Here is a 72,089-nt window from a genome sequence, read left to right on the forward strand (position 1 = left end):
CAATGAATTTTTAAAGACCATTATGAATTCATAGCTTTAAAGGTCTCCAGTGTATTTCAATATGTTATCATCATGACGAAGGTGCAAGGTGTCCTAGTGTTGAACATTTGGAGACACTTCTGAGTTCTTCTGATGTGATTCCAGTAGTTTTTTGATGCTTTCACATCTAGCTTTTTAGTCTTAGCTTTAAATTTATATTTATTCTATCAGTCATCTATCATCTATCTATCTATCTATCTATCTATCTATCTATCTATCTATCTATCTATCGTATAATACCACACTCTGCTCCTATAAAGAGCCTTGGTTTCTTTGGTTCTTTCATGTGGGAAAAGGTATTTACAAAGAACTTTGCATTTTAGAGGTGACCACTGCTTCTGACCTATTTACAAATTCTTGCCTTAAATTGTGATATTTTATGCCATCTAGTAAGATTTCCTCTTTTGATTGTTCTTTTTATAAAGTAAAACAATTTTATCAAACTAAAAATTTGCACACACTATTTACTAACTAAAGTGCAGAATTGAAAAGATTTTAGCATACTGACAGAGTCAAACTTAGGTCAGTTTTATTATCCCAAATCACAACCCTCTGCTTGCTAGCTATCATCTCCCATTCCTTCCCTCACACATCTAGAACACCGAGACTCTCTCTATCTTCACACTTTTCTTATTCTGAGAATTTATTACTTTTTGAAATAGATCATGTTCATAACAACAATAAAATCATGCATTAATGCATCCAAAATGCATCCAAAAAATCGTAAATCCTGCAAAGAAGGTCTCATACCACATTAGACTGAAACAGAAGGGTAACAACAGAAACATACATAGGATATAATTATCTATTCTCTCTCTTTCGTATCAAATTTTTCATATAAAGGAAACTGTATGATACAAGCTTGTGTGTCTTGTTTAATTTACATTTGATTGCATTTTCTTACCCAGTTTAAGAAATTGTTTGTTTTTAGCTTGACAAAGGATTTTCAGTCGAACCTTGGGAGTGTTGGGTTTCATCATATACTTCTGGAAAATCTTGTGTTTTAGAAGTTTTCCTCTGACCTTGCTTTATTGTTAGGGTCTGGTTACCACCAAATGAAAATGGAAGTTCAGGTTCCCCACTTCAGAATCTGTGAACCTCTGAGAAGAGTGGACTCCTGGTTACAATTGCAAGTTTATGCTCTCCACAAAATCCCTCTTGGTAACACCCTGTTTGAGAGGGTTGAGGGTACCTCATCACTTCTCTCCATCTGGTTGCCACGGATGTCAGGGAATGTGTTTTGTCACTGTTGAGCAATGATTAAAGTAGTGATTCTCACTGGACCTCTTTGGATACCAGCCTACCTGGAAAGTTTGGGATACCTCACTATCTTGATGTGGGATGGAGTCCATGCTCTCCATGTGGTCTCCCCTGTCAACAGGGGACAGGGAGAGGCACAGGCATGAAAATCCCAGATTTCCACTTGTCTGCCTCTAGAGTCACTGAAAGAGGGGCATGATGGAGTACTTCATTCCAGCTTGGGATTTTTACTTGGCTTTTCTGTCACTGTTTTCAGTATTGTTTGTCTGCAGTTATATAGTAAAATCTATTATTTAAATGATTTTTTTCTATTGAAAAGCTGTGACTTTCTTGGTCCTTGTAGTTGAGAGAGAAGGTTTTTCTCATGAATATTTTTATCTGTGACCTTAGCGTTTCTAGGTTGCCAGGTTCTCCAGTGCACAGTCTGAGGATCTGAGGCAAAAGTAAAATTCATTACTGCATCATTTCTCAAGTCTTGTGGTCTCTGGTCAGTCTGCTTTCTTCTGTCCTTCAGTATTCTAGTATCCATTTATAATGATTAGGGAATTTTTTTGTAGTTAAAAGGAAGAGTAGCACACAAGTACATGTATTGCATTTCTCAGAAGTATTTGTTCATTTTGTTTTGCAGTTATATTAAACATTTACACTCAGTGTGTCACTCAGATTTCTGTCATTGTGTCATTCTGTCATTGTGACAAAATAACCAACAATAAGCAAACTTAAAGGATTTATCTCAACTCATGATTTCAGAGATGTCAGTCTATGGTCTCTTGCTCCTGTCACTTTGAGTCTGTGTGAGGCAGAGCATCATGGCAGGGGAGAGCTTCTCGTCTCATGATGGCTGCTGAAGAGGGAAACAAGGTGAGGGGGAGCATGCATCCCCAGTGACCTGTTTCCTTCACCAAACCTCCACCTCCTACAGTTTCACAACCTTCCAGCGGGACCACCTCTGAGGGCCCAAGCTTTCCACCCATGGCCTTTGAGGAGATTTCTAGATTCAATGACAGCAATGCATTTTTGAAGTCAAATCTTCAAATAAATTCATTTTGATGAGATATTCCTACACCCTTGTTACCTCCACCATGCCTCTATCTCTTCAGATGGTTTTTTCCAATTTCTGGTTTGTACATCTCTATATATTATATATCTGTATCTATTCTCCCAGATATAGAAAGCCCATTTATATGCACTTTTCTTCACTTTGCTTTTTTCTAAGTAAGATACCCTTATGATATTTACAGAGATATTCCTCATTCCTTTTATATCTGTATAGTACTCCTTTGTTTGTATGGCTGTGTATGATTTATCCATTCAGTCTCTTACTGAGACTCAGGTTTTGGGGTTGTTTCTGTCCTTTGATAGTCTTGCTTTATTGAACCTCAACATATTTATTTTAAAAGTATTACTATCATAAAGTGGAAAATGGATATTCTTTACAAAGTTTATGAATTAGGTGTGAAAGTTCACAAAATAAAAACAGCACACTTAAATTTACTTTTCAGGGGGCCAGGGATTTAGCTCAGAGCTGTAAGTACCTGCCTGGCAAGTACAAGATTGAGAGTTAGATCCCTGGTACAAAAAATTTTTTTATTTTCACTTGTCACTATTGCCTGTTAATATACTCAGATACTTGTTGATATTTTTTGTTAGAATAGTGACATTAACAGGTGATTTTGTTAAAAATGAACAGAGATTTTCTTTCCAATGTGATTGTAACAATGAATGATCATTGAAAGGAGGTTGGCTCCAAGATGCAAGCTTTCCACCTTGGGAGGGTCTGCTCCCCAGTCGAAAGAGGGTACAAATCACTGGTGATGGTTCCAGGTTCTGACTCCATGCTTGGGGTGGTAGTGTGCTATCTTTTCTGATGCTCCCCACAATCAACAAGGTAGGGACTTTTGTTCATGTTTAACAAAGTAGGAAAGGAAGGCTCACTGTTCTAGGTCCCTCCACCCATAAGTGGGACCTTGGGCTGGACCAGAATCTGTGCTGACACTAAAGTCCATCTCTGCCAGTGCTGTGCTGCACAACTCCTCTGAATCTTCTCTCCTGGGAAGAATGGTGAGCTGTGACACAGACAGCACTGGTGGCAGAGACCAAAGACCAGTTGTGATGCATGAACCTATCAAATATTTTTCATATTCAACTATGTTGGTGAATGAAATTTGCTTTTTTACTTCCAAAACTGGGCTGATGATAATCATGTATCCCAAGTTTGTTTTGAGAATTTGTATTATGTAGTTTCATATATCTTTATTTTGAAACTTTTTATTTATTCATTATTCAGTCAGCTATATTCAACATTTACTGCTCACCAGGTATGCCTGCGAGTTGTGCAGGACACAGTGATGAATCAGAGACAGATGTCCCATGTACAGACACTTTTAGCATAGCAAAGACTAGCAGGCATGTGCTTTGAAATCAGAAAGACACGAGTTCAAATTCTGGCTCCACTCATACTGAATTTGAAGTTGAGCAAATTCTGTACCTTGCCTGCCCTTTAAAATTTTTTCCATCTATAGAATGTAGACAATAACGCTTAACCTTATGTATGTATGATTGTTAAGTAATATGAATATAGGTTTTTAGAGAACAGATATACAATTAGACATATATACAATTATAAAACATATTTGGAAAGCATAAATATGTGTGAAAGTGTCTGCCACAATCCTGTGGTGATAAATTTTAAAAATAAGTATGTGTACCACTGCCAAGGTAAGATTTATGATAATTAAAAACGAACTAGAAGTCCATAATTAAACAAGCCCAGGAGAAATTAAGCATAATGAATCTTGTCCTGAATTATTAAGTTTCAAACTCACTGAAAATTTAATTTGGTGATTCTGTAATACTCTGACTTCTTGGAACAGATTCTTAATTTGTTAAAGCTCAGGGTAATTTGGAAGTAACCTCCTAAGAAGCAGACCTCTACAATACTCTTAATTAAGTTTATTACATGATATATTTGAGAGGAAAAATATAGTCCTTACGCACATGATTAACAGTTCTTCGTTAAATGTACAATGAACTCTAGAAACACATACAGATACAGTGAGATTAAAATAGGATCCTTCCTATTCTAGAGTTTTAATGTTATGGTAAAGTTATCATTTTACATACACAAATTTCTTATTCATTCAGAGAAAATTAACTCTTCCAGAGTAAGCAGGCCAGATAGAATGGATGCCAGGAATTTTGTAGTATCAGGAGAGCTTATGAATTTACATCACAAGAGCAGCTGATTTAAAAATTAGTTTACTGGATGAAAGAATAACTGAATTTTTAGAGAAAAAGTATTAGTACACTTGTATTCAAAGGCAAGTTTTGATTAGTGATATGTATATATTTGCAGAAAAGTAGCTTTCTCTGTTAATGCATTTTATTTTAGAAGGTAGGTTTAATATCAAAGAGCTTTAATATTTTAAGACAGTCTGATTTTAATATCTCGATATCCATGTAAGTCTGTCTTCACTTGCTTGCTTATTCATTCCTGAAACACTCTGTTGAGGCTGCAATGTACCGGATGTGTTTTCAGGCTCAGAGAAACCAAAATATAGCACATAGTTCTTCTTACTTTGCTCAGTGAGGTAGGTGAGTCAGCTTCATGAGCCACTAATTGTAAAGCATTATGATAAATTCTCTTAAAAGGTCCAGTGTTGACAGTAAGGGTGTGACAAGCTCAGACAGTTAGGGTTAGGGCAGGTTTTACCAATGTCCTTGAGCTTGACATCATGGCTTTTGTTAGCTCTCCATTACTATAACAAGATGCCTGACATAAGTCAATCTAAAAAAGAAAAGGTTTATTTTGGTGGTTTCAGTTCATATACAATTGGATTTTTGCTTTTAAGTCTGTGGTGAGATAATGAGATTATGGACCACATACCAGAAATAACTCCTCACCTCATGGTATCCAGGAAGCAAAGAGCAAAGAAAAAGAGGGGCCAGGGTCTCAATATCTCATTTAAGAACACACCCCAGTGATGTAAGTTCCTTTGTCTAGAGCCCACCTTTTAAATGTCTCCTCACATCTCATAGCACCATAGTCTGGGGACGAGTCCCAGGGGCAGGGGAGAAAAGGACAGGCTCAACAGATTTAAGTGTGTACTTTACATTGTGAAACCACCAAATTGAAAACAATTTTTTTTCTGACTTAATGAAGCTTGGTGCATCTGCAGATTTTTCTGGGAAGAAAGAGCTAGAAACAAAGGAGAGTGATAGATGTGGCTAGCAAGTTGGGAGGGAACACATGTGTATGAAAAGAATCTGAGTTTTACTTCTAGGACAAATGCAACCATGAATCTACGTAACGAGAATGACATGATCAGTGGTAGCCATGAGAGGTGGTAGACTAAGTGATGATTAGAGCCCGATTTTAGAGTCTGAATATATTATTCCCTTGTGTATCAAATGGCAGTCACATCAAATCACTTAAATTTCCCTAGAATCAGATTTTGAGACATTACTCATTCTATTCAAGGATTAATCTTTTCTTTGTTTTCTTTGGGGAGATTATTCCTTTGGTCTTCTCAGAAGAGTATTTTTAACCTAGTGTTCCTACCTTCTATTCACTATTGAAAATTATGCACCAGTTTAAGTTTAGAAATATGCAGAAAATAATAATATAGACCTCCATGTACCCTGACACAGGCTTAATAAAGGTCACATTTAGCTATATTTAATTAAACAATTATGAAGTGAAAATTTTGCAACAGTTAAAACATTCTTTTCTTCCTCTCTCTCTCCCTCTCAAAGTTACCACAGTCATCTAACTGGTATGTACTCTTTGTGTGAATGTTTATGCTTTTCTGTATAACTATAGACACGTAACTGTCCCTGCCATTCTACCTACCAACTTTGCTAAGGTCACCTGCCAGTTCCAATGAACAATTTGTTTCAGTTCTTGTTTTGTGAGATCTCTTTGTAATTGAATGTTCTTGATTTTATTGGCACTGAAATCCACAGATTGCCCTTTTAATTGAAAACACTTTTTTTTCTCTCACTGTGAGTCTCTTAAACATTAGGTTCCTTGCTACAGACTATGTTTTATCAGCACCATGGACAGTGCCACCACACAGCCCAGTCCTCCCCAAATGATTTCCTATGGACACATATTCCCATCCATTTCCTGCATCTTGCCCTGGATACCTCCATTCTCTTGTTTTTTATTCCTACTTTGAATTTTATTTACAAAATATATGTCTACTTCCTTTCCTATGAAAATCTTCAGTGAATAACAGTGAACACGCATGTCACTGAGGAGGAAGTAGCAATCTCTGTATTTCTGATTTATTTTTAAAGTCCTCAATTTTTCTAATTAGTAACTTGCTACAGGTGGTTGAGAAAAGAACAATGGGAAGGCAGACTCATAATGAAATTTAGGTCAAGGGAGCCAAATTATTTAAAACACATTGCACAGTGTCTGTCATGTAGCAGGTGGCAAGAAGCTTAGAATTCCTCTCAAGTCACTGTACTTCTCCAGTGCTTACACTCATTTGTACCCTGGTCACTTCTGAAATAGAGAACTCAACATGTCCATAACTAATCTAAATCAGCTTCTCTGAATTCTTCCTTTTGGTTGTGTAGTTTTATCCTCTATCTATTCAGGTAACTTAACAGAATTAAGAAGCATATTTGACTTTTTCCTCTGAACACTAATCAACAGTTGAGTGCTCTATGTTTCATCTCTTAAATACATTATGAATGATTTTCCTTTTCTGTATCCTAATTTCCAGTACTTCTGTGTCCCCACATTCAGGTTCAGGACTAAACAAAAAATGTTTGCTTATTGATGTCTTGCTAAAAGTTTTTTAGTACGAAGTAATATCTCTCAGATTTTACATACAAAGCTCTGTATGACTTGGTAGCTATTGCATACCTGTCATGCCATGTTGGACATTTATGACATGTGGTCCCAGAAATGTATCATGTTGGCTTTCTTCATTATGTGTCTTTTTATCCTTTTCCTCTCTAAACAGGTTCTGAATCTCAATTATGTCTACTTCTAACTCTTAAATTTAATATTTCCTATTCCAGCTCCATGAAAGCCTTTCCCAGACATCCTCAGTGAACATATAGATACTGGCAAGCCTGAGTGTTACAAAGGAAATAAAAAATAATGGATGGGTGCATGTTAGACTGAGTCACAAGGGAAAGCTTCTCAGAGGAATAGACATCTCATTTCAGTTGAGATCTGAAAAGAAGCAGAATCAGAGAATAAATCCTGGGTAGAAGAAAAAAAAAGAAAAAAAAGTCCTGAAGAATAGAAAGACAATATTTCTGAAAAAAGTAGGCAAAGAGGAGAGTAGTAGGAAATAACTCTAAGTACAAGCCTTTTAGGTATTTATTAGCCAAACAGAATATTCTTGCTTGCAAAACATAGGATTTTATTTAAATTTTCGTAAAGATAAAAATTAAGGAAACTAATTTAAAATTTTTCCACAAAAATGGACATTATAGAACAAAAGCCATATTCCCTTCAAAACTACATTTTCTCATTTTTTCCTACTGCAAGGTGGTAGGTCCTGGAGATGAAGATCAATAAAGAGAGATGATATTCTCAACACAATTCCATCTTCGGAGTTGTCTCACTTTGAAAGGACTTAATTACAGAGAGATGTCCATAAGAACCAGCATCCATCAGTACTGAAATTACAATGAAATCTTCTACTACAAAATTGTAAATAGGGCTCTGGCTGTACTGTTAGTATGAAGTGAACAATATTCAGTATCAAGACAAATGGTAAAATATGTGTATGATATATTAATGTAGAATTTCCACTGCAAAATGTATTTCAGAATATTCATAAATTTTTCTAAAGATCTGTTGGAATTAGAAACTTATAAAAACTGCTACAATGTGTAATAACTATTTGTTCATCTGTCTTAGCTTGCCCTTTTGATACTCAGTCTGTTAAACAGAGTCCTATTTGACGTTTATATAGCTTGTGGCTTTTTAAATTCTAGGGCAAATATTCACCAATATTCTTCTTAATGAACCAAGGCTTGCCTTAATTAAATTTCTGTAAATATGCATATTATTGGGCCAGAGACTGCTTCCCAAAGGTGACAAAAGCTTGCAAACCGAGTACATTATTTTTATAGAGACTACATAAGGAAAATCAGGTTAGGCTGTCTAGATAGCTGAGAAGACACAGGTCTAAGATTTTTCAAACAGTGATTCTTATTCATGTCCTCCCCCATTTTCTCCCAGTGAATCTTTTTTCCCGCCTTCTTCACAATGAGGGAGCCATTGAGATAACAACCCCAGGGCAAGGCAGTGGGGCAAGTCACCTCTTTCCCACACTGGCCACAGCCTTCTTGCCCACATCCTTCAGGTGGCCCTGAAGTGGCCAGCAATGGGGAGCCCACTATTTCTGAGTATTTTCTAAGACTCTCAGACATTGGCTCTTTCAAGGCAGACTTCCAGAGGCACTTTCAGTTCTAGTTTCCTGAGGGCTTTGGGGATTCCATCGGTGCAATAGCACAGTGGACAATACCACCAAAATACTGACCTCAACCTTAGGATCAAATGTGAGCAGTTTGAATGCTTTTACACTTGAGATTCCTTAACATCACCTCCCAGATCCAAGAAGTTGGCTGGCATTCCACCATTAAGAAAATGATGTCCCAAATAGCCACAGCCCGTTCCACACCATTCACAAAGCAGGCAATGCTCCCATCCAGTCTGCTTTACTTTAGATCCTATATGGAAGCTTTATTTTCAGTGGGCTCCTTGAATTCTCTGATTTGTCATCCATAGCAAATCTCTCTCTTTTTTAGAATCCAACATTGTCATTGTTGCTGAACCTGATACTGCACTGAAAGGACAATGCTCCACACCAGAGGGTTAGAAAGCAACTGTGTATTACACTGGCGGGCTGGTGGGAATCAGTGCCAAATCAGAAGTCCTGAGCTGGCTTTTTGGCTTAGTTTATATAGGTTTGCAAGCAGGAAGTACAGAAGCTTGAGAGTGTGGTTAACTTTCATTGGGTTGGGTTCATCATCATCTGTTCCTGGGTAGAAAGTTTTGAAATAAGTTAGAAAAGCAATATACTTTTAGGTGGGAAAACACAGCAGTGCAGCTCAACATGGTCAGGTTGACCTGGGCAAGGCTACTGATGGGAAAGCAGTCAGTCAAGGCTGACTGGGTTTAGCAGTCACAGCTGTGTGGTCAGCAGAATGAATATATCTTGTCCCAATATGATATCAAGTTGCTAGTTAGTTTTAAAATTTCAAACATTCTGTCACATCATCCAAGTTTATCTTGGCATCAAAACAGACAACTTGTCCTTCTGGAGTCTCACCAAACGGATTCACTTTCACTTGAGTAGCATCAATTTTAAGGAAGAGATTATGTAGCTTCTTAATTAGATCTGCAGCCTTGTTTTTCAAAGGCCTAAAGAAATGCAGCTTTTCTACCATCCACTGAGCTTGGCTGTCCTTTATCCCTTCAAAATTGTCAACTGACTTTTAAAAATGAGCTTGGGATTTGAAGCAGCCACCTCTTCAAAGTCAGTGCTGCCCACCTCTATGGGACCATTGCATTCTCATCAATCAGAGCCACCAAATAGAGTTCTCTGGAAATGTCCAGGGCTTTAGCAACCAGCACCATGTTAACTTTCAACCTTCTTTTGGAAATCATTTTGTTGCTAGATTGTATTCAATCATCATTTTAGCCAGTGGTCCCACAACTTTGGGGAATTTTGTTAAATGAACACCTCATTTTAGACATCTTTTCCTCCAGCTGAGATTTGGGCTTTTGAAACAATCTCTTTTGCACTTAGACTCTTAGCAGCCTCCAGAGTTTCATTTGCAGTGCTTGCTACAAAGAATCTTTGAACTCTCACTCCATTGTCAGACAGCAGTTTCTTGCTCTGTTATCCCTGCCGGGAAAGCCACTTTCTTTTTCTTTTTTTTTTTTTTTTTATTTAAGAGGAAAAAGAGAAAAACACAGAACAAAACAAAGCAGTGTAAGGTTACATATAATACAGAACTACAAAAAAAAAACATAACAGTAAGAAATCACCTGTTAATAGATTACATATTATCATCTTGGAAATAGTTGCTCAAATCACAGTATCAAAGAATACAAAGGAGACATTCAAACAGAGAGACTGCAAACAGCTGTGTTCAATGATCCAAAAGCATTAATATAGTCAGCTATTTAACACCCCTATACACACTTGCTGTTATATCCGTTAGAGCTCTTTTTTTTCCCCTTCCTCTCTTTTTTACAACAAAATATACACATTTTGGATTTTATTACTCCTTAGTTCTTATTACTTTTTTTGGGGGGGGGAGAATAAAGTCAAATATGGCAGAACAAAGCTGTCAGTCAAAACCAAGGATAGACATAGCACATGATGTAGAACAGAGTACAAGGTTATTAACAATGGTTATCAACGTTGTCTCTTGTTTCCTTAAAAAGATTTGTCTATCTCATTAGATATTATAAAGTTGGACAAAACAGTAGAGAACAAGACCAATAAAACTTAGGCATTGTAAACATTACAGGACCTCCAAAGGAAACAATAGTCAAACCAGAATGGGCATCTTAGTGAGTCTTATTGCCTTCAAAGTAGTTGCCTATACCCTCAGACTTGATACTATCACACAGAATGGAACAGAGTCTAATCAGTCAAAACAAGATCATGGGAGTATTACAGGACTTCAAAACAAGTTAATAGGAAATCGAAAAGAGTTACTATTATATATCCTAATTTTTAAATTTTTCCCTTAATTAAAATAAACATAAGAAATAACTAAATAATTTTTTTAAAGAATAGTAATTACCATAGTGTCTGTCTTTTTCCTTGAAATATTTGGATAAAACTTCATATACTATAGCTTCAAATATTTCCATATCAAGAAGCCCAGAATAAAGCCTTTCTAATTAATAAGTGAAAATTTTATAAGGCTTCAAGGCCACATAATGGGGAATCATGATTGCCACATATTTTTATATATTTGAATCATTACTTACATTAGGGAAACTATTCGGTATTCACACATGCGAGATTGATTTATTTCACTTATGAGTATGGTCTCAAGCTGCGCCCATTTATTGATAAATATCTCAATGTGATCCTTCTTTATAGCTGAATAATACTCCATTGTATAGAAATACCACAACTTTTTTATCCACTCCTCAGTTGATGGACACTTGGGTTGTTTCCAAGATCTGGCGATTACAAATTGTGCTGCTATAAACATAGGTGCACATAAATCACTGTGGTATGATGCTTTCAGTTTTTCTGGGAATATGCCTAGAAGTGGAATAGCTGGAATAAATGGGATTTCCAATCCCAACTTTTTGAGAAACCTCCAGACAGACTTCCACAAAGGCTGTACCAGTCTACACTCCCACCAACAGTGCAGGAGAGTTCCTTTTTCCCCACAGCCTCTCCAGCATTTGTTGTTGTTGGTTTTCTTGATCCTGGCCATTCTTTCAGGAGTGAGATGGTATCTCAGTGTGGTTTTAATTTGCATTTCTCTAATGACCAATGATGATGAGCATTTTTTCATGTATTTATTTGCCATTTGCATTTCTTCATCTGAGAATTGCGTATTCATCTCAGATGCCCATTTTTGGATTGGATTTTTGAATTTTGGAGGTCTGAGTTTTTTTAATTCTTTATATGTTTTAGACAAGAGTCCCTTGTCTGAGAGAGAGTTTGTGGGTTTTCTTTTCACTATGCTGGAGATTTCTTTTGACATGCAGAAACTTTTTAATAAGAAGTGGTCCCAGTTATTGATTCTGGGAAGTATTTCCCGTGCGGTTTGAGTCCTGTTCATGAATTCTCTACCTACTCCTATGTCTCCAAGGTTTCTACCCAATTTGTCTTCCAATAGATTTAGTGTTTCTGTTTTAATATTCAGATCTTTGACCCATTTAGATTTTAATTTAGTACATGGTGATAGACATGGGTCTAGCTTTAGTTTTCGGCAAATGGAGAGCCAGTTTTTCCAGCACCATTTATTAAAGAGACTGTCGTTCTTCCAGTGAACCTGCTTGGCTCCTTTATCAAAGATAAGGTGGTTGAGTGTGTTTGTAGTTGTGGTTGTATCTTCTAATCTATTCCATTGATCTTCGCCTCTGTTTTGATTCCAATACCATGTTGATTTTACTACTGTTGCTTTGTAGTATAATTTCAAGTCAGGGATTGTGATGCCTCCTGCTTTGCCTTTGCTGCTTAGAATTGCCTTTGCGATTCTAGGTCTCTTCTGGTTCCAGATGAAATTTAGGAGTGATTTCTCTAGATCTATAAGGTATGTTGATGGTATTTCTATTGGGATTGCATTGAATCTGTGTAAGAGTTTTGGGAGAATGGCCATCTTCACAATGTTTGTTCTTCCTATCCATGAGCAAGGGATGTCTTTCCATTTTCTGAGATCATCTTCAATTTCCTTTTTCAGTGTATTATAGTTTTCACTGTATAAGTCTTTCACTTCTTTCGTAAGAGTAATTCCTAAATATTTCATTTTTTTGCTTGCTAATGTGAATAGTCCAGTTTCTCTTATTTCCCTCTCTGTGATTTTGTTGTTGGAGTATAGGAATGCTATTGATTTCTGAGTATTGATTTTGTATCCAGCCACATTACTGAATTTATTTATTGTATCTAAGAGTCTTTCAATGGAGTTTAGGGGGTCTTCTATGTAGAGTATCATGTCATCTGCAAACAATGACAACTTAACTTCTTCTTTTCCTATCTTTACCCCTTTTATTTCTCTTTCTTGCCTAATTGCTCTGGCTAGTACTTCCAGTACTATATTAAATAGGAGTGGTGATAAAGGACATCCTTGCCTTGTGCCTGATTTTAAAGTAAAGGCTTTCAATTTTTGGCCATTTAGTATGATGCTGGCTGTTGGTTTGTCATAAATGGCCTTTATTATATTGAGGTAAAGACCATCTATTCCAATTTTCTGTAGAGTTTTTATCATGAATAAATGTTGGACCTTATCGAAGGCTTTTTCTGCATCTATAGAAATGATCATGTGATTCTTATTTTTGGCTTTATTGATATGGTGGATTACATTTATTGATTTGCATATGTTGAACCATCCTTGCATTCCTGGGATGAATCCCACTTGGTCATGGTGTATAATCTTCTTGATGATTTGCTGGATCCTATTTGCCAATATTTTATTGAGGATTTTTGCATCTGTGTTCATTAGGGAGATCGGTCTATAATTCTCTTTTTTAGTTGGGTCTTTCTCAGGTTTTGGTACTAGAGTAATATTTGCTTCCAGGAATGACTTAGGAAGGATTGCTTCCCTTTCAATTTCATTGAATAGTTTGAGGAGTGTCGGCATTAGGTCTTCTTTATATTTCTTGTAGAATTCTGCAGTGAATCCATCTGGGCCTGGGCTCTTCTTGGTGGGCAAGGACCCAATTACATTCTCAATTTCATTAGCAGAGATTGGGTTATTCAACAGTTTTATATCCTCTTGATCTAGCTTTGGTACTTCATATGCTTCTAAGAATCTGTCTATTTCTTCTGTGTTATCAAACTTTTGAGAGTAGAGGTTTTCGAAATAGGTGTTGATGATCTTCTGTATTTCTATTGGGTCTGTAGTGATTTCTCCTTTTTCTTTTCTTATTGCATGAATTTGAGCTTTTTCTTCCCTTTTTTAAATAAGGTTGGGAAGGGGTTTATCGATTTTATTTATTCTTTCAAAGAACCAACTCTCTGATTTGTTGATTCTTTGGATTGTTTTCTTAGTCTCTATTGCATTGATTTCTGCTTTGATTTTTATAATTTCCTCTCTTTTTTTGGCTTTGGGCTTGACTTGCTCTTCTTTTTCTAGCTGTTGGAGGTGTAGCATCAAGTTATTTATTTGTATTCGTTCTGTTTTCCTGATGTGGGAACTCAGTGCAATAAATTTTCCTCTCAGGACGGCTTTCATTGCATCCCACATATTCTGGTAAGTTGTATCTGTATTTTCATTTTCTTTTAGGTATTGTTTGATTTCTTCTTTAATTTCTTCTGTGACCCACTGATTACTCAAGAGTGTGTTATTCAGTTTCCATGTGTTTGTGGGATTTTTGCAGTATCTTTTATCATTAATTTCTAATTTCAGAGCGCTATGATCTGATAACATGCAAGGGATGATTTCAGCTCTTTTGCACTTGTTTAAATATGTTCTGTGAGCTAATATATGGTCTATTTTAGAAAATGATCCATGTACTGCTGAGAAGAATGTGTATTCTGATGTTGTTGGGTGGAACATTCTGTATATGTCTATCAAACCCATTTGTTCACAGGTGTGATTCAGTTCTGTTATTTCTTTACTCATTTTCTGTCTGGTTGATCTGTCCCTTGATGTCAGTGGCGTATTAAAGTCTCCTGTTACAATTGTGTTACTGATAATTTGAGTTTTCATTTCTGTTAATAAATGTTTTATATAACTGGGTGCTCTGGAGTTTGGTGCGTATATATTTAAGATAGTTATCTCTTCCTCTTGGAGTTTTCCCCTTACGAGTATGTAGTGACCTTCTTTGTCCTTTATGGTCATTGTTGGTTTAAAGTTCACGTTGTCTGCAAACAGAATGGCTACTCCTGCCTTTTTCTGGATTCCTGCTGCATGAAGAATTGTTTTCCATCCTTTGACTTTCAGTCTGTGAGTATCCTTCTGGGTTAGATGGGTTTCCTGTAAACAGCATATGGTTGGATTTTGTTTCTTGATCCATTCTGCTAGTCTGTTTCTTTTGATTGGTGCATTGAGACCATTTACATTAATGGTTATTACTGTTAAATGCTGGTTAATTGTAGGAATGTTATCTCTCTGCTGTTGCATCTTTATCTTTCGGTTCTGTTTAATTATTTGCTTTGCTTAGTGGTTTTTTCCTTTGTGTATCTAAACTGTCTTTCAATATTTTTTGCAGGGTCGGTTTGGTGTTCATGAAGTTCTTCAGCTGTTCTTTGTCATGGAAGTATCGTATTGCACCATCTATTTTGAATGATAGTTTTACAGGATATATCAGTCTTGGTTGGAAATCATTTTGCTTTAGGATCTGGAATATTTCACTCCATGCTCTTCTTGACTTTATCGTTTGTGCTGAGAAGTCTGCTGTGATTCTGATAGGTTTTCCTTTATAAGTGATCTGTCTTTTCTCTCTGACAGCTTTTAATAATCTATTCTTATGTTGGATTTCTGGGATGGTGATTATTATATGTCTGGGTGTAGTTTTATTTTGTTTATGACTGTTTGGAGTTCTATATGCTTCACTGATCCTGATGTCAGTTTCTGATCTCATGCTTGGGAAATTTTCAGCTATTACTTCTCTAAATATCCCCTTGACATCCTTTATGTTGTCTCCCTCTCTTTCATTAATCCCTATCATTCTTATGTTGTTCTTCTTTGCATCGTCTTGCAGTTGTTGAATTGTTGTTTCCTGATTCCTTGTTATTTTCAAAAGATCTTTCCTTTCCTGTTCACTAGCTGCAATCATGTCTTCAAAGTCTGAAATTCTATCTTCACTTTCATTAAGGCGGTTTTTATAACTTTCAGTGGAGTTTTTTATTTCCTGTATATCTCTGTGCATCTGCATTATGTATTCTGTTTGTTTCTTATATTGCTCGTCTAGGGATTCTATCTTTTTGTTTAGTTCCTCCAATTTTTTATCTGTGTTTTCTTTAGATATATTTAGAATCTCTTTCATTTCTTTTATCATTTCTTCTTTTATCTGGGAGATTATTTCGAGTTTGAATTTCTTTAAAGCTTCCTGGAGTTGCTTGTCAACTTCAGTAGCTATTATGTCTGATATATGAGGTGGATGGGATATATTTTCCTCTATATACATCACTCCTAGGGTTTCCTGAGATGGGCTGGAGGTTTGAGGTTGTAATTTGGTCTTTCGTTTTGTCATTTTCTATATTTCTGTGTTTCAAGTGTTATTTGAAAGCTTCCTCCGGATCTGTTGAATATCCCCTTCTATGTTTGGAGCTACTGAGACTCTGACACCGTGCTACCCCAAGCCATTGGGCCTACAGAACCAGTGGCCCTCCTCTGCCTGCTCAGAACTCCGCAGTTCCAGACAAGCTGGGCCTCAGGGACACTGTGCGCCCACCTGCCCCTTGGAAGATCCACAGCTCTTCAATCACAGCCGGGTTAGGGTGCCCACCACAGGCTGCAGTGCCTCAGGAGCCTGTGATCCCTCCCTGCTTGCAGAGATATCCACAGTCCTCCAGACAAAGGAAGGGACTTCTGCAGGCACTCCAGATCCGCCCAGCTCCTCCTCTGCAGGCAGATGGCTAGGCGAGGCTGGGCTCGGGGGTTAGTGTAGGCCCGCCCATCCGTCAGGAGCTCAGCAGACTTCCAAGTGTAGCCGGGAGGGATGGGGAGGCGGCTGTAGTGGCCTCTAACCCACTGCTCCACTTCACTGCACCCAGAACCCTGGGGGGTCCGGAACAGTCTGAGATTTGGGCAGACTGTGCTGGGCACTCACCACAGGCTGAGGTGCCTCAGGAACCTGCGATCCCTCCCTGCTTGCAGAAATATTCAGTCCTTCAGACAAAGGAAGGGGCTTCTGCAGGCACTCCTGGGAAAGCCACTTTCTGAAGGTGCATTGGACCTCTTGGGACCTCTTGGGACCTCTTGGGACCTCTTGGTGGAGTGGAGAGTGCCAGGTCTTGCCAGCCTGTGCAGGTGTGTGGGATCCTATCTTAACAGGAAACCAGGGAAATGGAGTTTATTCTAAATGGGGTGCAGTATTTCTCTAGACTTAAAAAAATTCTACTGAAGTATAATTGCATACAAGAAGCTATGTAGGTTTGAAGTATGCAATTTGATATATTTTATCATGTACAAAGATTGAATTACAAATAACTTGATCCACACACGCTCCACCAGATGAGCAAACATTTCTAAGACGTTTTACATGATAAACAATGTTTAATAATATGAGCAGTACTGTCATCGTGAGCATCACATTATCGCAGCCGGTTCTTCTTTCATTCTCTCTCTTGATGCTTTGATATACAAGTGCTTTCGGTTGTAAGAGGAATGAATCATTCTCAAAACAAAAATTTTACATAACTATTACACCATCTACAATTCATAAAATGAATACATTTATAACCCCTTTGTAATTTCTTACACACCCTTCCTGCCATTCTTTCCTCACTCATCCCTTGTTCACTGGTAACCATTCACCTACTTTATGACTAACAAGTAACTGACAAGTATGAATTCATGTTGAGTATGAATTAATATCTAGAATTTGGAATAAATGGAAGCATGCAGAATTTATTTTGGTGTGAGTCCTTCCACTAAGCAGAACTATTTTGACACTCACATTCATTATAGTTCATTAATTAATAGCTAACTTATCCCCTCTTTTTGGCACTCCAGGCATTGAACCCAAGGCCTCTGTATTAAGCTACATCTCCAGTCCTTTTGATATTTTGTTTCGAGACACAGTCTTACTAAGAAGTTACTAAGTTTCCTAGATTGAGCTCAAACTTGCCATCTTCCTGCCTCAGTCTTCCGGAGTGCTGGGATTACATGCCTGTGTTACCATGCCTGGCCTTTGGATTGTTAAGTAGAGGTTTATGTTATGGAGGTACAACAGCGTGCACTTCCACCTGCTGATGGACTTCTGGGTTCATTCTAGTATTTGGTTTTTGCAAATCAAGCTGCTACCAATGTTCATGTGTATTATTTCTGGGGATACATGTTTGCATTTCTCCTGGGTGAGTACCTATGAGTGGAATTGCTGGGTCATATGATACGTGCATGTTCACCTTTAGAAACTAATAAAGGTGTGTCAAAGTGGCTGTTTTACTTTATATTTTTGACAATCATAGGATTTCAACTTCTGCAGACTCCCAAGATTTTCCTGTGATTAGTATTTTCAATTTTAGTTATTCTGAGTGGTGTGTAGAGGTATTTCATTGTGAATTTTGTTTTCATTTCTATAATAGCTATGCATTTGTTGGGCAGGTATGTGTCATATTTTGTAAGACTCATTGTCCTGTCACTGCTCATTAAAAATTTTTATTATTGAATATATATTAGAAATACTAGTTTATTAGAAAGTTTTTTTTTTTTTTTGAGACAAGGTCTTGCTATGTGGTTCTGGCTGACCTTGAATTCACTATGTAGCCCAGGCTAGGCTTGACTTCATAGTGAATTTAGAGCACCTGGGATTACAGGTATGTACCACATTGGAAGACATTTAAAAGTATTTTCCCTGTTGGTGGGCTGTTTTTATATGCATAACAATGTTTTTATAAAAGCAGGTGTGCTTTATTTTCATGAAGTCTAAATCATCAATGTGTTCTTTTAAGGAGTGTGCTACTGGTGTGAAATGGAAAAATAGTTTCCATTAAGTCTGCTTAATCCAAAGCCATAAATTTCCTGTTTCATAGTTTTAAGCTTTACATTTAGTTCTGTGCTTCATCTTAGTTAATTTTTATGGATAGCTGATGATTTTCTTAGCTACATTTTCTCATTGCTGAGACAAAATACCCGACATTCAAAGTTAGAGGAGGAAAGGTTTATTTAGCTCACAGTTTGTAGATGGAGGTTTTGGTCTGTAATTGGCTGGCCCCAAGGCAGGGTGAAATTCCTAAGAATTCGAGACCAGGTTGGGTAACATAAGAAACCCCTTCTCAAACAAACAAACAAACAAAAAAACCCAAACAAACAAGCAAATGAACAAAAAACATTGTACTCTGCTTCAGGGGAGGAAAGTATGGCAGGACAAATGTCACTGGAGGTCACTGTAAATTTCTGTCTGCTGAAACAGTTCTTTCACATCATTTGTACCCCAAAACTGTCCATTTTTTGATATTATTGCAAATGGCTTAAAAAATTAATTTCTAATTGATGGCTGCCAGTAGATAAAACACAGTATATTTCATTTGTGTTGTATAAAGTAGCTAAACTTACTTGCCTCAGCCCTAGAACTCTCTTAATATTTAGTTATTAATGATTATTTACTGTATGTTAACTATGATAATGATGAGGATGAACTTTGAGTTTATTTTTCCTATGTCTTCATTGTTAATATATCATGGTCTCCTTGAAGGTAGGTACTGTATCTAACCCATTTTGGATAGTACCTACCCACTGAGCTAGTAGGTATTTAATAAAACAATGATTCCCCAACTTTTTGGCACCAGGGACAAGTTTCATGAAAGATAAATTTTTCCACTGTGGATGGCTTTATTTTTCATTAGTATATATTCATGATAAATAATAACTGCATTTTCCAGTGTTAGCATCACTGCCTCAGCTTGACCTTAGATGAGGCATTAGATTCTCATAAGCAGTACACAACATGCATCCCTTTCATGGACATGGACTTGTCCCAGTCAGTGACCTGGGGGTTGATTCCTTTAGTAAAATGTTTAGCATTTTATGACTGAATATTAGTGCCAACGCAGAGGACATTGAATGAAGAGTATTAAAAAAGAGAAAAAACCACCCACAAAATATCTTTGACATCTGGGATGAGGTTAATGTGGTGAGCTCCATTCTTGGGCTTCTGGCTTCAGTGGTGGATAATAGCTGTATTCACCATCAAGGAGAGGAACTTAAAGGTTTTGAGGAAAGGATGAAGCAATCACTTAGGACTTAGGAGTTGAAAGTGACAATTATGCATCTAAGTGCTGATGTATCAAGGCTCTGGCTATATATATATATATATATATATATATATATATACATAAATAAAAAATTGACATTTAATTTGGACCCACTTTTGAGAACTTTGATGGCAGGCATGTTTTGAAGCATAAATATTAGTAGATTATTTCCAAATAGCATAATTTTATGGATAAATTTTAAAAAATAGTGATATCATAATGATTAAAAATGATTTTTTATCTTTGTTCAAGGCTTTTTTTGTTGGAATTATTTTTCAGGTAAATATTTAGTCATCTATTTAAGCTGGTACAGATCATGACAGGTAATTATAACCTGTTCTCTCTGGAAAAGCAGAGAGTAAAATGATTTCCCTGGAGTTTACATATTTTTTAAAAAATGGAAATGATAATCATTGTGTTCTTTTAGTATCAAGAGACCTTAGTGCCAGAAATCTGGCTTTGGAATGTCAAGTCATGGCCATTTCAGATAAATGTTTCTCCTGCATAACACAGTTCAGGGCGGGGCAGGCACTATCTCAGTGTGTCTGGTTGTCTGAAGAGTAGAGACCAATCTCTAGCTCACTGGATGTGGGTTCCAGATCTCACCATATGTTATTAAATTTTTAGAAAATCTTAAAATTGCCTCTGCAAATGAATCTGTAAGGTCTTTGAGATGGAGTGAAGGCAGGTGACAGAAATCCCCCTCACAGATGTAATACGGGGCCCCTGGGCTATAGGAACATCTGGGGTAAGGAATTCAAATAGTGTCACCTATGAGTGGTGTGACAACTGCAAAGACTGCAAAGTGCTTTGGTCTGGATTATTTTTAGGAATGCCACAAATGTCATCGTTATGAATGAACTATGAATGCAAAGTTAAAGCAGCTCTGACTGTGAGTGCATCTGGCTGGGGCTCCATCTGTCTGCAGTTATTGCTGGTGATGAATGATTCACAAGACAGCTGCATAGGGTGGGTGAGAGAGAGAGACAAACAGACAGAGATAAGAGAGAGAAAGAGAGACAGAAAGAGAGAAAGTGATTTAGGGAAGTAAATGACTGACTTAGAAAAAGGTCTATTATATCAGTTTTTCTTTCATATCCCAGTTTTGCTTATAAAAACAGATGTCTAATAAGAAATGTGTTTAAATTGATTTGACAAATTTCCTCTAGTAATCCAAACATGGAAGAATTGGTCTTGTTATCCCTTTCTGTCTGCGATCCCTGAAGTTACAGGTCAAGCAGAGTAATTGTGATTATTTCACTTGAACATATGAACACGTCAATCTTCGCAGTGAAGGAAGCATTTATTTTTCAGTTTATTCTTACACAAATAAGCCTTGTCTCTAAAAGAGTAACTCAAGTGCTCTTGAGTCACATATTAATCTTGAAGTATCCGCAGAAGCTGTTCTACTAGTTGACATTAACCTTCATAACAATGAAATGCCAGCCCTCGCCACCGGCTCTGTGCAGGCAGGATGGAAGCTCTCAGACTGATGGAGGAGAAGGAGCTGTCATCTTCAGCATGTGGTGTGTTGTGCTTGGCTAGGGGCTGTTCTTCAACTGGGGGGGGAGGGAAGAAGGGAGGGAGGGTAGGGGAGAGAGAGAGAGAGAGAGAGAGAGAGAGAGAGAGAGAGAGAGAGAGAGATATGAGTAGACTGGAAGACAGAATCTTTACTCTGAACCTGTATCACAGGCCTTAATTCAATCCCTTGGCACCTGCATGCTGACATTTCTAGGAGATGTGACTTTCTGACAATGCCTGCACTCTACAAGAGGTAGAGAGACCAGGCTATCTCTGGACAAGAGCTACATGAGAAAGGCAAATTTGTACTCAACACTAGAATATTTTCTAATATTCTAATATTTTCAAATTCAGTTATAGCTAAACAATGGGAATATGGGTAAAGCATTATTTTATTTTAAAGATATTCTTCAAGTTATCTTTAATGAGCATTTGTTGTATTTATCATGAAAAGTAATAAATGTGTTTAAAAGAGCTACTCCTAACCTGACCTATTTTCTGGTGAAGTCAGAATATGCGCAATCCACAAGTTAACTTTTTCATATGCAAATTAGGTAAACGTGCTAATTGCTCTTTAGTGACCAAGGTCTTTAAATGGACATCCTCGCATAAAAATTGCTGGAAAATTGATCTAAAAGTAAATAAATTTTCATAACAATTAATACTTAAGAATAATACTTCAGAATAAAATGTTTCTTCTAATGTGCTGTTCATTGATGGTCTTGTAAATATTTCCATTACTTTAGTTACTTTAGATCACTGCAAAGGGATAGTTCCTTTATCTGTCATCAGAAGTTAAGAGAAGAGATGCTTTAGATTTATGTTGAAACATCATTTAATGATGAATTTAGCATTACCTGATCTTTGGTGGGATCTCTTTCAATCTCTGTCTCTCTCTGTTTCTGTCTCTTTCTTTCTCTGTCACACACATTGCATGTTGCTTATTACTGCTGACAATGGTATTTATTGCTATAGGGTTTGATTTTGGAGGATATGTTTGGAATGCATCATTTTGACATTGAGTCATATCTATCTATCTCTATCTATCTATCTATCTATCTATCTATCTATCTATCTATCTAACATCTATTTATCTACCTAGTTTTTTAAAACTCATATGTTTAAACCACACAACCAACTGTCTCAGTTCACAGAAAACACAGTGCCTCTCCTAATTCTCCACAGGACACTCTGCCATTTTGGGCCCATCCTGTGTCGTGAGGCAGTGAGATGGCTGAGGTTGGGTTTTATCTCTTCACTGACTTTCTGCCAGTTTCCTCGGCCTAGCTTGTTTGGAGAAAGCGGGATCCTGTCTCTTGTGCTGAAGCTACCGTGGTGGTGTGTGTAGGGTGGGAGGAGATGGGAGTCCGAGCCTGTTTGATAGAACAGGGTGCCATCACAGACTTGGAGATGACCATCATGCATCTGTATTTTCTCGCAGCCTGCTGGAAGCAGCAAGCCGGGCATACTGTGTGTGGCTGCATGTGGAAGCACCAAGACAGGCAAGAAGCAGAGACAGGAAATGGACGGGAGCCTTTGTAGGTGGTCTTCAGCAGGAGGGGGTGTGCAGGCCTGCAATTCCAAAACTGTGCGAGGTTAAGGCAAGAAGATCATCAGTTAAGTCTGAGACCAGTGTGGGGAATTTAAGAGATACTGTCTCAGAATAAAATAACCAAAAGGGATGTGAATATTGCTCAGTGGTACAGTGCTGGAGTCGCATGTATGAGGCCCTGGGTTCTGTCTGCAGTGCCAGGAAAAAAAAAGATTTTTCTATGAAGGAACGGGTGGAACCAGCCAAGAGGTGAGTGAGAGGGAGTGGTCGGCAGATTTGGGTTGGCTAGTTTGAATAATTTCAGACTCTGCACTAAGGGTTGTCTCTAGGTGTCTGTGTATAGTTCCTGGCTCTGGGGTGATGAAGGGAGAAGACAGGGTGGCTCAGAGAGGTGAACAAATGTAGGCCTATGGGAAGTATGGTATGCATATTAATGTGCTGGAGGAAACAAGCTGCTCTCTATTTCTAGGAAGCGGCTTGCCCTGGGAAGCCCCAGATGTTAGAGCCCCAGATGTTAGAGCATTAGGAACACAGAAGGTGAGAAAATGCAATAACTATACAATTCAGTACTGAACCTCTTAGTACACTGACCTTACTGCTTAGGTATGAGGATAGAAACCAACCAGAGACAGCCTGTTCAAATGAGCTATATTTATCATACAATTACTTGTATCTAATATAGTAGTATCTACTGTATCTCATCTAGGCCTTCTTATTGATGCAAATATTTCATGTGTACTCAATTACACTCACACATTCACACATATTTATGTGGGAGAGGCATGGTAAGTCAGAGCCCTAACCACTAGTTAACAGTCTGCCTTGATGATCCTGTTACCTCTCCTGGTAACTTATCCAAGCAGTGTCCAAGTGAAAGAGTGCCTGACTGCTGAGGCCAACCAGATCTGAATGACTGCAAAGATTTGACCTCCAATGGGAGGGAATCCCAGGGATCTACAAAGACCAGTGGCCATCGAATTGTGGAAGCCTAATGTTTCCATGCTAGCTGACCTCACTCTACTGATCCCGGATGTGATTAGTCTATTGGCTGACGCTGGATGTGATTAGTCTATTGGCTATCCCTGATGCGGCATGCACGATATAGCTTTAACATATATGTGAGCTAGACAAGCCTGCTGTGCATAAAAAGGGAAAATGGAACAGTTCTTACTGGGCTGACTCATGCTGTAGCTGGGATGATAAATAACTATGACCGACCCTGGAAAATTGGGTCATAGCTCATGTGCACATGCACTGTACCTCAGCTTTGGTTTCCAGGGAAAGAAGCCTCTGACCAAGAAGCATTCCAAGCCTTCTGTTCATCCCTTTCTTGTCTTTATCAGACAGGAGTGAGTCATCAGGTTGACAGCTAACCATTTATCTGGGCTGGGCAAAATTAATAAAGATGGGAAAGCACTAGAGACTCAGTCCCTTCTCTCTTTCCTGGCTGAACTGCTTTTTAGCCTCCAAATTGTCTTTAGGGGGGTCATCTGAGCAGAGCAGAGTGTGAGCAGGCCTCTTGGACACATAAGTCAAATCACAACCTCTGAACAATTTAGGGATAAAGATAGCATGATCTTTGTCTAGTGGATGCCTAGATGTTTCCTTTCTCAGTTGGCTATGAACTGTGGTAGAGAAGAAGGAAATGTTTCCTTCTAGTCCCTGTTCCCAGCAGCATCACATGCCTGTCTCTGCATGTGGTAGGATGCAAAATGCTCTGGGTAGGAAGTTCAGAGCCTGGGTCTAGCTCTGACTGTGTGATCCCAGGCAGCCACTGCTTCCTCCTTTGTTGAATGGATGCCTTTCTCTGGAATGATTTGTGCCAATGTGTGACCCAACATGTCTTCCTCCTTGTGTATCTATTTTGCCTCGTTTGTGTTCCTTGGGGACTTCTTCACCAAAGTAATTCTATGTATGAGTATGTCTGTTGGTGATTGAGTCTCAGATGGTATGTTAATCTCTTAAAATAGTGTGAGAAAAGAGTGTACATGTGCAAGTAAGGTGTATTTAGGATAGTTTTCACTGTCCTCTAAGTTTGCTTGACTTACCCAAAGGAAGCAAATTCTGTTATAGAAGAGGTGGGTTGTGCAATAAAATGTGGATAGAGAAACATGCCTCAGTTGGGAATCCAGCCCTGGCAGGGCACAGGGGATGGTTTGCATGTGTAGTGGTGATCACCCATGTCCCCAAATGTCCTGTGTTCTCATTCAATAACAAATGCAACTGAAACCTGAGTGGAGTTTAACACTTTAGTAATGATTGCAGTTCCTCTCCATTGCCAGCTGTGTAAGTGGAGTACAAAAGCTACTCTTTAAGGATCAAGAAATCATTAATTGAGTACCAGAGATTTACAACAATGCTTCACTCCAATACCAAAATAGTCCATGATTAGATTTCTAAGTGGGTTGAGGAAAACCTGAGTCTTCCTTCTGTGGATGTCTCTGTGTATCGAATGAATCAGGTAGTTCTCTGTGTAACTTTAAACAGTACTGTCTGGTACTCCAAAGATATGTAGTCTTTGTATATTGTGTCAATCATGTCCTAGTTTAGTGACACCAAATACTGTATTTCCTGGCCATATGGTTCAGAACCTCTAGCCAAAACAGTTTCTATTTCTTGGAGCTTTAGCAATTTGTTGTTTGTATGCCACTGTCTTCTTCTCTTGCCTTTTTATTTATGCTGGTCTCAGGAAAGTGATCTCATATGATACATTATCCAAAATCTTTGAGTTTATGTGCTAAATGATTATGAGAAAAATAGTTATTCTGTTTTTTCTCTTCGACTTCACATTTCCCTAATCAATTAATTTAGATTCTGTTCCTTCAGAGGAAGAAATGCCATTGGAAGAAAGGGACACGATTTATAGTTTAATGAGATAGTTTTCCAGCAAAGGAAACATTAAGAAGAATATTTCATAAATTCAGGCAAGGTGTATTTGAAGACTTGATAACTTGTCATAGATGAGGTGATGTGAGAAGAAAACTATTTAGTAAATGAAAATACTTCATAGAAGCTCTCATAATTCTCTCATAAACAAATGCAAAATTTCTGAACTAGCAATTGAGTTGTTAAAAGTATCAACTGAGTCTTGCAGTTTTCCTTGGCTTTGATTGAAGGTCTGGCAGTTTAGGATCATCAAAACCTCTATCTTAAGTGGGAAGAAGGGAAAAACATAAAAAACTATTTTTGTGTGTTCCTGGAACACAATACCTGGGTCTCGCAATTGAAAGGAAGGGGGTTTATTTTAGCTAATGGTTTCGAATGGTTCAGACCATGCATGGTTAGCTAGCTTCAAGGCAGAAGTGATTGATTGGCCCAGGAAACCTGCTGAATTCCTGGCAACCAGGAAGTGGGGAGAGAAAAGAAACCTGGGGACAGCAGTACGTTGTTCCTTCCGGGTCACGTCTCCAGTGGCTCACCTTTTCTGACCAATCTTCTCATCTTCACAGCAGTCAGCTGTACGTATGTACCATCAATGGGTTAATCCATTAGTGAGTATAGCAACACCGTGATCTCGTTACTTTTAAACAGCCCACTTATGGAAACATGAGACTTCTAGGACACATTTTATATCAAAAGCATAATAATTAATGATGTGCTGAAAACTGCCCAAATCTATGAAAAGAGATTAGATTATAGATCTGAAAAAATAGCAAAGGTGCTGCATCGGGGTGAGATTTTCACAAGCACAGGGCAAGTGGTTCCTTTTTGCATGAATACATTCGTGTGGACATCTCTTCTTGATCTGATTTGGAAAAATGCCTAGGCTGGGCATCCTCCCTTGATTACCCAAATCCCCAGCTATACCAGAGCTTTGGACGTGATTGCTGCCAAGTTCACAAGCAGGTCAAGTGGGCTGTGGGAACACTTCTCCACTTTTCCATGAAGATGTCAGAAGTGAGGGGTGCCAGGAGGGAAGGGAGGAAGGCACAAAAAGAATAATAGGGGCAATACCTTGGATTTTATTTTAAAATAGTAAAAACATTATTGTTTTTAGGAGTGACTAAGGATGTACCCTTAAGAAAGAAAAATATAACAATATAACCCATTTAGTGGCACCAGTGCCCCACCCTCTTTGGGGTAAAGCAAATACACCACTGCAGCTCTAAAATGTGACACATGCACAGTATGTATTTGAGCATGGAGAAAGGAACTTTAACTGGCTGCACTGGTCACCAGCCAGTTCAGAGGTGTGTGTGACTGTGTGAAAGGGATGTCCTGATCAGTAAACATATGCTCCTCCCATCCACTGAGAAGAGAAATGTAAAAAAAAAAAAAATTTATTTCTCAAATAGTGTCAAAACAATGATGGATAATTTAAAAGAGAAAGCACTATCACACCAACAGTATCACCCCTGTGACCTACAACCTCTAAATTTTTTAGATCTTCCCTTGTTCTTGTCCTGATGGATATAGCAAAAGTTTCATAATTAAAATAATAATAGAAATAATATTTTATGCTTTTTTGATTTGCTTTTTCATTAGACATGTAATTCCACATTTCTATACTCTTTAAGACCGTAATCATTGACATATTAATAAAATTCCAGAGAAGCTTTACTGTAATTTACTTAGCTATTACTCAGTTTCTGGAGATTCATATGTTTGTATTTTTCCTTATTAAAAATATTAAAAGAATGAATGGACTTCTGTATAACCTTTTTCCATTTTCAAACCAAGTAATTCTTTAAATCTCAGATTTGGAATTTCAGGAATGGTCGTACTCCTCATAATGCTCTGTAAGTGTTTACCAATAATTTCCTGTGCACATTTCACATCTCTTGAAGTGTTGACTGTACAACCTTGCAAACAAAAAGATGCCATGGAGAAGTGTAGCAGTATTTTCAAGGTTTATATGTGTGTGGAATCAGTTGGCTTTGCCCCTTGATATTCCCAAACTTTCAGAGAAATCGTAGCTTCTTCATGCTTTGAGATAGAGCTGGAGTGGTCACTGATCTTGCATCCTGGTGATGAGTTAGCCTTTGAAATTCTGGGAACCAACCTTGTGAATATAGAAGAAGCAATATCTTTGCTATTTAGCCAAGCCAATGTGAAGTTGTCTTCACTTGTGCATTAGTTTTAATGAAAACAAAACTGTAACAAAGAGATGCATAAAACATATCATTTCAATAGTCTAGAAGTTTTTTTCTCTACACATAACAGTCCAGACTACCCAGATAGCCTAGTGCAAATTAAATGGTGACTCTCCATGGGCTTGTCTTGGGACCTCCTTCGTTCCTTAGGTGGCTCTGCTGTTTTCAATGGGTAGATATTGTATGAGGACCAAGTGGACTTCTCCAGCGGGTTGCCAGTTTCTGGCCAATGAAAAGTGAGACTGAGGAATGGAAGTAAGCAACTTCCTGCAGTGGTGTAGAAACTGTACACAGCATTGTTGCTTACCTTCATTACGTAAGTGGTGAGGTCCCAATCACAGTTACCTCCCAGGAAGTTTGAAATCTATGGCTTCTGGCTACACCTTGCTAAGCCCAGATTGGAGAACAGATACTGAAGGACTGTCCCCAGGATCTGCCTTAAACAGGCCATGTTCCAGAGCTTCTTGGGAAATCACATTTGAATCCTGACATCTACTGTTCCATGAATAAAGCAATCAGACAAACGATATGTCTTCTTGGTCTTGATTTTACTTTCCTAACTCCCTGCAAAATGGACAAGACAGCTCTGAGTAAAAAGATTAGGCTGGGGATTTAGCTCAGCGGCACAAGCGCCTGCCTTGCAAGCAGGCAGTCGAGTTTGATCCCCGGTACCGATAAAAAGGAAAAAAAATAAAAGCTGCAGTCAAAAAGATTAGGGTACTGAGAAGGCTTAGTAAGCTCAGTAGGAAAGAACGCACTGAGAACAGGCAGGACTGATTGGAAGCTGGCAAGTCACCCCATTTACTGAGGTTTATTTATTTTGTGAATGTGGGTATATGTGGTACTGTCAGCAGAAAGGTACAAAGATTACTGTACATATCTGCTTAATAGCACATTCTCTGTTTTCTATAAACGTGTCTCCAAAACTCATGAGTTGGATATATAATCCCCAAACTCATATAGTGATGATATTTGAAGCTGAGCACTTTGGAAAGCAATTAGGAGTAGCTGATGTTATGAGAGTGGGACCACAAATTAGTGATTTTACAAAAATAAGAGACCTGAGCAGGTATGTTTGTGTCCTCTTGCTGTGTGATGCCCTCTGACATATTAAACAACAAGAAGATCCTTGCCAGATATTATCACCTTAATATTAGACTTCTCAGCCTCCAGGGCTGTGAGAAATAGTCTCTGGTATTTTGTTATAGCAACAGAAATAAGACCAGAACAGAATTACATTGTTTGTGGTTTTACATAATCTCTTCCCTTTGTAGGGGGAACATTTTGGAGGGTAAACCTTGTCTCAACTCATAGGCTGACCCAAAGTAGCTGCCTGCTAAGTATTTTCACCCTGGATGAGGATATATGCAATACTGTTTATTGCAAAACATGCAAAGGTCAAAGTATCAGGGCTGGATATTAAATGTTGCTGTACTAGAACAGATTCAGGTGAAAAGGTGGGGAGACAGCAACCAGGTACGAGGGAAGGGCAGTCAAAGGAGAAAGAAAAACTGTGTTAAAATCTGCAAGCAGAGCAGAGACAAGTAGACCTTTTCTCCTATCTTGAATGCATTTCATTGTTTTTACCATTAGTTGTTCTCACCATTTAGCTAACTTTCATCTTTTTATGAGCGCTCTTTGGGGAAAGGGAAGCCTGTGTGAGGTTAGAGCAGATTGTTATATCCCATGTTCCATGCTTACAGGACCAAGTGATGCTAACAGATTTGATGTTGGTGCTTCATGTGAGAATTGTAAACCAGAAAATCACATCAGCTGCACTGGGCAACAAAATGATAAAGATTCCTTGAAGGAAAACGTCTATCATCATAAATTTATCCTTACAATATGTTGGTCAAGACAATATTCAATGGTAAGTTCCCTGTGTTGGCTTTTGCACATATTATCTCATTAGCACACAATAATTTTGCAAGAATATTTGATTGGTTAGACCAGAAGCCAGAGAAGTTACAGGCTGTGCTTGTTATGGATTGTATCTAGATGTTCCCCCAAAAGGCTCATGTGCTTATAGTTGGGGCTTCTCAGAGGTGGTGAAATCTAGAGTATATGATACTGAGATCAAGGGTGTGTGATTACTAAATTAGTCTACTGATTGGCTTGGCATAGTTCTGGGTAGAATTAAGGGTGCCTCACCCTGGGTGTGAGTGCTACCTACCCTGAGGCCAGGTAGCTTGGATAAAATATAAAGGACAGAAAGAGGGCTAGTATCATCGCTCTTCTCTTGTTGCTTACTGCTGCTTCTCTTCTGCTGCCTAACGTGTACTGCGATTGTGGTCTGAAATCTCTACAAACTGTAACCAAAACGAACTTTTCCCCCTTTTACTTTGGGGGTTGGGTATTTTGTCTCAGCAACCAGAAAAGTAACTAAGACAGTTTTTAGGGTGAAAAAGTGTAAAATATTCAAGCTCAAATTGTTCTAAAGAAGTTGTGTTGGGAAGGTGCTGAGGAAATTTGATTAATTTGAAAGTTTACCTTTGACTCTGAAGGGAAACGGTTGTATTGAATTGATGGGAAATTGAAAGATTTCTCTCTGTAAATAATACTTAGTAATGACTTTAAGATTCATTTTAGCAGTCAGTAGGGAATACATTACCTTTTAGAGCTGGATGAGTAGTCCCAGGACACTAGCATGCCATTTAGGTAATTGCTTTTTTTGATATATTAAATGACTTTTGAATCTAAAAGGTAAGCAGTTCATCTCCTACAGACCTGTTAGATCAAACTTAATATCTGTGAGAAAAATTATTGTGAGGTGAACTTTCATATTGGAGAGGAGCTTGTCAGGAATGTGATCTGAAGCTTCCAGGAGGATGAAATTAAAGAGAAATTCACAAGAATGAGCTGAAGATGAATCCTCCATGGTAACTAAGCCACCAATTAAACAGTATAGGTGACTGACTTGTTTAATGGATATTTTAATTTTTACAAGCTAGGTGATTGTAGTTGAAAAATTACTGTTGAATTAATGTGCACAGAATTAATTTACTGAGTTACCATAGAAATTACTTTCAGTGATATTAACATTGCTAATTATTAACTGCTATTCCTGTTAATGTGTATTTAAGTTTTAGCATTTCCTAACAGTTACATAAATCTGTGTTACTTTATAATTTAAGGTGAGTTTTTTATGTTTGTTTGACAAAGTAAATTCTGTGGGAGACATTCACTTTGTAAATTTAAACAGATATAAAACAAAAGAGAACTCATGTTTCCTGGTAGCAAATATCAGATGGAAATTTTATCACTTGGGTCCTATTTTTCATGTTTGTATATTTCACTGGAAATTGCTTGAAGGCATCTGCTCATTTGTCCATACCTCCACCCCAGTGATGCTGGACCCAAAACTCACTTATTTATTGCAAACTGCCAACACTGAAATTAAATCTGAATATTGAGGTTTTAATTTAGAAAAACCAACTTATACAGGAGCATCTTTTGTCTTAAAAGAAAAACATAATAATATGCATGCTGTACATTCACCACCACTGATTTACCCATGCATTCATCCATCTATTCAGCCTTTAACTCATCGCATGACTTGAGTATCAACCACATAAAGGCTTTGTGCTAGATGGGCATCACAGAGTTTATAAATTATAAATTATGCATTTATAAATTATGCAATATGTCTCTTATTATCAAGTTTTCAATTTAGCAACAAAAGTTAGATGTACATATACTGTAGGTATAAGAAAGTTATTGAGAAACCCTGGAAAAATATGTACATAGGATGTTATTGAGAGAAAGAGATTTCTTCTAGGCAGAGGCCAGCATTTCTGACTGTTTCATACTCATTAGGTCACTTGTCTTTGTTGTTGTTGGTTTTTTTTTTTTTGCAAGCAAGATCATTACAGAGATAACATCTATAATGAGAAGAGCATAGGGGAGCAGAATCATGGCTGAATACAAAACAATAAAAAATTTATTCAAGCTAATTCAGAGAAAAATGCCTAGAAGATCAACTCATTTAGAGGTAAAATACTTGATATGGAAGACAAAAAGTAATAAAAATAAGTAAGACCCATGGAACAGATGAAAATATAGAAATATAAAATGAAATAAAAATTTCTTAAATGATGAGCCACTTACGTGGATTGAAAGAACACACCATGCTCAAGGAAGACTAGAGAAAGGGTTACCATGTCAGAGACCTGTCCTCATTGTCATTAACCCCACTGACAATGAGGCTCTTTCTGAGGTGTTCAGGAAGATGCCACAGAATCTGCAGGGGAGCTGGCATTGACCTCTTCACAGCCGTATTCGAGGCCAGAACACAAAATAACAATTTCCACATGTTTCTGTGGTAATGAAACTGTGGCCAAAATTTTGTTAATCAAAGCTGCCATTTCACAAGGGTGTCCACAACCAACTAAGGGACCCAAAAACAGAGGAGAAGTGAGCATTTAGAATTAGGCTTGACAGAAAGCCATCTCCTTGTGTGATCCTCTATTCTTGTCTCATTCCCATCCCATCTTTGGCCTGACCAGCCTCACCTCTCTCCTGTGCCTGGGACACTCAGCTCTTTCTTCCACCACAAGGCTTGTTTAGTTTCATTAATCTCTGAGTCCCACTCCTTATTTCCCCCTCTGTGGCCTGTCAGCTTGTTGCAGCATCCTGTTATTTCCATTCTCACTTGCCTTTTCCTGTCTGTCTCCTACAAAGGGAAGACCAGTGAAGTTAGAGACCTTACTGTGTAGAGCAGTGTCTTGCCCATATTAGTTGTGGAGTAATTGTTAATTAAAGAAGAGGAGGAGGGAAAGCTGGGTGATTATTAGCTAAGGAAGAGGAGGAGGAAAAGAAGGAGGGAAGAAAAAAGGGAGGAAAGATAACTGAATCTTTTAAAAGGAATCTTGAGCTCAGCTTTCATTGGTGGATGGAATGCTTTGAGTTTGAGCTGAATGGTATTAGGTCAAAGTGTGTTAATCAGATAAAGAAAGGGAGAACACATCTGAAAACCAAATCCTAGTCCCGTCAGGAAGACACCTCCTCAATCATCAGACATTCTTTAGGCTGTGAATTAAATGATATCTTTTGACCCTACTACCTTTGAGATTATAAATTTACCGACAAGTCTTCACATGTTTTTACTATAGAAGTACTAGGAGCTTTTCAGAGACTCTTCTGATAGATTTAGTTACAGACCTCTGCACAGCAGCTTGTTTTCTGAATGGTTTGGGGCATGATGCAGTCAATCTTGAGCCAAATTATGACTTGAGGATTGTAATGCTTGAGTTATAGATTCACTCCAAAAAGGCTTGCTGCTAGCTAATATGCATTTTTAAAATACCTGTTTTCTGTCAGGCACTTAACCTCTTAAGAATACACAGTTAATTCTTATTATTTGCAGCATTAAATATGAAGGTGCTACAAACTGGGAATCAGTAAATATAAAGAAGTTGTTTTTAGGGAAACTACAGGATTAGGTCCAAGCAAGCCTCTGGTCATAACATTACTGTCAACAGAGCAGTACAGAAGTGTACTTCGTATATATATATCTGTTTTAATACACCTTTATTTTATACGTATTATTGATTTGCTAACATTGGCCTCCTAAGCAGCAACCCTATGTCTCATGCCCTTTAAAGAACATCACAGCCTTCCTTCGCAGTGCCTCACACTATCCCTGAGGAGCTATTTTAAATGGCAGAATCACCAATCAAAAGAACACAAAATGAAAAACAAAACTATAAGAATGTGGCACTAACTTGCATGTGGAAATGATTCATTCATAGAATTAAAGTCGAGACAAGAAGACAGAGCATTGCTTTGTTCAGCTTCACCTGGGAATATGTGTTGGTGTCTAAAGTTTTCATTTATTTCACATGTGCATCTACAAGTTCTATATAAGCACTGTGATTACTGATGTTGGAGAAATTTTAACAAGTAGATGGATTCTCAAATCTTGAATCAATGAAAAAATTGGATCAATTGTATTTTCTAATTTCTTGAGACGTTAGCTCATGATAAAATGCTATGAAGATATCTGTTATCTACCTGTCTGTGTGTCTATCTGTTTGTCTGTGTATCTATCTGTCTGTCTGTCATCTATCTGTCTAGCATCAAAATTATCAAACTCAGATTAGGACTATGTCACTGCTATTGTAAACTCCTGATCATAATCCAGATTTTTAAGAAGCTTTGAAGCATTTTTCAGGGTGAATATATATTTGATTCATTATTTAATAAACATTTGTTGTGAGCATTTACGTGCTTTCTACCATTCTAGAGCCTTATAACAACACAAAAATTTGTAATAACATATAACTGATTTGTGCTTTACAAACTTTTTTTTATACCACTTTCCTGAAAATATCTTACTTGATTCTCCTGGCTGAAATGTGGTTGGCAGTCATTCAACTTTGAATTGATAGAGGGAGAAAGAGACTGTCTCCAGGTTTTAGGGGAGAGCAGTTGTAAGGGAAAGGTCCCAGCCCAAACTGGTACAAGATCAAAGCAAAAGCCTGGACCTGGAATACTTTATGAAGTCAGTAGTAGAAGCCAAGGTTTTTAAAACAATCAGATCACCTGAATTCCTTAGCTAGTAACACAGTGTGCGACTAGAGTCTGGGTAGACCAGTTGTCCAGACAACAACACCCTCCTTAGAAAGGTGAAGCACGAGTGAATAGGAGATAGTGATGGCTGCGGAGGTGAATGGAGCCAAGCAAACCAAAGCATAGTCGGGTTGACCATCTGAGCATCCATTCATGTCACCTTGCATAATGCTAAGAACACAGTCTACGGGGCCAGATATCTTGGATTCTTGGCCAGCTCTTAATAATTGTGTGATTTTGGGGACTGGGATACTCAGTCTTTCTGTACGTTTATCTATTTATCTGTGGAACTGGAAAAGTAATACTAAAGTCATAGGGTCATTGTAATAATAAAATGAATTACATATGTGAAATACTATGTAAGCACAGGCTAGTCTTAGGATTATTTGTGCAATAATTAAATATATTATTGGCAACGAAATTCATGAAATTTAATATGCATTCAACATTAGGCAACATTAATGTGTTTAAAGTCATGGCACAGGTAATGCACAGCATATCAAAAAGTAGAAAGTAGCTATAGAGTTTTGTATTGCTGTTGGGATGATAGGACGGTGCTATATCTATACCTTCAGTAGAGTGGTTGCTGGCTGAGTTGTCTACTGAGCACTTGAAATATAGCTATCATGACTAACTTTTAAATTTTACTTATTTATTTTAAATAAAATAAAAACAAACAAAATAAAACAGAATAAAGCCAATCAAAACAAAATACTAAAAGTGATACAGGATTTCCAAACAAGATAATAAGAAATAAACTAGCATTACTGTAATGCCTTTTGTTATCTTCAAAATTGTTGCCCATACCATCAGACATAACAAGAGCAAAAAAACCAAAACAAAACAAAACAAACAAAAAAAACAACAGAACAGAATAAAGTCAATCAAAAGAGCACATTGAAGAAAACAAAACAATAAAATGAAACAGAATAATATTGGATTTCAAAACAAGGCATAGGTGCTATATTGCATATTGTTATTCTCTAACTAGATACTCAGACTACCAGCTTTAGTCCTGAAAAGTCAATCAAACAAAGCAAGAATTAAATTGTTTTTGTACTTCAGTTGCTACCAACTCAGCCTGTGATCCTCCAAATAAATCAGCTGGTTGCCTCCCAGGGGTGGGGGCGAGGTGCTCCTTGTCTTCCAGTTCACATGCCAGTTGGCTCATGGGAAGGGTGAATTGGCTTCTTGTTTCTCTTCCCAGCCCTGCATGCCTGCTGCTGGCTCATGGGAAGAGTGAATTCTCTCCTTGTTCCTCCTCCTGGCTCACATAGCTCTATTTATTTTTAGTAAATTCAAATTACCATAAAAAGAAAAAGGGGCAGATACAATGTGTCTTGGTATTGATCACTGGAATTAGAAAACTTAATTTTCTATATTTTAAAATTTTATTTAAAGAGAAAAAAACAGAAAAAGGGTAGAAATTATACATAATTAAAAAAATAAGGTAAGAAATAACTAGTTGATAAATTACATATTGTCCTTTTAGAAATAGCTGTTCAAGTTACAAAAGTAAAGCACACGAAGTGGACATTCAAAGAGCAAGACTGCAAACAGTTCTGTTCAACGCTCCAACAAAAACTTAGTAACATGGTTGTCAGTCCTATACATGTAAACATACATGCAGTTATATCCTTTAGAGCACTTTTTTCCCCTCTTTTTTACAATAGCAATTACACATTTTGGGTTTTATTACTCCTACATTTTGTATTATTTTTTATACTAGGGACACAATGTGATATTTATAAATATGATACTTATTTGTTTCATTAATGAGGATAGTCTCAAGTTGTCTCCATTTACCTATGAAGGCCTTAAGATCATCCTTTTTATAGTTGAGTAATATTCCATTGTATAAAAATACAACATTTTTTCATCCACTCTGCAGTTGATGGGCACTTTGGTTGTTTCGAAAGTTTGAACCAGTAATGGTGAACATTTCTTCATGTATTTATTTGCCATTTGTATATCTTCATCTGAGAACTGTGTGTTCATCTCTGATGCCATTTTTGGAGAGGGTCTTTGAATTTGGGGGCCTTGTTGTTTTTCAATTCTTTGTATGTTCTGAGGGGTTGCTGGCTAAAATTCTTTCGCACTCAGTGGATTTTCTTTTCACTCTGTTGGTGATTTCTTTGAAGTGCAGAAACTTTTCAATAATATGAGATCCCAAGTCGTTGATTCTTTGAAGTGTTTCCCGTGCAGTTTGCATTTTGTTGATGAATTCTCTGTCTACCCCTATGTCTCCAAGACTTCCACCCGTCTTGTCTTCCAGTAGATTTAGTGTTTCTGTTTTAATATTAGGTCTTTGATCCATTTAAACTTTAGTTTTGTGCATGGTGATAGCATGGGTATATTTTCAGTCTTCAACATGTGGAGAACCAATTTTTCCAACACCACTTATTAAAGAGGCTATCCTGCTTCCAGTGAACATGTTTAGCCCTTTGTCAAATAGGTGGCTGAGTGTCTTTGCATTTATGCTTGCATCTTCTAATCTGTTCCATTGATCCTCAGGTCTATTTCTTTGCCAGCACCATGCTGATTTTATCACTGTGGCTTTGTAATATAGTTTCAAGTCAGGGACTGAGATGCCTCTTGCCTTGCCCTTGTTACTCAGAATTGTCCTTGCTATTCTAGGTTTCTTCTGCTTCCAAATGAATTTTAGGAATATTTTCAGTTTTCTATTTTTTAACAGAAGAACCCGTATAGTAAATAAATGAGGCAATCAGAGCTAAGGAGCATTCTATCAGGTTTCTGGAACATTCCTTTGTTCTGAACATAGTAGGTGTGCTTCTGATGGTCAGTTTGTTTTCTCATGGAGGTTCAGCCACAGGGCAACAATGCCAGCAGGTGCTGTCCCTTTATGTGCCCAGGGCTCTTACGCTTTGCACGTTACTCTCTGCTCTAGGTAGAATCTGAAGTGACTCCCAATGACCATGTGTTAAAGGTTCAGTCCTAGGTTGCCTCCTTTAGGACATGACATTTTAGATTCTTTTGGAGCTCCAGTCCCGTCTCCTCCTATTCTTTTCATTCCAGTCATGATGTGACCAGTTTTCCCCCCATATGTTCCCCCTGTGATGTCCTGCCTTGCTGCAGTCCTAAAGCAAAGAGGGCCAGCTGATTATGGACTGGAACTCATGAAACCGAGATGACATTTTTCTCTTGTCAATTCATTATCTCAGATAACAGAAAACTAACACAGCCTCTCTGGGTCCAGTTAACACAGTGTGCTTCTAGAGTGCTGACTCGCCAGATTTTCAGAGCCACGCAGTCACAAAACAAGCCTTTTAAGGCAGCTTATTCTCAGTAGTTTCTCTGGAGCGCAAAGTGGAGACTTTTGATGGTGTGGAAGCTTCATCATGTAAGAGCAGAAGATGCATACAAGGAAGTGAAAACCTTGGAGGCTATGGCACTTGGAACATCGTTATTAAGTGTCTGAGCTGGGACCAAAACTTTCATCTAATGCGCTTTAATTCCATTGCTCATTCACTACACTGTATCCCTTATGGGCTGAATTTTGCCCTGCCCAATTTATTTGTTGAAATCCTAATCTCCAGTGTTTCAGATTTGACTTTATTTGAACAAAGAACCTTTTCTGACAGAAATAAATCAGGCTGGTGGCACACGCTGTAATTCCAGGATTCTAGGAGGCTGAGGCAAGAGGACTGCAATTTCAAGCCTAGCCTGGCCAACTTAGTAAGACTTTGTTCCCCTAAAAGGCTAGGAATATAGCTTTGTATAATATATAAAATTAGATCCTTATGGTAGATTCTAGTTGCATATGACTGACACTGTTATAAAAAGAGGAGCTTAGGACACAGATCCAGAGAAATGTTATGTAAAGACGCAAGGGAAAGATTACTGTGTGTAAAGCAAGGAGAGAGGTGCCAGAAGAAACCAACCTTGTTGATACCTTGATCTTGGACTTTCAAACCTCCAGAAGTATGAGAAAGTAAATTGTCATTGTTAAAGCTGTCTAATTTGTATTACTTTGCTATGCTCACCTTAACAAACAATGTAACATCCAATCTCGAAGGGAATTTTAAGATAAAAGGAAATATTAAAATAATTCTGCTAACTTGCTCATGTGGTGTTAATTGAATAGGTATTAGGTGATAATTAGCAGCATAAAACACATTCACTTCTTTCACACCACAAATGTAAAGATCGATAGCACTTGCAGATCTATCTGAAATATTTGCTTTAAGAATGACAAGGAGTAATGAGACAATCTCACTTACTCTTCAAAAAATAGCAACACTTTTAGATAGGTAAGGAACTGAGTCACTGCTTTTGACAAAGAAGGAAAATGAGACAGATGACTATGTCCCAGTATTTGAAATGTGGACTGTATTTGCTCTTACTTATAAATTGAACTATGGTGTGTTAGTGATAGTGTTCTGGCCAGTATATACAAACATTTCTTGCACTCAAAGTTGAGTTTTATTTGGATAATTTTTGAATTTCTTCATTTAAGGCTTTCTGATAAGCTAAAAGTTCTAAAATCCCAACAACTCCGTCCTATTTCAGTTCTCCCTTTAGCAAATGTGCTGTTGTCCAGAAGATGCAGATGAGGTGATGATGTTCTTATTCTAATCTGTCACCCTTCAGATGATGATTATGTTTTGTTGAATTCAAAACTTTTTAGAAACTGACATTCTATTGTCAAAAAGCTTGCAAGAAAAAAATAGGTAAAGCAAGTTAAATCAAGGTAATAAACCAATTTACACAATATGATCTTAAGAAGAAAGCTGTTGATAAGTTGACTTTTCAAGTGACAGGTATATTCTTTTTTCTTTCAGAAGAAGAATTATTCTAAGTTTATTTTATCTTCAAGTGACAGAATAACTACACAAATTATGGAGCAGAAGGTGATGTTTAGGCAGATTGACAAATGCCACATAATCTCACTTGTAGGTGGAATCTAGGGAAGACGATAAGGAGGGAGCAGAGAAGGAGACACTGACCAGGCACAGGCAGGTGGAATGGGGGCCTGCAGTTAATACCATCAGAATCATATTCTTATTCCAAAATGAATGAATTATGAGTTTTTGGCTTTTATTAGTGTATGTTGGCAGTACCTAATGATTATATTCACTGTGAGGCATCGGTACATGTACATACAAACTTTTGATTCTCTTTTTTCTTTTCCCTTCATGCACATTTTATTTTTTCAGCCACGGATTCATTTATTTGTCTTAACACCTTATAAAGTTAGTTATCATACATATAGATTCAAAATATATAGGCCAAATAACATGTAAAACATATGACACAGTTGTATGAATTCAAGATACACTTTTAGATAAATTGTCTGGACTGGATTATGGTACGTGTTTTTTTTTTTCCCCTCTCTCTTTTCTTATTATCTGTCTTTTATCTAATATTTTACATCTGTTTAAGTTTTTCACATAAGAGAAACCATGTTTAGGTTGTGTATCTGACAGATATATTATTTACTAGAAAACCAAATAACACTGAATTATCACACCATTTATATTTTCCTTTTTTTTTCTTTTTTGTACCTAGGTTCAGATCTTGTGCTTGTCAGGAAGGTGTTTTTTGGCTGAGCTAAAACTCTGGTCCATACCATTTATCTTTTCAATATTTCAAATCATCCAACAATTAAATTAGAAAGAGCTATAACTTGCACAATTTTTATAATTGATTTTATTTTTTATTTTTAAATTTTTATTTGTATTACTACATTTTTGTACATAATGATTACACTTATTCTGAGGAGTTGGCAAATATATACAACACATCTTGATTCTTTTTTTTCCTCTTCCCCTCTTTATCCCCTCTAGCTCTTAGTCTCCTTCCTATTTGCAAAAGATCTATCTTTCTGCTTTCTATTATCTTTAAAAAAATTTTTATTTATACTTTGTGTTTCTCATATAAGGAAAACCATGCAATATTTAAGCTTTATGTCTAATATATTTCTTTAACATTTTTATTATGGCTTCAAGGCACATCAATTTTCTTGCAAAATTTTCAAATTTATCCTTTATGGAGCAGTAGAACTTTATTGTATATAGCTACATTTTCTTTATCCATTCATCTGTTGATGAACATAAAAGTTGCTTTCAAGATTTAGCTATTATGATTTATTGTGACTTAAACATGAATATGCAAATATTTCTGTATGACTTTATGATGACCAATACGATGTTTTAACTCTTTCAGGAAAACATGTAGAAGGGAGGAACGATCAAATGAAATTTCGGGTTTTAGATTTTTGAGGAATATCTATACTGATTTCCATAGTGCTGTCACTAGTTTATATTCTTAGTAACAATATAGAAGGATTCCTTTTCCTCCCGCAGCCTTGCTAGCATTTGTTATTATTTGGTACCTTAATTGTGGCCATTCTTTTTGGGGTAAATTATTATCACAGTATTGTTTTAATTTATGCCTTTCTAATGGTCAGAGATGTTGAACATTTTTTTCATGTGTTTCTTGACCATTTGTATTTCTTTTCTAAGCAGTATTCATTTCAATTACCCATTTTTTATTCGACCTTTTATTTTGAGGGTTTTAATTTTTTGAATTCCTTATACAGTTTAGATATTACTCATCTGTCTGAAGTGAAGCTGGAAAATTTTTTCCACTCTATAGGTTGTCTTCATCTGTTGGTAGTTTTATTTACTGTGCAGAAGCTGTTCAATTTGATATGATTCCATTTGTTGATTCTTGATGTTAATTCTTGTGCAATTGGAGTTCTGTTCAGAAAGTCCTCTCATGTCTTAAAGAATTTTATCTCTTATTTTCCAGAGGTTAAGTGTTTGTTTTAAAGTTTAGACCTTGTAACCATTTTGAGTTTATGTTAGTACATGGTAAGAGATATGGTAAAGTCTTTTTACACTTACTTTCTTGAAGGTCTTTTAAAATAACAAATGAATGTTGGATTTTGTTGGGGGATTTTTCTGCATCTATTCAAGTGACCATGTGATTTTAAAATTCTTCTTTCTGTTTAAATGTGGTGTATTACATTACTGATTTCACGTGTCGATCCATTCTGGTATCCCTAAGATAAAGCCTACTTGATCATTATATGAGATCATTTTGGTGATTTGTTGCATTGTGTGATAGTATCTTATTGATCATTTTTGCATGTATGTTCATTATCAAGATTGGCCTGTATCAAGGTTGAACCATACCCTCAAACAAATGTAGCTAATCAATATCTATAGTGTTCATTTTAGCAGCACATGAGAGTTCCTCCAAAATAGAACACATGGTAGCTTATAAATCATGCTTAAGTAAAGGCAAAATAATTAAAATTGTTCCATGGATATTATCAGATTACAGTATAATGAAATAAATCAGTGGCAAGAGAATTTACAGAAATTAGGTAAATACACAGAAATCAAACAACATCCTCTTGAATAGAAGAAATAAAAGGAGAAACTAGTTCCCTACATTAAACAATAACAAAGTACCATATATCAGAACCTATGAGATGTACTGAGAGCAGTCCTAACAGGGAAATTTATAGCTATGAATATTTATAGCTTGTCACAAGAACAGTACAAGATCAAATAAATAGCCTAATGATGCACCTCAGAGTCCTAGTGCCAAGGTGGTGCCAAGGTGGTGCAGGGTATCACATGTTGAGATGGGGAACTTGTGTGCTATGTTCCTGGGTCTGATCTCCCTTACCATGTAACGCCATCAGTATTAAAGCATGAAAGCTCCACCATAATGGGATTCTCTAGCTTTGGAGCCCAGCATTCTTTGCTTTCTCAAACTTTTAGTGATGCTGACTCAGGCTTGAGTGCGAGAATCACAGGTCTAGGGGAGCTGAGAGGAAGAAACTTTATCCACAGACCAAGGAAATCTCATGAAGCCACACATAAATGGAGTGTTCATTTAGGGATAAACAGAAGCTTAAAGGCCAAAGCTATGGGAAAAGAACATTTAGATGGAGGAAACATTGTACGTTCATATACAGGAAGCACAGACTCCTCATGAAACATAAATGCTAGATAGAACCATAAAGCAAAAATTAGACCTTGAACTTGGAAAAGTAGGCAAGATTTGGAAGGGGGTGTAGATCTCACCATTTCCCATGGCTCTGTTGTGCCCTGTATTTTTATGTGACATTGGAATTGGTCACAGTTACTACTAAGAGTTTGGACACAGCTTCGTATCTCCCCACCAAGACTTAGTCTCTAATTGTAGTCCAGATAACTTCCATCTTGACATGTAAAGGCCCTTATTATTAAATGTCACATGCATAGGTACAGAATTAGAATTAGAAAGTGAACACAGATTTTTAGGGAGCCAGTTCAACCCAGAGGAGTAGGCAGTGGTCACATAGCTACTTAAGGCAGGTCTGCTTTCACAGTTTGTCTGAAGCCATTTCTGCATATGACACTGGACTTCACTTTCCAAATTTTTCAGGCTCTGTGTATATGTGGTGTGTATGAAACATAAATAATTTTTTGTGTTTAGATTTGGGTTTTTTACTCAGGATGTCTCATTTTGTATACATCCATGTTTCAAAATTTGAAAAAAATCTAAAATACTGTTTGTCCCCAAATTAGAGATGTTCAACCTGTTTTATCTTTCTCATAATACAAATCAGAAATAGCATTACAAATTCCACTTTTCTTTCTGACTCCTGTATCTGGAAACTCTCTGCATACTAAATTTCAAAATATTCAAACATTTGTCAGTTTATTTTACTTGCAACACAAACGAAAACTTTTCTTTTTTGTCAACAAGCTGTAAACTGTCATTTAAATAATTTTATACTGGCAAAATTCAACCGTCACTCTCTTTTTAATTTTTTTAAAATTTATTTTAAAGAGAATAAGACAAAACAGAATAAAGCTAATCAGAAGAGAACAATTAAAGCAATACAGGACTTCAAAACAAGATAATATGAAATCAACACTGGCTACCATAATGTCTCTTATTTTCTTCAAAATAGCTGTCTATACTATCAGACATAATAAAATCAAGCAAAACATAATAAAATCAATCAAAACAAAAGAATGAAAGCATTATAGGGCTTCAAATCTAGACAATAGGAAATCAACAGTGGCTACCAAAATAAATTCCATTTTTTCAAAATAACTGCCCATATCATCAAACAGTAAAACCAAAGAGAACAAGACAGACTAAAAGCAATCCTAGCAAAACTATGAAAACAATACTGGAACTCAAAACAAGATAGTAGGAAATTAGTAATGATGGACCAGAGATTTAGCTCAGCGGCGTAAGTACTTGTCTGGAAATTAACAATGGTTACCACCTTCCCTTTGTAGATGTTTCCTCCTGTACCACTTTCATAATATCTATTATACATTCTGGATCCCAATAATTCCTTCAGTCTTTTTACACCCAGAGATGTTCACCCATGTGTGTCCGAACCATTTCATCTGTGAGCAAGGTGCATTTATATACCTACAAGAGCCTGGAGATTGTCTTTCTTTATCGTTGAGTAGCTTTCCATTGTATGAAAATATCATATCTTTCTTGTTAATTCTTCAGTTGATGGACAATTTATCCTTGCTTTTTTCTAGTCTCCTATCTCATGGAACAATTGTTTTCTCTCCTTTGATTTTCAGTCTATGAATTTCCTTTCCAGTTAAATGTGTTTCTGGATGGATCTTGTTTCTTGATACACTCTCCCTGTGTTTCTTTATTGGTGGATTGAGGCCACCTACATTAATGGTTATAACCGGAATACATTGTTTGTCTCTGCCATGCTATCCTCCTGTTGTAGGCCCTCCACTTTTCCCCTTCATTCAGCTGCCTGTCTTTTACTTGGAGATCTTCCTCTGCTGCTGTTCCTGGAACCATGGTCATCTTTATCTCTCTCTAGAATATCCTTTAGCACTCTATGAAGGGTTGGTTTGTTTTGTTTTGGGCGTATCTTATTTTTCTGTCAGTTTTGAATGATAGTTTTACAGAGTATGACAATCTTGGTTGGAAGCTGTTTTCAGGATTTGAAATATTTCACTCCAAGCTCTTTTTGACTTGAAGTGTTGAGAAGTATGCCATGATTCTGATGGATTTTCCTTTACAGGTGATCTGTTTCTTTTCTCTAACAGCTTTTAATATTCTGTTCTTGTGCAGAGTTTCTGGAATCTTGATTATTACACGACTGGATGTAGATTTATGTTGTTTATAGGTAGTTGGAGTTTATATACCTTGCTTATCTGTATGTCAGGTCCTCTTCCCATATTTGGGAAGTTTTCTGCTATTTCTTTCATAGTCTTTTTGTGTCATTTGTGCTGCCCCCCCTCTTTTTCTTGTTTCTTTTTGGTCCTGGGGATAGAACTCATGACCTTGCAGTTGGCCAGGCAAGTGCTTATGCCACTGAGCTAAATCTCTGGCCCTGGCTCCTTTTTTCACTGATACTTAACATTCTTAAATTATTTTTCTTTGCATTGTCTTTCAGCTATTGAATTGCTACTTTCTAGTTCCTTCTTATTTTTAAGAGATCTTTTGTTTCACAATTGCTAGCTGCAATTCTATCTTCAAGGTCTGAAAGTCTATCTTTAGGTTTCTCAAGCAGTTTTGCCAGATTTCAATGGAGTTTTTAATTTGATCTCTTTGAATCTGTTTCAGGCATTTTAATTCCTCTCTATATTATTCAAAGTTTCCATCATTTTCCTATGCTCCTCTTTTTTTAATCTTCTTTAGATATGCAGAGCAATTCTTTCATTATGTTTGTGATTTCTTGTTTAACCGGAGATATTATCTTATCTGATTACTTTTACTGTCTCATGAAGTTTTTTCTTTACATCACTTGCTATCCTTTCAGAGATTTCAGGCATGTGACTTCTATTTTATTTCATGACTATATCTTCCAGACGTTTTCTGTGTGGACTGGCGGTCTGAGATTGCCTTTTGCTCCTTTGTCTTGACATTTTCCTGGGTTCAGTGACCTGAGAGCCCAAAACAAGCTGGTGTTGGGGTCCCAGGTGCTTCGCATGTTGGCTGCCCCTCTGTGGTGTAGGATAATGGCCTCCACCTTTTTTTCTCCAAACCCAGGTTCCTGGGATGGCAGTGGGGCATGGGGTGGGCTTCTCCTGGCCTATGCTTCCCTAATGACCATGGTGCATGGTGATGGGGCTGATTCCTCTCTCAGCCTGGGTGGCTATACTGGAATTCCCTCAATGTCAGCATGTGCACAGGGGCATGTTTCTCTGATTTTATGGCCTGTGCTGGCCACGCACAGGATGTTGAGCATCTCCAGTCGTGGCCTGTGGGCACATGTATCATACTGGTGGTTTCTCCCTGCCTGTGCTGGTTAGCTGATGGAGCAAGCTTCCCAGTGGTTCAGGGGTAGGTCTGGCTGTTTCTCCCTGCCTGAACTGGCTTCCCCCAGGGGGCAAGCCTTCTGATGGCAGTGGCTGCACAGGTGTGGGTCTGGCCATTTCTTCCACCTGTCATTCTCTCAATATTTTTCCTTTCTGTTGGATAGTTGATAGTTTATAGAATCTTTATTATATTTCACTTTAATGATGAATGAATTTATTAGAGATATGTCTTGATTGTCATTAAAGAGTTCAATAATATTTAATGGGAGGCATATACAGAGATATGGAAGAAAGTTAAGAAGGCCAGACTGAAAAAAAGGTTGAGAAAATATACAGAGACTATGATGATAGTGAATGGAAAATACGGAGGTTTTCTAGTCAGTGTCTACAAGACCACAAAATGTGTTCACTGTTTTAACTATTGGAACCCACTATTATATAGCCAAAGTCACAGGATAGAGTAGCTAAATGAACGTAAGTAAATAAAATGGTAGAACTATAAACACGCATACTGTTTCTGAAGGGCAGTTTGGTGTGCACCTTGCAATTATTCTATGACTATGACTGAAATAAAATGCTCAGAAAACATAAAAAATGTACCAGGATGTTTCCTATAGTACAGTAGAGCCAGGATATAGAGAGGAAATATCCTAATGTAAATCAAGATGATTGATTAAACAGTTTATAATTAAACTACATAAACATATACAGTTACTGTTAGAATGATGGTGTGGGTTTTTGCCTTTGGAAATGATCCTGAAACAGTCCCCTGGCATAAATATTAAACAAATATTAAATGCTGAAAACAGCCTCTGTGAGACTCACCATCCAGACACTGGAATATAGTATCATGATGTAGACAAGAAGTAGGGAACCAGGTCCACTGGACCTGGAAGAACTTGAAGTATGAATTGAAGCCCACAGAGGGAAGAGAAAAATTTCAGTGAAGAGGGTGGTGGCTGCTGGTGCTTCTCTCTGAGGGGGACTCACTGTGTGAGAGGTGCAGTTCAAACCTGTGGATTAATGGTAATCATGACAGCTGGTGACCCTGGAGGCCTCTGCAGAGACACAGCAGTGGAGGGGAGCACAGATGAAGACGAAGGCAATGACTGAAGTGAGTGCAGAGGGCTTAGCCCTCCCATGGGAGAGACTGATAGGCTGGGGGCCTTCTTGGAGAAGGGCTGGCTGAGCTCAGACCCAGACTGCTGCTGGCTCTATCTGGCAAGTCCCAGCTAGGCTCAGACTCATGGAAACGGCTTGGATGGTGGTGACCCCATGAGTCTGGTTTCAGGGCAGGTCACTGAGAAAATCCTCTGCTCTGCCTAAATAGTGCTGATGGCTTGCTGTGATCGATGGCACAATTTGGGACTCTGTCTCCACAGATTGTCTACTAATAAACCAGAGAGAATCCTGGAAGTTGACTGTTTTGTTTTTTTCTTTCTTTCTTTTCTTTTTCTCTTCCTCCTTCATTGTTTCTATATGTAATGCCAGTACGTGGGAGGCTGAGGCAGGAGGAATGTTCCAAGTTTGAAATCAGCCTGGGCTACAAAATGAGTTCAAGACCTGCCTGAACTGTATAGTTTAACTTGTCTCAAAGATACACACCACACACACACACACACACACACACACACACACACACACACACAACACACACACACACTCACACACACACACACAAACAAAAGGCCTGACTTCATCACATTTTGAATCTTTCATGTTATTAAGTTGAGCATAGTAGGTATGGAATTGTGGAACCAATGGTATAGGTATTTCAATGGTCCTTGCTAATGCTAACAAGCATCATTAGAACGGATGAAGGACTTTGTAGTACTGCACAATGCTAGGTGAGAACATTTGTTTCTCTCAATCATCTCATTGCCTTTCTCTTCCGCGTGAACAGGCTTTAAGTAAGAACACCAGGTTCATACTGGCTCCAGGCTGAGGTTTCCACTGAGCTGGGAACACGAACTGGATATTCATCCCTTGCCAGCGGGTTTCTTTGGTACAGCGAGGCTCTCTGAATGGTACACTTGTTCTTGTAAGGACACGGGGATCCAGACGGTGTGAGTAACTCAGCGTGAGACAAACAGACCCAATGTGCTGCTAATACAGAAACAAAGGAACAGGTGCATCTTCTCCTAAATTGGTGGTAGTTTAGTTTTTGATATATGTCTCAGAACTCCACTTTTTAAAATCTCATGATAGAGAATCCTTTGTAATTTATTGGAAGTCTTTCTCAGGCATATTAATCCATTTTCCCTTCCTATCATAAAATATCTGGGTCCATAAAGAAATAAGGTTATGTAGTTCAGTTTTTTTCTTTTTCTTTTTCTTTTTTTTTTTGGTACTGGAGATCAAACTCATGACCTCACATTTGCCAGGCAAGTGCTTAGGCCACTGAGCTAAAATCCCCAGCCTGTAGTTCAGTTTTGAATGTTGAAAGCCCAACATCTGGTGATCTTTATATTTAGTCTATGGTGAAGGTTCCATTGGCTGGGTCACAACATAGTGGGTGATATCATGGTGGTAGGTGCCAGGCTCTTTCTTATTGTAACAATCCACTCTTGTGGAAACAACCCACACTATAGAATAAAATTAATTCTTTCTAAGGGCAATGTCATCTGTGGCCTTGTATCTTTCCTTTAAGCCTCATCTCTCCAATGTTCCACCATATCTTATTACCACCACACTAGGACCAGGCTTCCAACACATGGACCCTGGGCAACTAAATCCTAAGCATCATACCAAGTATGGGTAGTCTCATACCCACAGAGACACAACCTACCCCACAAAGAGTGTTCCTGCTCTCACTAAGCATTAGTACTGAGGGTAGGGTAATAATCACTCTGTGATTCCATCATCAAGATAAGTTGGTCTCCTTGGGAATCAATTTAGAGAGTGTATAGTTTCACAAACAACCTCACATACTCTGGATAATGTGACCTGTTGATTTCTGTTTTCCTCCTATCTGTAACTGTCACTGTTCCACTGATGACAATTTCAAAGCTTGCCAGTGTGTTGAAAGGAAGCAGGAGACTCCAGTCATCAAATAAATTCACTGATACTGAGAGAAAATTGTTTTGTGGAATAACAGCATCACGGAGTAACATCAAGAGTGGAGAAATAGTTAAAAACAGCTTATGTTCCAGGGGATAGTGTTAGAATTAGGTAGAGAAGTTTTCAAGGAAGGGAAGCACTCCTTTGCAGATATTCTGAGCTGGTGACCATCTCTGGAAGGAAGTGCTTCCAGCTGTGAAGAGGGAACTGATACTGGAACTGTGGAGATGATGGAGCACAGTTTTGGTGACTTTGGCTGTTTCCTTGTCTTCTAACGGGTCTTGAAACTTTTATGATTCAACCAGTCTTCTTTTGGCTTGTGTCAGTGTTAAAACATCTGGGAAGACAGGAGGTGCTATTCCTGGAGCCTCACTGTCATGGGAACCCCCCCCCCCCATATCTGAGATTGCTGAAGCCATATATTGAAATGATATTGGCCTTCTTTGTTACTTCTGTCTCTCTAATGTTCTGATGGAGCCATTAAATGAAAATGAAAATTGTTTTCGGGTTTCAGCTATTGAAAAGTTTCTTTTTCAAGTATCTCCTTTTTTACTAGTACATTTGCCATACATGATAATTATGTTAATTATAGGGAGTTTGAACCTGTATATATTTCCTAATTCTTTTTTTCCAATTCCCTCCCCTCCCTTCAACCTTCCACCCCTCCCCATTTAAAAAAGTTTGTTTTCATTTGTTTCCTTCCATTCTCTTTTTAAACTCCCTTTCCCTTCCTTTCCTCTCCCCTCTTTGTTCTCTTTCCCATTTGGACAAATTCTTCCTACTTCCCAATATCTAGTCTCTGTTTTACTCCTTATTTATCATTTCTTTAGGATTATCCACACAAGAGAAACCATGTGATATTTATTCATTTTTATTTTAATGAGAAAAAATAAAATAAAAATAAAAATCAAGAAACAAACAAACCAAAAAACAACAACAAAAGCAAAATGACAACAACAACAGCAACAAAACACCAATAACTATATAGGTTTTCAGAACAAGGTGGTAGGAACTTAACAATGGTTGTTATATTGCATATTGTTATCTTTAGAATAGTTCCTCAAGTTACCAGATACAGGAACAAAACAAAACACTAACATTGAACAAAACATTGGATTTCAAAAACAAGACAGAATGAAATCCCCCACAGTTGCTATAATGCATATTGTAATCCTTCAAATAGTTGCTCAGACTACCAGATGTAGACTTGCAAAGCCAATCAATAGAAGCATTAAGTTATTGTTATTTTTTTACTTTAGTTGCTATGATCTCAGCCTGACTTCCTGTGAATCAGCTTATTGCTTATGGCAGGGTGGGAGTTGTTCTTCCTGTCTCCCAGCCCACACACTGGCTGGCTCACAGGAAAGTGTGGTTTGGCTTCGTGATTCTCTTCCCATTCTCGGTAATGCTGCCCCTTGTTATTTAAAATTCTGTGCCTGATTAATTTCATGTGTTATGGTAGCAACTCGTATATATTTACCAAAAAAGTCTCAAGTTTTTTCTTCTTTATGGCAGTCTCTATTGTATACAAATGCCACATCTTTTTTTATTCATCTATTGATGGGCATTTTGAGTTTTTCCAAGATTCAGCTGTTATAAATTGTACTGCTATAAACATAGATTTGCATCTATCACTGTGGCATGATCCTTTTATCCCTTTTGGGCAGATCTAAGAAGAATATCTGGGAAAATGGATCCTCTAGTTGTAATTTTTTGAAGAATCTCCATACTGATTTGCATAGTTATACCAACTTCCACTCCTTCCAACAGTGGAGAAGGGTTCCCTTTTCTCCACAGCCTTGCCAGCATTTGTTATTGGCTGATTTTTTGATGATAGCCTTTCTTTCTGGAGTGAGATGGAATCTGAATTACTTTAACTTGTGTTTCTTGAATGACTTATGATGTTGAGTATCTTCCCATGTATTTATTTGATGTTTGTACTTTTTCATGTGAGAAGTATCTATTCATTTTAGATGCCAGTTTTGGGGATTGGTGTTTAAATTTGGGCAGGGATGATACTTTTTGAGCTCTTTATATATTTTGGATGTTAGTCCTTGGTGTGAAGAAGAGATGAGAAACTTTTTTTCCATTCTGTGGGTTGTCTCTTCACTTTGCTGGTGGCTTTGGTTGCTGTACAAAAGGTTTTTAATTTGATGTGGTTCCAGTTGTTGACTCTTTGTGATATTTCCTGTGTGATCAGGGTTTTGTTCATAAAGTCTTTGCCTATACCCATGTCTATGAGAGTTTTATTTATTCTGTCTTCTAGCAGATTGTTTCTGTGAATTTGTACGGAGGTTACTCAGTTCAAGGGGACCTCTCTCCTTAATCTTCTGTTTGTATGTTCCAGCTATGGCATGAGATCAGGAAAGGTGTGGGGCCTTGGTTCTAGAGCTCCTGTCATGGATTACTGCTGGTTGGGGACCAACTCTGGTTACCTGATATATATACTCTGTTGTCCAGGGGACAGGATCCTGCCACCAAGTGGAGCCTCTCATTGACTCTGGACACTTAAAGGAGAACCATGTCTGCCCAAGTCTAACATAGGGAAAGTGCTGCAAGCCCAGGGGTGTTGTAGACCTCTGGATAGTGTCTCATAGGTTTCTGAAGTGCCAGGCAAAATAGATGAACACTTAATCCTTTGTGTTTAACTAGACAGAGGACTGGTTCATTGTGTTAGGTAGCAGTGGGCCTAGGACTCTGGCAGAATGCAGTGTGGAGATTCTTATGTGTCCAGATTGGAAGCATTGTCCTTGATGCTGAATGGATGCTACTGTGTTCTAGGTGTACCAGGGGGAAGATTCACATAGGGATGGAGTACCGCATGTATATCCTGGTTGCCTGGGAACTGGTGCAATATATCAGACAGAGTCTCTGCTGCGTCTAGGATTGGAGCAAGACAGTGAGAACTGGGTGCAGGCTCAACCAAGCCCAGACTTCCAAGTATGGTCTCAAAGCAGACCAGTGTTAGTTCTGTGTGCCAGATGAATGTCCCAGCTGGCATGGGATAAACCGTAAGCTCTTGGTGGTGGCTTGAATATTCCCAGGGTCCAGTACTGAAGATTGTCAACACAGGCAACCACAGATCTAGGAACAGGTGGGTGGGGAGGGAGCAGTTCCTTTCCCCATCACTCCTCACTTGGTGTGTGCCACCAAATATGCTGGCAGGCTGTAGCATCCTCTGTGTTTGGAGATGGGGCTGTGAAAAGGGCCCATGTACCCCAAGTCTGTCCTGCGAGTCTAACCTCTGCTGCATTGCCAGGGGCCTTCCAGGTATTTGGCAGCTTCCCAGAGTGGCTGTCCACGTGATGGGTGAGATGGACACCCTACAGTCCCCTTCTGCCAGGCTCATCTCCTTCTTTTAAACTCCTATGCATATGTGTTATTTATGAGTCTCTTCTTTCAAATTGATTTTTCTGGATCTTTTTGGTCTCTCCTCTTCTTCTAATCATTTGTGTTTTTAGTTGACCTTTTTGGAGTCCCTCAGATGTGACTTTTACTCTATTCAGCCGTGTTGTAGCAGTCTCTTTCCTGGATTTGATTGATCGTGATACCCATGGATGTAGACTCTAGCTGCTCATTTACTTCTTATTTTAAAGATAATAAAAAACAATAAAAACAATGCAGAATTTCACAACAAGATGATAGGAAGTTAATAGTGGTTATTATATTGTATATTGCTGTCTTCAAAATAGTTTCTTGGATTACTAGATATAGGCATGAAAAATTGATCACACAATATAAGCACTAATTGTTCTTTTCAGTGAACTAATAGAATGATCAGTCCAATTGTTTTAGGCATTTTGTGTGTGTGTGTGTGTGTGTGTGTGTGTGTGTGTGTGTGTGTGTATATATATATGTACATATATATATTCCCTTTCTTTCTTTTCCCCATCCAAGTTGTTCTTTCAGTTTTAGCTGCTCATTTTTCTGAGCTTCATCTTCTGCTTTTAGTGGAGACCAGAATTCTCAGGTGTATGTTTCAGATTCAACAGGCTACTCTCCGACCATGGTTGGAGAGCCTTCATGCTAAACACAGAATACTAGCTCACAAATGAAAAAAGACTGTGTCCTCTACTGCCAACATAAACAAAAGGCTCTACACTGGAAAACTAAAAGGCTAATTTCCACTGTGTAGGTGAAGCTTCTGTGTGTGTAAGAGTTGTGCTTTCCCCCAAATGCTTAAATTTACAATTATTCCAAATTGAGAAACAAGGACGATGTTCACATATTAAGTAACCCAGCTCATGTCTACTGATTATTTTATGCTAGAAGAAGGAATGAATGAGTCCTATGTTGAGAAGTTCACCATCTAATGGAATTAAGCAGCCTACAATGAGAAGTGAATGTCAGACTAAAGAATTTATTCAATTCCTAACTTCAAGCTCTTGTCCTCCAATCATATATGCAATATAAATAAATGTATTCATTTACATTTAAAGCTCTCATGATAATTGGTAGGAAAGGAAACTTTCTGAAATCACAGTATAAACACCAAGCTGTAGTATATACTAGTTTGATTGCTGTATGCATCAGGAAAGACTAACAGCTGTAACAACAACCCAGAACTCACTGAATTAACAATGAAATATTTATTTGCTGTTCATCTCAAAATCCAGGGAGGATCAGGCTTGTGTCTATAATAGAACCATCTTCCTTTTGTCTTTGCCATACTCGAAAGCCTTGAAGTTTATCCTTGAATGCTCTTAATCAAGCTGAAGAAGACAAGAGAAAGAGTACACAGATGGTTAAAGAGAAGTTTAAGGGCCTCCCGGAGAGGCTGAATATCTTTCCTGTTTGCACACTACCTAGAAACTAACTATGTAGTCATGCCTCATTTCAAAAGAGTTGAGAAAGTAAACTCAGCTCTATGCCAGAAACGAAAGTGAAATGGGTAGCACTCATTGCGAGAGCGGTACTGGATAAATTGCCTGGAATAAGTATCTGCTATCTGCATCAGTCTTTGTGGTTGGAAGGTACTACAGGGAATATAAAAATAATTATATAATGCAAAATAAAATAAATCAGGCACAAAATGTTAAGCATTCTGTCATATGAGAAGTGATATATGAATAAATAAATGGCTAAAATAAAGTAGAGATACTAAGAAATAAGCAGGCAGGGCTTTTGTAGGAGGGAAAGGGAATCAAGGGGAGGGAGAAGAAAAGGAGAGGGGAGAAAAGTGATGAAAAATGGTCAGAATAGGTTATGTGTGTGCACCAATTTCCTGAAATGAACCTCACTATTATATATTGCAAATATATACTAATAAAAAGGGAAAGCTCTTCCCAGTGATCCTGTTAGGCAAAAGAGCTTTTAGGGAAGCATAAACCAGGTCATAGAGTCGAGTGTGCCCATTTAGAGCAAGGGGTGCTGGGATCAGAGAGTTTATCTGAGGTCTTCTTTCCTCTGAGGCTTGCTTTTCCTCTCCAGCAGGGTCTGCTGACTGATGCCTAGGCTGAGCCAAATTGCAGATGAGGAAAAGAGTACTTTACCAAAATCTAGTTAAAATGAATTTGGTCCCCATTAGTTGGTGGAAACAAAAAGAGTGGGCAAACATTTGTGAGGTGAAGATAGGCATTTGGGGAGTCTATGTCTGCCTTATCCTGGATCCACTAGGTGTGTGTGTGAGCCTATGGAAGTCACTCAGGGAAGAGTGTCCCTTACAATAAGCCATCTCTTCCCCACCCAAAAGATAGCAGTTGGGGGATCTCTTGCCTTTCTGTTTTCCAGGATCACAGGGCTCAAGTAAAGTTCTCTATTGTTATTACCACATTTTTTAGGCCTGAACAGGATTTTAGAGTCAAGTTTAATCTCCTCATTTTACAAATGAAAAAACTGAGTCTCACACAGATTTCTTCCCCACCACCAAATTTACAGAGCAATAGGTTAAAGGCAAAGAAAAATGAAATCTCCACATATTAATGCTACCATTCTGAAATTCAGGGATTACATACAGAATTATCATGAGATGATTCTTTGGAAAACAAAATAAGATTAAATAAGTGAATAGGATGGAAAGTAAATAAGCAAGACACAAAATAAGCTTGTGACATCAAAAATAAATGTCCATCCATTCTTCTCTGCAATCCCAACCTTGTTCTAATTTTCTGACAACTTGTGTGTAATTATTGGACTGATTTATTATCTTTCTGCACTAAAATACAAACTCTGTGGTAAAATAGATCCTGGTTTTCTGCTTTGTTACCTATTTATCATTAGTGGCTGAGATAGTTCTTGAGGATTAAGTGGTCAGTATTTGTTGAATGATCAGAAAGCCCAGGAGTCAGGGGTCTAGAGACGGAACTTCTTAAATATCAGCACTTCAGGAGATAAAGTCAGTCAGTCATCCAGGCAGTGTCTATAGGAGCTGGAGCCCAGGCTTCCTTCTAGATCTGGGTGGAGTGGTGAGTGATGCAGCCTACATCTGGTTGATGCCCCAGGTAGAACTGACCACCGATGAACAACTGAAAGAGCAGACAGTGAGTCAAACAAGGTGGAGAATTAAATGAGGGTCTCTCTCTCTCTCTTGCTGTTTGCGCCTTGCTATTTTTTAGCCAGCCATGAATGATGACCCAGCCTTGTGATGCGCCTCGGAGCCAACTGAGTATGGACTGAAACCTCAGAGAGCTGAAATGGAGACACAGAAGCTGAACCTTCGGAAGTGTGTCTGGAAGGCTTAACTGGACAAAGAAGATCGACTTGGAAGCTTAGTGCTACAAAATGAAATGTGGCATTCTGGGAAGCTGAGGAAGGAGCATGGCAAGATTGAGTACCACCCAAGCAAGGCCCTGTTTCAGAAACAAAGCAAAACAAAACCGTGCCAAACCAAACCAAACCAAACCAAAAAGCCTGGCCATGTATGGCAGGGCAAAGGACCTGGGTTCAATTCTCAGTATTGGAAAAAAAAGTGAGGAAATTGAGACCTGGGACCCTGCGAAGCAGCCAGGACTGCCCCGCTGCACCAGAGGAGATTGTGAAAAGCTCTGGAGCTCAGAAGCCAAATGCTGTGCAGTTTTCTGACCATTCCACGCTGTGCCAGGAACGCAGTGAAGGCAAGTGGTGTAGTGTGCAGTAGACTCAAGAGGAAGACCTGCGCCGAGCCCTGGTGAGTACTAGGGACTGGGTCCTGGGGCTGCTGTGGTTGGTCAGAGAACATTTTGGAATAGGGCAGAGCCCACCACCACAGCGACATCAATAACACAGAGAGTCTGGCGGAAGACATCTTAGAGAGTTGGGCAGAACCTGTGCCTTGGTAACATCACCAAGTTGCCCCTGGCGTAGAGGGGTCTGGTGGAGGACATCTTGAAATTGGGCGGAGCCTGGCACCATGTTGGCTTCAGCGTCATACAGAGAACTAGTGGAAGACATCTTGGAATTGGCAGACCCACTGTCCTGGTGCTCCTGGCACAGAGAGGACTGGAAGAGAAAAGCTGGGATTGGGGCAGAACCCTGTGCCATGGTGACATTAGTCAGCTGCTTCTGGCACAGAGAGAACTGGCAGGATCTTCTGGGGCTGAACCAAGCCTCTGCTTGGGGCCCAATAAGCAGATACGAAATAGTCACAACTGTGTGACATGTGACATCCAGAAAGTACAGCCTAATTTATGATTGACTGGCACAGAGGCTGGAGGCTAGCCTGCACCATCCCTGCATCCCTGCCTACCCCAGATAACAGCAAATTGGGGAAGACAACAAAAACTCAAGTCAGCACACTTCTGAAAGGCCCTAAGCAATATCGAGAGGGCCAGAGACCCCCAGGACACTACAGACTGAAAGAAACCAGAAACATGAGAGATAAAAATAAAAAAAAATCTCCAGCTTCCCAACATGAGAAAATAAGCCCAGGAGAAGTAAACACTGATGAGAACAAGCACAGGAACCATCCAATACTGGACACAGCATCAGCCAAAATTAAAAAAATACCTCCATGACCTCATAGATGAATTTAAAGCTGTACTCCTGATCCAAGTGAGGCAAGATATAAAGAGATTAATTAAAGAAATGACAAGCCCTGCCCAAGAGAACATAGATGGAAGAACTGAGGAAATCAGAAAAGAAGAGAAACTTCTGAAGAAGAATTTAAGCACAACTTAGAATACATGAAACAGATCCAAAGAGATTACCAGGAAACTAAAAACTCCATTGAACACTGGCAAAATGCCCTGACAGAAACTAAATCCAGGCTTCTGAAACTTGAAGAGAGATTTATGACATATGATCGTGAAAGAAAAAAACTCTTTAAAAATAACAAGGAACCAGAAAGAAACAATTCAAAGGCTAGAAGATGACAAATGGATACATAACTCAAGAATAAAGAATGTGAATGAGGAAGCAGGAGCAACTAAAAATGAAATACAAAGAATATTCACAGATATATTAAGGCAAAATTTTCCATGTATAGCAAAAAGAAATGATATCCAGATAAAAGAGACATACAGAACACCAGCTACCTACAACCAAAACAGATCTACGCCTAGACATATAATAATCAAGATTCCAGAAATCCACCAAAAGAACAGAATATTCAAAGCAGCCAGAGAAAAGAAGCAGATTACCTACAATGGGAAAATTATCAAAATAACAACAGACTTATCAACACAAACTCTTAAGTCAAGAAAGGAATGGGGAGAAATATTCCAAGTCCTGAAAGAAAATAATATGCAACCAAGACTCATATACCCATCAAAACTCTCTCTCAAAATTAATGGAGAAATAAGATGCTTCCAAGACAAGGAGGAGTTGTGGGAGTTCGTGGCCACCAATCCAACCCTACAGAGAGTGCTGAAGGACATTCCAGAGAAAGAGAGGAAAGGATACCAGGATTCCAGCAACAGTGGCAGAGAGGCCTCAATGAACGGGGCAGACAGTGGAATGAGGGAATAAGGTGGACAAATTATAGCAGAAAAGTGGAGTAGCAGACATGAGGCAGAGATGGTAAGCTATAGTCTTTAGTATAGACAGCTCTGAAACACTATAAAAAAGGCAGAGGTCATTGTTAATAGTGTATCAGGATTTAAAAGACACAGTAGTCTTATCATCATATTTAGTTTGAATTTAATTTGTTCTGGTCTGTCTACTCATGTCAGATTTGAGGGCACAGACATCTGAGCCAAAAATAGCAGGTTATGCCATGGTAACTATCCTTAATTTCCTATTAACTTAAACTGAAATCTTGTATTACTTACATTGTCTTACTATGAATGATCTTAATTGAAACTGATTCATAAGACCACAGGTTTGCCTTGGCTGATTTTATTTGAATTTGGTATGCTTGTTAGTATCCACCCTAAAAGTAGAGGCAACTACTCTGAAGATGACAAGATGTAAAGCATATCCATACTGGTATTAATTATTAACAGCTCTCAAATCCTACAATGCTTTCAAAGTTGTGTTTTTATAAAAATAGGTAATACTATGTTTAACTATATTAAGCCGATGATGTGGACAAATCTATTGAAAATAACAAGAGAAAACATAATAACTATGGAAGATCACCTATATTGTGATCTTATATGTCTTATCCATTGCATGTTTTTCTAGGAATTTGTTTTGCTCTCTTGTTATGATTTGTTTTTACCTATAATACAGAAAGGATAAATATATATGTAGAAATTCGCACATGAGATTTTTAAAAAAAATTATTTACAGGAACAGATTATGTAATGCAAGATGTGATGAACAGATACTCTGAAGAAGAGACACTAAGAAACCCAATGCTAATTTTGTAGCATCATGATATAAATTCTAGCAATATTATTATTCAGTGATCAGAATGATATTAGTCTAGTCTCAAGTTCAATTTCAGCATATGTAAAGATGGGGACGGCTACCACGAAGAGAATGAGAGATGTGATAGTAGTTATTATTGTCTTCCCCAATGTTAGATCTTGAAGACCTAAAAAGCCTTCATCATCCTGTAATGATTTGATTAGTTCTATAATATGCAGTATGTATATAATGTGGGTGAAGATGGGGACAACTATTTGTAAGAAACTAGAGACAGTTAGATAGATAGTGAAGATCTCCAGTGGACTTGCTTTGAAATCTGTATTTCTTTAAATTGCTTTTTTAACTGCTTTGTTCTGTTTTGATATGTTTAATCTTAACCTCTTTGAGATGTAAAACAAGTGTGTAGGACTGATAACCATATTACTGAGTTTTTGTTCGATCATTGAGCAGAACTGTTTGCAGTGTCACTTTTTGAATGTCATTTTAAATACTTTAATTTTGTAACCTGAACAGCTATTTCTAAGATGACAATATGTAACTTATCAACCAGCTATTTCTTACTGTTTATTTTTCTGTAATTTTGTATTATTTCTACCCTTTTTTATCTCCATGTATTTTTTTGTTTCCTTTTCTTTAAATAAAAAAAAAAAGAAAAAAAAAGAGAATTAAATGAGAGAATGCCTCAGGTTAGGGTAGGGTAGAACTCTCTGGGAGTAACAATTAATTTAATGTTGAAATGATGAATAGGCAGGCAAGTAAACCAGCAAGAAAAAGCATTTGTGGGAACAGCCCAGGATAATTACATTCTGTTCTGCAATTCACATTTATATAGCACCTCTCTCTCTCTCTCTCTCTCTCTCTCTCTCTCTTTCTCTTTCTCTCTCTTTTATTGAATGGAGCCTCTGAGATTTAGGTGCTGTGTTATCTCAGTGTCTGCCTTATTTCAAAGGCCTTTAATGTTTGCCTCTATCCCTGAAAATCATTTTTACTGTTTATCTGAATGGAGACAGGAATGCTATACTAGGAATTTTTGTTTTAATTTGCATGAAAACCTAAATTTCTAATGAATAACAATGAATGAGAGTGAATTTTTAAAGGCAGATCTGATGTGTGTGTGTGTTTTTCCCTATTTTTAGTATAACGTTAGAAAATGTTTTTCACTTTAATCTACATTACTGTGCTGATGTTGGACAAATAGTGTGTGAGTTAGATCTTTTGGATTCAAAATTAATTTAGCTTAATGATAGCTATTTAAATTTTAAGTATATACTTTTTTTCTGTAGAGATAGAAAAAGAGAAACTGAATTGCTTTTAATGAAATGTCAGAAAGTAGTTGAAAGGTTTGACACACAAATGAGGCAGTCACTATAAACCATTCAGAAGAAACTTTGGGCTAATAAGAACACTCATTTTAGTGATTAAGTCAAACTGCGTCATAGTTTATGTCTGTGGCCCCCAGGCCTCATGCATTTACATTAGGTCTGTGATTGGTTCATTGTACAGTGCTTGGATTGTTGGTGTCAGTGCTACACCCACATAGGGGTGGAGCCAGGATGTGATGTAATGGTAGGAAGAAGGCTTGTCTTGCTCTCTTGCCAGTTTCTGCTTTGTTGTTTGCAGCTGCCATGAACTGTGGCCCTGCCATGCCACCTTGCCTTGGAGAAAACTGAATGTGGACTGAAACCTCCAAAAACTATAAGAAATAAACCTTTCCTTTCCCAACTTTAGTCATCAGGTATTTTGTCTCAGTGACGAGTAAAAAGTAAGACAAACTGGAACAGAATAATACTTTCAAAAGGATTGTATATTAATTTCTGTATATATATATATATATATATATATATATATATATATATATTGGCCGTGCATAAACCTAAACACTGGAATAGCACATTTATAAACATTAAACTGTATTAATTATAGTATACTGAAAGTATACTATACTGTATACTGTATACAGTATAGTATACTGAAAGATAATTCCTGCAAAATCCCTGTGTAGCCACCAATAGGTTCAAACAACAATTTCTAAGTTGTTTTGCAATGATTGATTTGAGTCATTGCAAAAATAGTTTTTTATCTATTCATCAAGTATTTAATGGGCCCCTAATATGTGTCAGGCAATACACTAGAAACTGGGGATCTCGAAATAAAACTTTCCAACCCTGCCCTGGGTGAGCTTCCAGCTCAAGGTCAGTAAATAGCATATAATTTAAGTTATGCTACCAAAAAAAAATAACCTGGAATTATATTTTTACACACTTCCCAAAATGATGTGCAGATAGATGATTCCAAGGAAATGTGAAACATTGTTCTGGGTGAACATGGCTCTGCATGTTTGGTTCCCGAGTGTCACTGCTTTGTCAACAGGGGCAGCCCTGGCAGCAAAGCAGACCACAGCTGTCCTCTTCTTCCAGGGCCTGTGTTTACTTAAGAAATAAAGTGATCCAATGCACTGCTAACCATGATGCTAAAAACAGAATGGATTTGCGTGACTCCTAGCAATAATTTAAAAATTACATAAGGCATTTATGGATTCAATTACAATATCATAAGTGTCTGTGGTTTTAAGAGCATCCACTATGGCTTGTTCTGTGGCTTTCCTTTTAATTTTTTATTCTGTAGCTTTTCATAGTTTAGGTCTCCATGGAGTTTGGATGGCATTTGTGTTTGATTTTAATTTCACCCTAGGATGAATTTTCTACATTCTACAAAGAATTAAAATAAAAAACCTGAACCTAAAACACTAAGCCCTGGGAATTTTGATCTTCTATTCTCTTCTGCCTGGTGTAGTAAGCATTATGATAGGCTAAAGTCTTAGATAAATAAAATCAATATTTTGAGATAAAACCAGTTTGGAAGATGTGCTTGCAGATCTGCAATCTGCCTGTGGATTCAACAGATGCTGCTGTTTTCATAGTGCCATTTTCTAGAAGAGATGAAACAAATATTGACTTTCTTTTTTGCTATCTCAGATTCAAATATAATGCTGTTTGCATTTAGTTTTAGACAATCTTGAATAAAAATCTAATCTCTAATGAAAACTTCCCAAACAGACACATGAAGTTGAGTAAAAATTCATTGAAAGTTTATGTTTTGCTTTTTCCTATTGAATGGTTTCTGGTCTGTACTGTTCCTTACAGTGTCTTTTAAAACTAGAACCTAATCCTAGTGTCTCTGGTGCTTATTCTTCCACGCCTGCTCTTTATTTAGTAACCAACATTGCATCATAATAGCAACCTCGGCCACAGCTTGGATTTCTTCTGTGATACCGGCCATGCTCATCAGACCACTTGTGTGCAGACATGCTCGGCTCTCACTTGCTTGCCACTTTGCATCACACTGGCCACACCAGCTCACAGTCTCCAAGTTCCTGAGGGTCCTGTTGCTGGTACTGTCCTTCCTAGGGTGAGTCGGCGCTAGATGTGCAAACAGTAGAGGGTGTTAGTCCTATTCTGGGTGGGGTTGCAGTGGCTGCTTTCTGCAACCAGACATCAAGCTATGATGCCAGGAGTAAGTGCTGGAAGACGGTACAGTATCCATGAAATCTTTCATTACCCCTTAAGCTGGAGCCTTGATAGCCAAGCTGTGCGCCAATGGGCAGCAATATCAACTCTGTAACAAAATGACACATTCAGCGAATTTAGAACTCTGACATGGGTCAGGCTCTTGCATTTGAACCTCTGAATTTAGAGAGCCACTGCTATGCATCTCTTCCACGTATGACTGACTTACAGAAGCAGTGTCCATCTCAACAGAAACCTTAGTTTAGAACAAGCTTTCTTGCTTACATATCTTTTCTTTCTGTGCACTGAGTTCTTGTGTCGAGGTACAGAACAGTGAACAGTGTATATAGAGTCCCTGTTTTTACAGAGCCTGTTTTCCAGATCTTCAGGCAGCATGGGGAACTGACATTAAAGAACGGGGGAGGGGAGTAAAAGCAGTTCATACAGTTTCAGAGTACAGGTGAGTGAAAGAAAGTGTGATGAAAAGAGAGGGAGAGCTGATGTGAAGGCACAGGCTCAGCTGTGCACCTGCTGGTGCTGTGAGGTCACTGGGTCCCTGCATGGCTTTTCATGCGGTAGGTCTTGGTGGAGCCTTGTTAGCAGGCTCTCAGGTTGGCTTGAGAACTCCAGGATCCAAGGAGAACATTCTGAGAAAGGCTTGGTGTGTGCCAAGTCCTCAGGCTTTGGGGTGTGAGAGAAGTGAAACAGGCCACGTAGTGGAGCCTGGTGAGGATGGGGTGGCAGGAAGTCAGGAGGCTGGAGGCTTGCAGATTGCCTCTGGCTGCCTCAGGGGCTGTGGGGTCCTGTTCTCTAGGTGCAGAAAAACCTTTGATGGGATGTAAGAGGGGAGGGACATGGTATGATCTGCATTCATAAGAGATCAATTTGGTTTTCCATAGGAGACTGGATTTGGGGACAGCCATAGAAACAGTGGGATGGTTAAGGGGTTTTCAGTAGTGTTTGGTCTGCTTCAGAGAGGATGGTGGCAGGGATGGGGTGAGAGGGGTGGAGAACTGGGATACACAATAGAGGTGGAGCTGATGACACTTGCAGATGGGCAGGTGAGGATGGGGGAGGAACCGAAAGTGTCTCCTCACTTTGCAGGTGGTTACAGGGTGCTCTGTCTTCTGAAATGGGAGGGCTGGGCTAAGAGAAGGTTGAAGGGTGGTGGAAAGCCAAGTGTCCTTCTTCTGCTGTGTCACGACTAGCAAGCATGAGACATCCAGTAGGAATGTCAAGTCAGCATTTGGTTATGTGAGATTTGGGGATGCAATCAGGGCTGTGGATAGAATTTTGGGAGTCATCAACCAAAAGGTGCTGTTTGGTTGAGGTCACCAAACTGGCTGGGATAGCTGAAGGATACTGATCATCCCTGAGCATTCCTTGATTTCTATTCCACTGCACCTGTAGGGTCCTGGCTGTTTCCTCCTGAAGCTGGGCTGGTCTACTCCACTTTCCCTCAGTGGGTTCTTCCAGGAAGGAGAGATCCTCCGGAACCAGGGAGCTTCTCATCCACTGCTGCTGCTACGCAACGCTAGTAGCTCCCGCTGGTTTCCCTAACCACATCACTTGACTCTTCCCATTCAACACTTGTCTGAGTGGGGTCTCAACTTATTAAGTCTGGACATTTGGCCAGGTCAGCCTTGCATGTGGAGAGTGTGCGGCTGTCCTGCTGAGCCAGACTCCCTGGGTTTGGTCTGCATGTACCTCCCCGTTAGTATCACAGTGCCTTGTTTACTTGTATTACACAGACTGAAAAACCACCTCGTTACTGCTTGGATGTTTTTCTAAAACAATTAAAGTCACCAGGATGTGCAGTAGGATGGGACTTTTTCACTTAAAAATGAACTCCCTCAACTTGATTTTCTTTTCCCATTTCCTGCCCCCCCCACCCCCCAGTTGGTACCATTTGCAAGTCTTTTAAGTACTTTTGTGTGATTATGCTTATTGTCTTTAGGATCAGTTTAACTGTAATGAAGCTATGCTCAGAGGGACCAACTGTACATTTTCCTTGCTGACTTGCTCTGGCAAACCATTTAAGTCTTAGACTTAAATGTCTATACACTTTGTGTCAAAATAGTCATCAGAAGTATGCGTGCTTTTGTCTTCTCTAAAGGCACCTTTGATTTGCTTTTACATTCTACTTCTTCCTATTTATTAAATTCACCTTAAGTAGTGATAATTCCCAATTTAAATGATGACAAGTGGGCCTAATGGAACACTGAGTTGGGCAATAAATACATGTTTTCTTCACAGTCTAAACCAATCCTTGACCTGAAGTCAAACAGAAAAAATTCAAATTTTAAAGACAAAGAAAGAATGCCAGTATCTTAGAAAGCAGCATTCTATTTCTCAAGCAATAAGAAATAATAAATAGCTGACTATAAGAAATAATAAAAGAACTGTTATCTTAGCTGACTGAAGCCTTGACACTGTTTCTAATGTGCTTCTATAATTGTGCTCTGGAAGTACATGACACGTTGGAAGAGGCCTGTTGATTTCATGTTAAACAGAGGATGTATTAAATCTGGAACCGGCAGTGGGACCTTGACTATTTCTAGCCCACATGGTAAGATTACTAGCTGCTTGGCAGGGAGCTAATGTGTTACTGCTGCTTGCTGGTTCTTTACTGGAAATCTAAGTGAAGGTTTTCTGAGACATCAAGACGTAGATATTCTCTTCTATTCATGTTCCTTTCTAAGCTATTGCCTTTTCTTTCAGAAACCAAAAACAGTTACCACTTCTACCTTATTTAATTACCATATGCTGAGAGATTGCTTTGCAGTGATCACTATTATTTCCCTTTCTATCTTTTAACAGAGAAAGGGCAAGATATTACAAATGTGAGTAACATCCTGCCCTTTGTTGACAAGAAACTAAGAATCTGATGGCAGTGACCGATGTGTAATTAGTGCCATGTAATTATGTTAGAGGTGTCTTTTGCAGAGACCAGGCCTGGAGACCTTGGGGGAGTGTCAGTTCCTTAAAGCTGGTACCTGAGGACAACATGACCAAGCAAGAGGCCAGAGATAGAGATACACTGAGATGAGTTGAGAAACTCTTCATATGTCAAGTTTGGATGTGGGATTTGATTTTCTATACAAACGCTAAGCCATTAAAAGACTTTAAGTAAGGAGTAATAATTATCAAAGTTTGCATTTGAAAAATCACTCTGGGAATGGAGTGGAGGGTGAAAGGACAGGTGCTGAACACACCCACAAGAGAAATGGAGAAAGGCAGTGGTGGGAGAAATGAGGAGAGATTGCACGAGGGTTAGAACCAGGGGGAGCAGGCAGACACCTGCAGGCAGAGGTGCCATCGGATGGTTAGCGATGTGTGTGGAGTGCCACAGAGAATCAAGTCACTGGAGAGATGAGTGGGGACTTCCGTAGGAGCTGAGACGGAGATAGAGTCTGAGGAGGCAGCCATGCAGAGCTGACACAATCTCTGGAGGTGGAGAGGTGCTCCCTAGAAGACGGTTTAGGAGAAAGAAGAGAACCAGAGCAATACAAAGTGACAGATAATATGGAGAAACAGGAAGCAAAAACAGTGTGTCCTCTGAAGGAGCAGTTTGTAATGAGATTCCTCTAGGTGATCTTACTGAATTCTCAAAATTTCCCTGTGAAGTAGGGATGTCTCCAGTCAAGAAGGAAAGAAATGGAAATCCCTAAAGGTCCTACTACTTTCCAATAGCTGCCTTGGTGACCGAGCCTTCCAACATGGCTCTGTGGTGGACACTCAGCAACTAATGTACAGCACAGGGCATGGTGAATATTTTCATATTTCACCATTTTCATATTTTACACCTTATAGGAGATGGCCATGATAGATCAGTTACTCCAGTTTCTGGAAGCTGATACTGTTTTTACCAGCAAGGCAGAGGCTGATTCCTCACCCACTCAATCTGGAGTTGGCACTTCCTCCCAGCTCAACGTTAGAGTGTGGTGGGACTGATTTGTGGAAGGTCATAGGAGGCCATGCTGTGTCTCCCCCTCAGAAAAGAAACCTGTGCTGAAGTCATCCACATTGCATGGGGAAACCACATGAAGACGATGTGCAGGTGCCCCAGTGACAGCCCAGCAAGCTCTCAGTGACAGCTAATATTGCTGCCGTCCAGGAGCAAAGTCATTTGCATCCTGAGTCCAGGTACTTCCTGTTTTAGGCACTTTGCCCATTCCTGTGCATCTATGCAACTGGTACTCATGTTCTTATTTTAAAAAGTGCTTATGTAAGCAGCACATCTGCCATGCAATAATGTTTCCTCAAATATTCTGAATAAAAACTGCACAGAAAAAAATCTAAGTTTTAAAACACCCTTTCCTTTTCTCTCAACATTAAACTAAGAAATGAAAGAGCCTTTAAGACCTCTCTAGTGTTCCAGGTTGCTATTTAATAATGCATTAATTTGCTGGGGCTCCTGTGACAGAGTATCACAGACTTGGTGTCACAGACAGCAGAAATGGATTGCCTCATGGTTTTTAAGGTAGAGGTCTGCAGTTAAGGTATTAGCAGGTCTGGTTCCACCTGAAGCCTGTGTGGGAGAATCTTTTTAGGGCCTGTGTCCTGATTTAGATGGTTTGTGGGCAAGATATGGTTTTCCTTGACTTTTATGAGTATCGTGCCAGTCTCTGTTTTGATATCCACATATTCTTCTTGAGCGTATTTGTGTCCAAATTTCCTTTTTATACACAATTATACTAGACAGGGGTCCATCCCAGTAATTTTCTTTTAACGAACTTCATCTACAATGATTTGACTTTCAAATGAGGCCACAGTGTGCTTACGATTTCAACCCACGAATTTTAGGGGACACAGTTCAATTTCTATTACAGTGTTTATTGTGTGTGTTCTGTGGAAAGTCTTACCCTGAACATTATACAGAGCATTGTGGACAAAACTGTAGTTAAGGAAAAATTGGTCCTGGTACCTATAAAGATCAAATTACTGAGGGAGCCAGAAATATCAACGTAATTACAACAAATATGATTATTGTAAACAAGACAGGAGCAGTGTTCTAGCAGAGAAAAGATCAAAGCCCTTTGCTTGGTGAAATCATGGGGGAAGGGTCAAGAGGAGGTGGAGGGAAAGGGATTGATTTGGTGAAGGACATTTCAAAATTAAGAAATTATTTTGCTAAAGCCAGCAGCCAAAAACCTGGGGAGAGTTTAGGGAAGAGCGTAATGTGTACTTGAGCATTCTGTACTTCATGTCTTAGATAGAATCTGGGTTCGAATTTGAATTTCTGACAAAATAAGAACCTGACATTTGTGGCATTTTTCTACCCTTTCCTTTCTCTTTTCTGCAGTTCGAGGAGTTGCAGCCAGCAATGCCTGAGCTATGTCTGCCAGGAAGGTCTGTTTCCTTACCCCGTTTGTCTAGGAGAGGAGGCTTCCAAGAGAGGCTTATAACTTGCTCCAGGTCATGCAATCCCATTTGCAGTTGCCCTCATCCCCTGGTCCACTTACTTCCTCCATTTCTTTCTCCTCTCCTGCATCAGCTCACTGCCCTTACCAGCTTTCACTTTGAAATCAGTCACATCCATCCTAGTCTCTTGTAGTCATAGAATGACTACGTTCCCTCACCGTGTCCTTCCTGTCATCAACTTTCAACTCATTATAGAGAAGTACAGGAAGTTCCCAGGTAGGATGGCTTTTTCATGGTGTGAAAGCAATATGTATTCAATCAAATCTACATGTGAAGCTCTGAATTTGGATTTTTTTCCTAATCTAACAACATGTAACTATGTATCTGTGTCTTAATCCTGGGCAGCCCTGAGAGTCCTATTGCTTGGTCAGTACACAGTCATGAGAATGATACACCTACTGTCTACAAGGTACTATGGTGCTAAACTAGGATGTTTGTGGATTTCACATATTACAGGCATTTTCAGCTCATGGTAGGTTTATCAGGATGCAACCCAAACATAAATCAAAGAACAACTACTGTGTGTTGCTGTGATTCTATACATCTTTGTGATTTTGTATCTCTCTGTGGCTCTGTATATCCTGTGTGTCTGCCTTCTGTATCATCTCTTCCATGAACTGGCAGAGTTTTGTGTGTCATTTGTCTGCCACTGTGACCTTCACCACTTATCATAGATACACAGGGATTACACAGATATCTGCAGAATGCATGGATTCATGGATTCAGAGGCTCCTCTCAGCCTCTGTATTATAGTTTCTCAAATGTGCAATGGGTGGTGGCTGGTAAAGTACAAAAGCCTGTAACCTGACCGTCTGTGTGGATGTGAGAACCGGGGCTCCTCTGTCCACTCTGGGCTGTCCTCACTCCCTGCCCCACTTACCATGCACACACCTGTCATGTCAGTGTGCAGTACCCTGGAGGGATGGAAGATGATGTTTAGGCTAAGCAGTGTGCTGAGGATTTCTCCATGTCCAAATGTGAAGTCATTAAGAGAATCTCTAAAAAGCCCCAAAGCAGGGCTTGGCAGGCCAGACGCATGAAGACCCTGTGATGTTTGCCTTTGGCCAACACCAAAGGAAAAGTGGAACCAGACTCAAGGCTTTCTGTTACTAACTGCAGAGCTTTTCAGGTTTCCAAGGAAACAGATGCTGGCTTTGCAAAAACATGGTATATTGGGCGATTTTTTTCTTTCAAATGGGAAAGACTGCTGAGGCCTGGCCTTGACAGTTCTCACAATGAGAATACGAAACATTGCTGGCAATTGAAGAAAGGAATTACCCTTTGGTGTCTTTTTAATGGGAATTTGCTTTTAGTTTCTTCCAGCTACTAAATTGTATGTTTCCACAAGCCAAGGCAAGGAAATATACATGATCTATTCAGCTGAATTTTTTGGCATACTTTATTTTCTCCTTGAAACTGTTCATGCATTGTTGTCATTTTTCCTCCCCTTCCCTTCCCTCTCCTCTTCTCCTCTCCCCAAATTAGTTCAGGGTAACATTGCCTGAAAATTTGAAATATCTTTGTAACACCTTATGAATATGTTATTTAATACACATGAAATACACATAACTTTATCATCCCGTGTTGAGTGGTGTCTCTTCCTGGGTGGAGGCAGAGACTGTCCGGGAGCTGGAGAAGGACGTGCCATGTGTTGTTCTCAGAACTGTAGTGTCAGACAGATGATCCAGGGCAGCTGGATGATGCACTTGCTCTTCAATGGGCAAGGAATCTTGAGAAAATCTGCACAGAATGGAAGTACACATGTAACATTCCAGATGGAGACATGAATGGGAAGTAATTACAGTCTAGTGGGCGGTGTGTTGGATCAAGCAGGCACATCAACAGAGGTCCACCACAGTGGAGGCCTCAGGAGGGTTTGCATACTCTGGCTAGTTTTTCATGCAGATGTAGCGGAGGCACTAATATGTGCCTCTACACCTCGGGCAAAAAATAATGAGTAGTAAAAACCCAAGGTCTTGTGCTTGTGGGGATGATTAGTTTCAGTAACTCAGTCTAGAATTCAGGGATTTGAATGTGCATATAAAGAGTGACCGCCATTTGTGAGGTTTTGTTTTTCCATCTTCAGATTTAACTAGCTACACAGTTGGGCTACACAGCAAGTTCCATCAGCTCTTCTAGATTTTACTGATTCCATCTCAAATGAAGAGATAAGTCCACAGGGAGTGATACTGAAGCCCTCTGTAGTACTAATTTTATTTGGGTCTCCATGTAGAGGTATGGATAAATGGGTAAAAATTGTGTGGGGCTGGCAGGTTGTCAGAGTAAGTGGGTAAGTTCTTTCATTGCTTAGCATCTTACTGTGACTGTTTCATTTACAAAGCAGGGTTGATGCTTGGTTGGAGTGAAAAACAAATTTTCACATCTGTCAAAAAGGGGGCTCTTCACATTTGCTATTCAGTCTTTCCAACACCTCCTGCCATGTGGAGTTGTAAAAATGGGGTACTCAGGGTCAGCTTTTTTAGGAGTAATGGATGTCAATTTTTACATCGTGCCATTTATGAGACATTTCAGATCACTAAAAACTTACACATTAGAAAATCCTCTCCTTATTCAAAGCTGAAGGTTTCTTTATTTTATCTCCTCATTCCAGGGAGAGGTTCCTATTTCAAATTCTGTCAACATCTTAATGTTACCCAGAGGACAAATTCAAGAAGAAGGATGAGCTGTCTGTGTCCTGTGTGTCAACTTGATTAAAACACAGCAAGCAAGATCTAAAGGACTATAGAATCCAGAGGAACTTAGCTACTGTTCACAGTCCACCCCAAACCAAACAGAAATTTAAAACAGTAGCCAAGTAATCAATCAAAAAAGTTGTCACTCCTTGCAGGACTTGCTTAAAAAGTAAGTTATATGTTAGCACAACAGATAGTAAAATTGTTCCTAAGAAAGTTTCTGAAAAGTGAAAACTCAATGAATAGAAGCAGATAATATGCCAGAGAGGTCACAGGCTGCTTCCCTGGGAATTTCAGCACTGCACACTTCAGAAGCCAATGTGGTTGCGTAAACAGTTTGCTCAGGCTGGCTGGTCACTTGTCATTTTTATAACAACACATTTTAAATTTGTATAGAATTTAAATTTTCAGAGTGCTTGTAGGAAAATATCTCATGGTTCCCTGAATCAATTAGCAGAGTGTCTAACCATGTTTATAGCTTCTGTGAACTTGACCCTTTGACATCTTCCACGTGGATGTGTGCTGGAGGTGCTTTGCTCTGGACAGTCCACTTGTGTGCCTTAGACACCCTGGCTTGGCCTCCTGCCTCGCTCATCACCCTTATTGGGATTTGACCTCCTTCTGAGTTGTGCTTTTCCAACATACACCAAGAGTCCACACCCCAAATACCAGTGTTATCAGGCTCTTAAATTCTAGGTCACTATGCTCGCTACCTTAATCACCGGGGCCAGATGCTATGTGGTCCTTAGAGCCTGGTGTCAGTATTTAAACATGCCAATCCCAAGCCTGCTTGTCCTGCCTTACCTGTCACTTCCCTTGGAAATCACACTGGAGTCTCTCACCCATGATTCCTTCTGACTTCCTGCTTTCTGCTTAGGGATGGCTCCACAACTTCTGTGGCAGATTGCGGTTCCTTCCCTTGGAATCTGTAACTATAATGAACTCTCTTTTCAAGAGCAGTTGTTTCTGATCTACTGACCTCACTGTGCTCCCAAAATGGTGAAACATATTAAACATAGAACAAGAGAAGATCTGACATAATCGAGGAGAGACTCTTACACTCTGACAGGTTTTTCTGTCTCCTATCTCTGGGCTCTGTGCCTTCATGGTGTTCTAGCAAGGTTTGAGATGGAATGAAAGAGCTCTAACCACAGTATGTGGCTGTGTCTTGAACTCTGTTGGGAAGCTGTTGACTGACTAGTTTGGGCACTGCAAAGCTTTCACCTGGACATACTTTATAACAGCAGTTGAAAGCCTTGTATTTCAGAGACTACATCACATTACTTCATCTCCCAATTATAAATAGACCACTCACCACTGATTTTATTACTGCCACAAAAATGAAAGTGTTTAACTTCAAATTCACTTCCCACTAAGTAGGACCACATTTGTCTGTTTCACACTTGTATTCCCAGACTGAATACATCTTTCACAGACTTGGCACTGGCTAGATATTGGTTGAATAAATAAATCATTTAAATACAAATTAGGTTGCCACAAACCTCTCCAGAAACTTGTATGAATTGAATGCAAAGAACTTCTTGAATTTCTTTGGTAGAATGAGTAATGACTCCCTTCAAACATATCCACGTTCACTTTCTTAGAACCTGTGAATGTGGTCTGACAGGGTAAAAATAAAAAGTATCGTTGCAGATACAAGTGAAGAATCTTGAGGTGGAGGGAATATCCTACATTATTTGGGAAACCTTAATCTAGTCTTTGTGTGTGTGTGTGTGTGTGTGTGTGTGTGTGTGAGAGAGAGAGAGA

General features: G+C 38.6%; 1 pseudogene; it reads right to left on the reverse strand.

Annotated features, from left to right (window-relative positions):
• Positions 1 to 8,588: 8,588 nt before the first annotated feature.
• LOC100716805 (succinate--CoA ligase [GDP-forming] subunit beta, mitochondrial-like) lies at positions 8,589 to 52,319 on the reverse strand (annotated as a pseudogene).
• Between the last annotated feature and the right edge of the window lie 19,770 nt (positions 52,320 to 72,089).

The sequence above is a fragment of the Cavia porcellus genome, unplaced genomic scaffold (genome assembly GCF_034190915.1).
Source record: "Cavia porcellus strain 051 isolate PalLab524CR breed Dunkin Hartley unplaced genomic scaffold, mCavPor4.1 scaffold_11, whole genome shotgun sequence".
Classification (NCBI taxonomy): Eukaryota; Metazoa; Chordata; class Mammalia; order Rodentia; family Caviidae; genus Cavia; species Cavia porcellus.